Genomic DNA, 72,089 nt, shown 5'->3' on the forward strand with positions numbered 1-72,089 from the left:
GCAGGGGCTCTTACAATTAACTTCGAAATGTAAAAGAATTTAAACAACCAGCAGCTTCATCCAAGAAACTCCATTGATCCCACATCCACAAACTATTTAACGCTTAAACAGAGAGCAGACATGCTTTTACCCATCGAGAAAGTAAATGCTATTTTTTGCATCAATGAATTTGGAATATCATAACCTGGCTCTGATACCAATTGAATGAGCTCTTATACAAGAGTACCTCTGAGCAGAAGCGAGATCATTCCAAACTCGTTGTGATAGAATTAACGCATTTACAATCTAATAGAATAGATATGCAATATTCAACAAATTGCCGGCATGCTTTGGAAACTAAACAACAAGAGAATGAATACATACCAGTTGAAGAACTCTTTTTCACCAAAACCCGTTCTTCTCCAAGGAATGCTCCTCTCGCTCTCGCTGGGAAAGTCCAAGCAAATCGTCCACCAAAACTCGATCTTCTACCCACGAACGGACTCCACACGAACACAACAACGGGGAGGGCACCACCACCTAGAACCCTCGGTATTCTTAGTGTGAGAATCCAGGAGGTGTGGGCTCTATTGGAATTGGCAAAGGGAAGGAGGAAGAGAAGATCGTATACCACGACCAAGCAAGTGGGAGAAGGCTGATGTCTATTGTATACATAATGCTTGATCATTTAGGAAGTGGTACACGATCGTTTAGCATGATCATATAGACGATCGTTTAGTAAACGCTCGGGCGTGCGATCGTTTAGGAAAAAGCTAGACAATCGTTTAACAAATACTGTGCGATCGTTTAGTAAGTTGCGCGCGTGTATACGGTCATATAGAAACATTGAGCTATCGTGTAGGCTCTTAGTTTACTATGTGATAGACAATATACACTTAACGTGAGCAAATGACCGACCTCCTTGTAAAATGAAAACAATTTTCATTTTATTCTTCAGTTACAAAAACTGCATGCAACCTCCCACTATCACACGGTTACGGAGAAAATGCCGGCGCAATTATCCTATAATTGTCCAATTAAAAATTAATAAATATAATTATATTATATTCATTAACCTATGGTTTAATATCACATCATATGCAATACATTAACCATAGTCTTTTTCTCCTCCACTAGACATAAATCATATTTATATCAATTTTCTCCAAATAATGTATCTATATCAATTTTCTCCAAATAATGTATCTCATACATAATGTTAATCATATCATATATAATTAACCAGTTCAATCATATCATATATAATCGAACTCCCTCTTGTCAATTTGAACACTTCAAACTGACCCAAAAACTGATTCTCAACTTGAATCCATTGAGCTACCAAGGGGACCTTATGGACCTATGGCTCGAAGCTCCAACGGTACGTGAATAGCTAACTAAACTCTTTAGCCACGAGATTCACCATCTGTTAACTGCCAGGCATTCCACTAAAGACCGACAGCTACACTCTTCTCACCACAGATATATTTCTGTGTCCATCGGATATAACCAATCAACAATACGATAACCCTTCACAGATGCTCGTAAATACAATTGGGCAGATTTACCGTTTTGCCCCTGTAGTTACATCTAACTCCTTAAATATCACTTATCCCTTTACTGAACAATACAACATAGTCCTACTATGTGAAGACAAAAGTAGAATATTGAATGCATAATTAACGCAAAGTAACGGGTTAGCTGAGATTCATCATGTTGATCAACCCAAACTCTTTTTCTCGTGAATTCCTAACATGATTGCCGCATATTCTGCCTAACAACCTTCATAATTCTAAGTAAAAGGACTAAGATGGCATGCATTTCTGCATGTCATCACACCTTCAAACTTAAAATCATGCTTGTCCTCAAGCATGCGTTATACTCAAGAAATTCTAACTCACCTTCATGCTTTCCTTTGCGATGACTAGCTTCTCAGATTATAATTTACACACACCTTTGACCATCACCACAATGCTCTCCTCCACTTTGGCTACTTCTTAAAAAATATCTTGTCTAAGTTTAGAACCGGCAAGCCTTTGCTCAAAAACTTGTATTCATTCACCGTAATTTTGCGTTTAGCTTTTGAGAATGCGCTCATTCAAAAATACTTCAAAACTTTACGATGACTTATTCAAATGCGGCGTTGAACCTGGTTACACCCTTCGTTTTGGCTTACCCCCACGTTTGTCATGTGGGCATCCAACTTCAGTTGCGTTCCATATTCAACACAACTCTTGCCTCGTTTGTTTTGGCTTGTGCTAGACAGAGGAGTTACGCTTATGTGCTGATCCAGGCGACTTGCCTTCATTTTGACTTGCCCCCACGTGTGTCATTCAGACATTCAACTTCGAGTAAGTGCCTTTCACAGCTTAACTCTTATCAACATGGGTTTCCCCATTGCGTTGACAGTGGAGTTATTATTCTCAAAAGCTCGCTTCACTTTTTTTTTTTCAAATGATCGCAATATAATGTACGCAATTCTCGAATACCGCTGCCACCCCCAATCTTAGAGGTTGACAGCATTCTCACCGCAAAGCTAAAAACAAAATTACAAGAATGCGATAATAAATGTTTAAACAAAGTTTTGCACAAAATAATACTTAAGACTTTCAAAATTTGAAGAAGCTAATGAAAGTAAAGAATGTCTTGCGTTGATTAGTTAGAAAATACGGTGATCTTTATGTACCATCATAGAAACATCGCAAAACAACGCAATCGAGAAAAAGAGAATTTCAAAAGGATAAGGCATACAAGATAACAAGAAAAGACCTTAGGTGGAACAACGCATGCGCTCATGCGTTGGAATCCACGTGATTGAAGCCATGCGTTGAATGGTGAAAGGAATTCTTCCGTTGAACTACGAACCGAGGAGACTTATTATTGCACCTACAAGAGCAAACGTACCACAACCAAGGAAGCAGCCATATATCCAAAATAACAATGAAATAAATAACCTATACTAAGAAAGCAAAGTAAAGATAGAGTGGAAGACGTCCCTGGAAAAATAAGAGTGTTGACACCGCAAGGAGTCTTCCCTACAGGAGATGGTTCTCAACTACTTGGGTCAAGTTGCCCTGACCATTGGAACTTCTGGCAATTGTTGGGTGCATGTTGGCCACCATGAGCTTAGAACTGCCTTCAGCTCTTTTGTGACTGATTGCCCTTCTATCTTGGGGTCAACATTGGCTTTCAGTGCATCGCCTACACCTCAATATTGTTTGCAACCTGGTCGCACAAGCTGCAATACTCCCAAAATAAAAAGTTTGCTCGCAGAGACACAAAACTTAACAAACATTTAGCTGCCAAGTCCCCGGCGACAACGCCAAAAACTTGATGGCGGGAAATTAGAAGTCAATTTTACTTGACAACAAAAATCTCGTGGACACGGTATGCGATGCATGTTACTAAGATATGCATTGATAGTCATGCGTCGATGGTCATGCGTTGGACTGATAATGCGTTAATGAATGTATACGATGACCATGCGTCCTGTCATAAGTTTTCTTACACTAGAACCAAGTATAATTCCAACGCAAGTTTCTCGGGTAATCCGAGGTCGAACACAGGGACTTGTAGTTATATGTTTATGGTGATGTGCATGCAACGGTTTAAATAAAAGAATGGAGGGGATGTTGCTAAGTTAATCCTATTCCTACTCCTATCTAACAGACAATGCAAAGAGAATATGCATGAAAGGTAGAGATGCGAAAAATCTTGACTTCAAATAAATGTATGGGAAAATAGATAAAATGTGGAGATGATTTCATTGCAACCCTTAAGAGTGACTGCAAGGACAACCTTAGTCAATGCAAGCCATGCGATCATGCAACACACATACAATAGTAAACCACCTCTCAATGCGAATGCTACGGCTTCTAATGCTAGAACACATGCAATGTACGTGTAAAGGTGCCTATAGGGCCTACACATAAGTCTCTAATTCTTGTCTATGTAATAATACATAAATAAGGCGACCACATATCATCATACCTATTTCTAGGGTGTATGCGATGCATGTTGACAAACAAAGCTTATCTCTAAGTCCCTATCTCTTGCTTATGCCAAACTAATCTTGCTCTCTCGAGTCTAGATTCTAACCTAGCTCTCTTGAGTCATTAGGTTTTTTCTTTAGACTCTCTCTCGAGTAGCTCTAAAGGGGTGTTGGGCACAACATAAAACAAGAAAAATGCATAAACTTGGTTGACGCAAGATTACTTCTATCTCTAGTGAACAACGCATGCCTTGCTTAATGCGTCCAACCACTTACCCTCCCGGACAGTTGATTGTTACTGACTTTACTCATAGACAAGTAATGCGTTATCCTATAGACAGACATTACAGCAGCTTCACACTAAGCAAATAAGATTATTCACACACTCGCGCAATACACACCTCTCGGTGGGTTGCTACATGCTTTATATCCTAATCCACATGACTAAGTATGCAATACCCAAGCACTCTCACTAAGTGTTGCAATGAAAGTAAAGATGCTAAGCAAAGAGAATGGAGATGGAGTCGAAGGAATAGAGAAATGCATTGAAAATAGATTGTATTAATTCTTTAATTCCAAAATGTCATACAATACAATATGAAAAACGAAAGGGAAAGGAAATGACCGGCTGGAAGCAAAGATTTACTTCCAGCGGATGTGCGTCAAGGCTGTCGATGGTGCCATGGATGGGCGGAGGAGCTGACTCTCTCGAGATCTAGCTCCGGTCGAAGGTATAAAAATGGTTGCATGTGCAGCAGCACCAACTATGAGAAATCCACTTCGATCGTCACTCAGAATGGATGAAGAGGGTGAAGAACTCTCAAGCGTCTTCTGACGCATTTTGTCTGAATCGCGGGGAAAGTCCCTGATTCACAAGGATCCTCCCCAGGATTCTTTGAATTTCAGCTCGTCAGCTTCTATTTATAGAGCTTGGGTCACTGACAGCATTAATTGGACTGCTTTGAGTCTGACGTTCGACGCGTTAGTCCTTTTCTGAACCTCTGCCACTAACGGCATGGTATGTGAAATGTCAGCATCAGCTTTGGATTTTCTCGAGGTAGATGCGTTGATGCGTTCATTCTACCTACCTTGCGTTGATCCCATTAGTTTGCATTGTCGTGCAGCCACAATCATTCAATGAGCACATTCGCTCAATGTTGTAACTCTACATGATGACCGTAATCGCTTGACGAGCGCAACTCCCATGCGATAGACGCATACAGTTAATTATCACAACATCCATGCGTTGATCAATGTGTTTGCCTTTGCGATGGAGTGTTTCTCTGCATGCGTTCATCTATACAGTGGTCCGGTTTTCGCGTTTGCGTTCATATCCTGCATTGGCTACAAAAATAGAATATTGAACGCATAATTAACACAAAGTAACGGGTTAGATGATATTCATCATGCTGATCGACGCAAACTCTTTTTCTCGTGAATTCCTAACATGATTGCCGCATATTCTACCTAACAACCTTCATAATTTTAAGTAAAAGAACTAAGATGACATGCATTTCTGCATGTCATCAGTAAGCTTGGGAGGGGGTGTGACATGTTCACTATTACAGTTTGTACATATTAACTTCACTTCACTGTACCTCAAACACATACTTTCTAACTCCAACATGTTAACGTTAGATTCCATAACCCAATTCAGCGTCCCAAACACTTTACAATGATTAAAATTGTCATTCTAACTTCAATATTTATACTTAATTTCAATTTAGCCTTTATGGTTTTATAAGTTTTAATATATACCCATAGTTTTCTTGCTGACATATTTTCTTTTTGTGTGTATAAGTTTCTTTAAAAATAATTGAAGGAGGAAATTTTGACATTTAAATAAAAAATGTTAGGTAAAAGAGATCATCTAACTAATTATCGATAACTCATCTAATTTGATCAATAGGAGTGTACATGAGTTGGGTTTGATTGTGTTGAGGGTGTTTTTTGGATTCAGGTTGGTTGGTTTAACAACCCAAGGAACCTAATTCAACCCTTAAAATTCGTGTTGGGTTGGGTTGGGTTGTCGGGTTATAACTTATTTTTCCTTTTTAATTAAAAATATGTAAATTTATATATAACATATGATTGATAACTAAAATCTCATAAAATTCAAATGCTAAATACCAAATATCTATGATATTTATTGCAGACTTTAAACTAAGACAAATATAATAACAATTTTAAAAGAAAATTTTTAAAATTTCACGAATTCATCAATACAAGGTAATCATACTTTAAACAAAGAGAAATATATATAAATTCGGATTAGGTTGGGTCAACCTAATTTTTTTTTACCAACTCATGATCCAACCTAGGAACAAAACTAACTCGACCCAACCCTTACATTTTGGGTTGGATAATCCAGGTTGTTTGGGTTCTCAGGTTATTTGAACATCTCTATTGAACAGTACAACTCAATTAAAACTATATGAGATACACCATTGCATAAATACAACATGTTTAAACCTTTTTTGTTTAGTTCAAAACATGGCTACAAGTCTCTAATTTTCAATTAGCTAACAGAGTAACATAGTATCATATATTTTTTGGAAACGAGATTATTATTGGCATAGTTCAGGGTGGTACGTTAACGACTCCATTGTCATACTTTTATCATATTAATTAAGAGCTTTCGTGCTTGTTGAAGGTTGCCCCAGGCAAGGCCCAAGCCTAAAGAAAATAGGGAGGCAAAATGGAAAAACATGTCCCCTAAAAGGGAAAAGTTAGAGTCTCAGGTTCTGGCCGACCAATCAATTCGGTAAAATATATACCAATTGAAAAATAATTGAGTTGTGTTTAGCCTGGCGCCCTGTAGCCTCGAGCGTCATAAACTACCCTGAAATCATCGAGCCGCACATTACCACATGTTAGTGTCAAAGAAATGACATCATAAATAGCCTTATATTGCAACCTCAAAAGGGAAAGGCAAATAATCTCCAACTTAAAGCCTTGACCTTACTTTTATGTGCTTAGCTAAATTATGCACTGTAACACCTGAGCCCTCGCATGATTCCTTTGGTTGAGAAAATAACTCCAATTTGAAGTCTTCAAAAGGAAAAGTTTGGCTAAGTACCTAAACTATGCCTTGGAGGAAGAAAATTTTTCGAGTGTGAAGGCATAGTAGATTGAAGTAAAAAAAAATTGGCTAAGTGTCCAAAAACTATGCTATGAGAATGAGAGTTGGATTCATAGCATAGAAAAGAATAAAGAATCTTGACTAAGTTCAACTCATTGTATAGTTGAGGAAGTAAGTCATAGCATAGTTGATAAAGTTATAGCATAGTAAGTCATAACATAGGATGGTTGGGCACATAATAGGTGCATCCTAAGGGAGGCTTTGGACAATTTTGGATGCATGGGAGATGTTGGAGACTATGCTATGAGAAAGAGCAGACTACGTTGTGAGCATGAGGAGCCATGCTTTAAAATGAGGGACAAAATGAAAGTATAGGGAAGAATTGGTTAAGTGTTGAGTATACCATGTGTTGAGCTACACCACCAATATAGGAAATTAGGGTTGGACGCATAGAGTGAGATTGGTGGGCACATAGGGTATTCAAAGGAAAGAATTTGACTAAGTGTTGGACAACATAGGACACTACAGGTTGAGAAAACCCTAAAGATTGGAGTGTTGGGTGCATAGATGGTGAAGTGGGCGCATAGATGACCGTGTGGGCACATATTTTGAGGTGAAGGGAGGCAAAGAGGACACATGGATATGCCTTGAGCTCAAAGGAGAAAGCTATGCTTTGAAAAGAAGATGAAAACCAAAGGAATAATGAAGTGAGCAAGAGTTGGATGCATAGGTAGACTTTATGGATTCCATTTTGGGTTTATGAAGAGCAAGATGGAAGCATGAGACAACCCCTTAGGAAAGAGTTACACCAAGGAAACCTAATTACCCTAGTTGAATGCATACCTAAGGAGGAAAGCATAAGTTGGATGCATACCCTTGTATGAGCCAAAGAAAAAAGCTATGCTATGAGCGGGAGATAAATTGGTAGCATAGTTAGGGAACCATACGTCCAAACCTAGGGAACCATGCATTGAACACCACGTGGGTGCATAGGAGGTGATGTCGAACGTATACAAGGTTGTTGGAAAGGCAGTCATGTGCCCATCATGAGGTACTATGTGTTGCCTTGAATAACTTAAGGAGCAAGGTCGGATTGATAATAAAGTGGGGTACGTGGCTCAACCAAATGAAGTATTAGTCAAGCCAAGTATGAGGTGGGCGTATGGAAGGACATACAAAAGGTTGGAATGCCACCTCAAGGGTAGCTACGCATTGGCCTATGCATGGTGTGGACATCTGAGCTTTGCATGCAAGTAGAAGGTGTCAAGGGTGTTGCGTTGGGCTTTGCATGATGTTGACACATAGGTTTCCCATGCACACTAGGTGCTAGGTGTCATGCATTGAGGGCATAAGGTGAGTGACGAAGACACTTCTGAAGGCCTATAAATACCCTGGAAAGGTTTCATTGCATCAGAAAACTTAAATTCCCTCGAAAAAGACTTAAAAGGAAAGAGTTTGAGAGAATTAGGGTTTCTCGGAGAGAGGCTATGTGTTGAGGAAAGACCCATGCATTAAACTTGATGTCCATGCACCCAACTTGATGTCTATGCGTTGATAAGAGAAATCTAGGTGTCCTGAAGTGTTGCCATGTGCCCAATTGCCTAAAGAAGCCTACCCTGTGCCCAACAGTTTTTCGGGAGTGTTCAAAGGTATAGTTTCATACCAGTTGGAGTTGGTAAGCTAAGTTTAAGGCCAGAAGGTAGTCTAAGGTTATTGTAGCCCTAAACATAAGAATCTAAGTTGATTATTGGGTTAATATAGGCTTGAGATATAGGGAGAAACCAAAGGAAACTAGGGAACTCGAAGAAGAAGGGAGATCCCTACTAACTAACTGTGAGTGGTATTCTTTAAATGTTTCTTGTGAATTTTATAGTTCTAGCCCTAAACATAAGATTTTAAGCTCATTTATTCTTGACTTAGTTCAATTTAAGTTCATACAGTTTGGTTAAACTTTACAAGTGGTCTCTAAATTATGTTTTACCCGAATAACTCACCTATTTCCTCGTTGATGTTGAGTTTTGGCAGGTCTCTAATGAGACTGAGTTAAGACTAAAGTCTTATAGAAAAGTTTAACATTAATCTAGTATTGTGTTCAACACACCTTATGATATTTAAGTTGGTACTAAATCAAGTTGTGTCAAGTTGAGTAAAAGTAGTATCGTACTCGAAGTATGAAAAAGATTCCACAATTTTGTAGCGACTAAGGAGATTAGAACAACTTTGTCATCCGGTTAGGTGAAGCTTTTATAGTTGACTATGATAAATGGTGTAGGTGACTATATTATGTCACAGAGCGAAGTTGCACATCAAATGGTTTTTGGTTAGCTCCACATCGAGTCAAGCGACATGGTTGAGATGAGACATTGGGCCACAAACCTCGATCTCCACCCTAGTCCACCAAAATTGGTCAACTTATACTTGTTTGTCTAGCTGGTGTAGGATCGGTGTGGCAACCCTAAAGGGAGATGAATATATTGTCTTAAAACTAATCAAAAAAATTTCACTAAGTGGGCCCAATTAAGCAAATTAATAAACTTTTTACTAGAAAATAATTTAAACAATAAATTCAATCCAAAATAATCAATAAATTAAAACTAACACTTTTAAGTACTTTATTTAATTCTAATAATAAGATTGGTAGATACACAAATTAAAGAACTACCAATCAAAGTAAACAAATACGAACAATAAATTTCAAGAACAAATATTGCAATTATTCATGTAATAAACTATAATAACACAATAAATGAAAAATTAAAGTAGTATAGGGATAGAGAAATTAACATCGGAGATTTTTATAGTGGTTTGGTCAAACTCGACCTACATCCACTTTTTCAAGCGCCTCTTGAAATTTTGAATAAGGATCTCACCGACTCTTCCCACGAATTAGAGTTCAACCGTTACACCGCTCTTTTTGCGAGTTCAGGAGCAAACTCAGTCCTTTCCACGGATTAGGATCAAACCGCTACAATCGCTCTTTTTCGGGATCAAGAACAACCCTTACAAAATGTTTGAAAAAAAATTAAGAACACACTTGAGAAACTCTCTAAAAGAGTGAATTTACAAATTAAAGCTCTCAATGAATCAATCCTCACAACACATAAGATATCTCTCTCAATAATTAGATGAAAAGATGAAAATTGATGCTTAGAGAGAGAATATCAATGGTGGATTTGAGTTATAGAGGAAGTGTAAAATTGTTGTTAAAATTGGGAGAAGAGGAAGTGTTTAAAAAGAAAGGGAAGTTGGAGAAAATCATATCCAATTTGGGTCATTGAATGCTAGTAAAAGAAAAATGAATGTTGTCGATTTAAACTCAACTAGTCTTATGCACATAATAGTCAAAAAATAATATAATAATAGATATTTTTTAAATCATTTCTTTTAAAACCCAACAAAAAGCAAATGCCCACTATGTGTCCAAAATTAGTAGCCATACACAAACAAAAAATAATATTAAATTCATTTTCTTTTTAAAACCAATCCAAAAATCAAAAGCCCATCGTGTGTTACTCCTCCATTGTCCAAGTGACATTGCAATTAGTCCCCTTTGATAAGAAAATTTTTGCCACGTCATCAGCTCGGGATTTTTCTATTAAGCTTGTTTCGGTCACATCTTTTTTTTTTTAACTCCGATTTGAGTTATTCAAATTTCGTTGGAATCATTGTTTCAAGTTCTACGCAATAGACACTTCAAAACACTCAAATTGTTAATGAAAAACATATTTGTTATCATCAAAATATTAATTAATTAATTTGAGATTAAGGACCAAAAGACCAACAGCTGGTTGGTCCAACTTCATAAGTTAACACGACATTTTCTTACTCACAACATTCTCGTATTTTATATTTGAATATGTTAAATCAACTTACAAAATTAGCTAAAAAAAACTAATGATCTTCAAATAAGGAAGTGTCAATATAGTAACACCAATATGGATTTTAGAAATTTGATTTAATTATACTAACTAAACTGAAGCTTTTAAAATCTCAAATACCGAATTGAAATAACTAAACTCAAACTCTAGGTAGTAACTAAAGCTTATAAAATTTTAGAGATCAAATTTATAATTTTATAAAATTAAAAAAAAAAAAAAACCATATAAGTAACATGTGACAACATTACAATATATACAGACATGATAGAAAAACTTCATACCCAATCGAGACTTAACTTTTTCACTTTTAACTTCAAAAAGTAACCCTACATATTTTTTAAGTCGAAGCGAGAATTCAAGTCACAAATTAATGTTCGGGTTAAAAACTAAAATTAGTAAGTTTGATTGGGACATAAAGAGAGATGAAAATGGCAAAAAAAAAAAAAAAAAAAAAAAGGTTTGAGATGATGGGATAAAGAGGGTGTGGTTGAGGGAAGCATAAGAAATGTTGAGGCAAAAAGCACACTAAAATATGCCTTGGCTTGGGCTATACTCACTCCCTCACATAGTCAACTTTTGTGACACCGACTTTTGGACCACAACTTCTATATCTAACACATCATTAACAACCATATTCTATCTCTTATTTTTTTTTTTTTTCGGTGTCTTACACTACACACCAAGTCCTTTTTAGAACTATCGAGTAACACATTACTTGCTAAAATATTTATCGATACAGTACTTTTAGAATCATCGATAAGTCTAATGTCGATGTGACATATTTTAATGAGGTGTCATGTATCACGATGTAATGGTTTTAAATGGGTTACAAACAAATGGTGAGATTGTGAAATTAGAGTTGATATTAGTAATAAGACTAGGTGGTCACAAAGACTAGATAAGTTAAAAAGGTTAGTGTCAAAGTTTTAATACATAATCAAAACTTTTTAAAGCCGACTAAATATAATGCTTAAAATCAAAGTCAATTGCCTTGGTATGGCATGCTAAGTCAATTATCCGCCTTTTTTTTTTTTTTTTTCTCATATCCACCATTTTTTGGACGCTTTATTTTTTGTGTCCAAACTATCTTATAGACATACGAGCTTGTTCAATGATGATGGTGATTATTATTATGACAAATATCTATTTATCTCCTAAATTTTGTTTCGAGTTTTCATTTCGTTCCTAGACTTTAAAATATTATATTTTTAGTTCTTGTTTTGAATTTAATTTCAATTTAGTCTTTAAGTTTCAAAATATTTTGAGATTTTTGTTTTAATTTAATCCCTAGGTTTTAAGATTTACACTTTTAATCTTCGGTGTAGATGTCTATTAATTAACTAGAAATAATAATGAAGTGAAAGTTTAAATTTAATTTTAATAGTGATGGAAAATAGTGAAATTGAATTAATTATTGTTCTTTTAAATTAATTAATAGATATTAATATTAAAGACGAAAAATTGATTCTTTAGTGAAAAATAGAAGTTAAAAGTGTAAATCTTAAAACTTAGGGATTAAATTGAAACAAAACTAACTTTTAAGGGTAAAGTTATAACATTTTGAAACCTAGAGACTAAATTGAAAACAAACTTAATATTTAAAAACTAAAAATGTAACCTTTTCGAACCTAAAAACCAAATAAAAATTATGCCCAAAATTTAGAGGCTAAGAAAGTATTTTTTTGTTCCTCATTATTATTATTATTATTATTATTATTATTATTATTATTATTATTTTCAAATTCAAAAGCAAGAAAGTTTCTTGGAATAGATCCCAAAGATGGGTGGGATATTCAAAGTACAAAGAACATGGGTTGGCTTGGGTGAGTGGTAGTCCTCCTTCTCCACTTGTTCAATATATATTTACTTAAAAACCTCAACCTCTCTATATTTGATATTCCCATCAATTGTCTTTTTGAAAAAGACTTTTTTTTTTTTTTTTTTTTGTGATTCCTTACTTTATCCTACTTTTTGAAGTTTAATTACATAGATCAAATTAGAAAATTGTTTACTATGATTCTAAATAGTCATTTTAAGAGTTTTAATATTTGCATTGTATTCTTATATTAGGATATTATCCCATATAAATTACAAAAACTCTTTATAGAATAATATTATTTTAGTGCTACTAGATGCTATCTAACAACAGTGGTCGTCGATCCATAATTTTTATTCATAGATTTAGTTTAAAGCTTTGCAAGAGAGTCAATTACAAATTTAGTTCATTAACTTTCGAGTTTGTATTTTATAGACCATTGAATTTTAAAAATGTTCCTCTATATTTTCACTTTCATATCTAATACGTTTTAAATATCTAATATGTCTCATACATTCAATTTCATATCTAATATGTTCTTGACTTGTATGCTTTTTAAGTTAAGGAATTGCATGCAAAAGGATTTGCAACTTGGACTATTAAGAAAGGTTGAAGCATCCTGCCACTATACCAGATAACCTCTTTGATAACTAAATTGACTTTATTTTATATTAATATAAAAACACATTAAAGTTGAGAGGGAACTCAAGACTTTGGATCCATAGATACACTAAGACAAAAACCACATTACTTGACGCTTAGAACTTTTAAGTACTTGAAGTTTTTATCAAAAAAAAAAGTCAAGTGTCATGTAAATTTGATTTTAAAAAAAAAACCGTCAAGAATAATGAAAACGGAGGTTGATGAAAATTTTCGAATTTTTTTTATCCCACTTTTACTTGATGCTTTATAAACGTCAAGTAATCTGTGGTTTTTTTTTTTAGGGTTTCATATATTAAAGAGATGAAAAATAGGGAGAGGCACCTCCAAACCCCCGAAACCACACCAAATGCACATCCCTCTCCCACCAATCGAAGAATATCGCGCCTCCACTCATTCCAATCGTCGTCATGCCATTGTGCCAAAAGATAAGAAGAAGAAGAAAAAAAAAAAGAAGTAGATGGGATGTTGATTAAGTTGGTGTTGATTTTCTTGGAAGAATATTTAGTAGCAAACTAATCTCAAATGAGTTTTCCCCTTTACATTTCATCTCTTAATTGAAGAAATAAGTATAGTTGGAATGGATATTATTCAAATTCGAAAGAAAACTGAAAGAACAAAGTAGCTACATGAAATGAGTGATATTTACTTCGGCGGGCTAAAGGAAATGAAAAAGTTTGTGAGGAGCTGGAGAATGCTATCCATATAATATGGAATTGCAATCTGCCTTCATCAAGAGTATGTCTATCCTATTTTTTATTGTAGTTTACTCATCTCTCTACTTTTAGCAAATGTCATTATTTTAAACGTACTATTGTTAATTGCAGTGTGTTGTCTTTGATGTCGTTGTTGAACGCAACTTGGTCTCTACTCTTCAAGTGTCTACTTTTTCAGAGATTATCTTCATGAAAGTAGGAAAAATCTTATATCATGAGAAGGGTAAGTGCAAAACGAAGAGAGAACATTGTGAGTTTTTTATTTTTTATTTTTGCTCCAACTTTTGTGAGTTGAGCTCTAAGTCTTGGTTTTGTTCAGGATTTGTAAGTGTAGATGAGTTGTCCAAAATAATGGCATTTTTCTACTATGGAGCAGCTAAGTCACCATGTTTAAATGACATGAGGGATTATCAGGAGACGATCCCATCAGTTTCTGTTGGGGATTATCGGAAGAAGAAGAAAAAAAAGAAGAGGAAGAAGAAGAAGAAGAAGTAGACGGGATGTTGATTAAGGTGGTGTCGATTTTCTTGGAAGAATATTTAGTAGCAAACTAATCTTAGGTGAATTCTCCCTTTTAAATTTCATCTCTTAATTGAATAAATAAATATAGTTGGATTGGGTATGATTCAAATTCAAAAGAAAACTGAAAGAACATAGTAGCTACATGAATTTTCATCTGTTTTATTCATAAAGTTGTTGTCTCTTTTAGTTTGTAGCTTGAATAATCCCACTTTTGGCTTGAAACTCTCAAATTCTAGTATATTCAATGTCGTAGGATAGCTTTAAATTGAATTGAGCTTCAAATTTATGGAAATATGGGTTAGTAAATAGTTAAAATGATTGGAATAAATCAGGTGATTGAAGTGACTTGTCTTGATAAGATCAATTATATCATTTTTTAGTTGGTCTTCCATTGAGACTTTACTTATTGGGAAGGACTTGAACGAGACGGAAACAAGGACTCTTTGTAGAATGGGAATGTTGGCTAAATGATGTTTGAAGATTGGGGGAATGCCTTGGACAATCTCAGAGTAGAACAAGGTAAGGCCAGGGACACGATTGAGAGTTGTGAGAGAAGCAATGTCCTTGAGCAATATCCTTGAAGTTTATTCTTAGGTACGCTGAAAAGATAATGGTTGATGGGACTAATATTTTCTTCCAACTACCTGTTGAGCTCTTTGGTTTTGGCCGAAAGAGTTATGTTCTGCAAGAAGATGTGATCAAATTTTGTAGCACGTAAAAAGTGAAGACTTTATCAATGGTGGCTTATTTCGCGTAAGTAAATATTATTTATTTATGATATATTATCACTTTATTAATTAGTAATAAGTTAATGTGTTCTATTTATTATTGTAGGTACGTACACTCGTTCATTGTTGATTCAAATAAAGGGTTGAAGTACATTTTTTTAGATCCATCTCTTATATCCGCAGGCCAAAATACTCGAGAAGTTAGAGTTTGAAACCTTTATAGTACATTAATGGCTTCTAAACATGATCAATTAGTTATTGCTCCTTATAATCCTGGGTAAGTAGAATTTTACTCAATTGATCAAACTGGAGTTCTCAGAGGCATTCATTGTTCTACCATACTACTTGGGTGACTTGAAAACAAAATCACTTCTTTTTTTTTTTTTTTTTTTGCCCCTGTTTTTTTCCAATGTGGAATTGTGTTGGGATCATTGAACTTGTATACCAAATAATGGAATATAAGAAAATTAGGTAGAAAATTTTGCATGTCTGGTCTATGATGGAGCAAAAAATATTATGTGGTTTTAGCCCAAGAAAATGTTAATGTAATGAGCTATCTTCATGTTCTATACTAATTAGTTGTATATTTTATTTAGTGATCATTGGTCATTAATTATTATTAATGTGTATGATGACGTGGTATACTATCTTGACTCATTGAGAACAAGTTCGTGAGAAGATATCAAATACATAATAAATATGTAAGGTAACTTTGCTTGGATTTTTTTTTTTTTTTTTTAGTGTAAAGTTTATTTCATTTTAAATATTATTCTATACTCTTTGGCAAATGTAGGGCAATGACGATTTTTCAGTCTCAAAAGAATTTACAAAAGACTCGAAAAATCACATTCCGAAAAGCAGTAAAAGCAAGTATAAGAGCATTAGAAAAATTAATAGAATGATGTATATTTAGTGCATCTGTATGATATGTATTAATTATTAGTTTTGTATTGTAGTGTCTTTTACAAGTGGGAACTGACGAATGTGAGAATTATGTTATGAGATATACACGAGAAATCGTGACTAAAGAAAAGAATATGATCACAAATGCAATAAGATTTTAAACTACTTATATATATATTGTAACATTATAAATAATGTAAATAGTGTAAATAATATATATTTGATTTTTTATGTTTTATAGATTGATTATGTTTTATAGATTGACTTTTTATGTTTTATATACATGAGGAGCTCGTACTCACAACTTGAATTAGATGATGTACACGTAGAATGGGCTGAATATTTAGGTCGTTATATTTTATGGACTTTAAATTTTGTGTTTGTGGCTACATGGGAATGCCTAAAACTATTTTTGTAAATATTTTGTTCATAGCCATTATAAGTTATATACTTCAAAGAAATGTGTGGTGGGAGATATAAATTAGTCTTGTAATTTTTGGAATATATAGCACATATGGATTCATCTTGTAATTTTAGAATTATCATATATTGAGGTAGGTTGATAGAGTATATACTATTGTAAATTTTGAAATCGTTCATATACATGAAAGGTAATAGAAGAATGGAATTGTTAAGTTAAGTTGGATATATTGGGCTGATATGTAGACTTGAAATATATGCAACTATTTATTTTAGATGATGAAATTTTCTTATTGGAACAAATGTAATGCAGGAAATGAGAAATGATAATTAAATCCGAAGTTTAATTTGGAAAAAAAAAAAGCATAAATTACATTAAAAATGTGTCAAGAATTAAATAACTTGTCCATTATTTCGTGTCAAGATAAAAATATATTTGATAAATAAAAATGTCAAGAGTAATCACATGTGATATGTAATCACATAGAATAACTTGTCCATTATTTCATGTCAAGATAAAAATATATTTGATAAATAAAAATGTCAAGAGTAATCACATATGATACGTAATAAATGTAAAAAATTAATCAACTTGACATGTCATCAGTGTCAAGTGTATTATTTTTCTAGACACGAAAATTGTATCAAGAAATATTTGTCTTGACGTTTTTTCGGAATCAAGTTATCACATTATACTTGACAATCGAATATTCGACATTTTTATAAACGTTGGATATACCCTTTACTTGACATTGAAAAAACGTCACATAATCTAATTTCTATAGTAGTGATTAATTTTTCTTGGTCTAACCCTATATATATATATATATAAACTCAATTTTTCACTGGAATTAAAATTCAATGACCTATAAAAGAGCTACTTATATCTAAAGGAAATAATAAATAAATAAAAAAAAAACAATAATTAAGAATGATGTGAGACACTCATATGTATTAGGTGAGATATACTTATATGTAATGTTTTATTGTAACTTTCATTATTACTCTATTTAATTTTATATTTTAGGAATTATACCGATTTTACAAAATATATATATTATAGGAAAATTATTTTAATGGGTAAAACTATTGAAAATATTTACAAGATAAAACAAAATTTTAGAACTATCAATGATAGACACTAATGTCTATCATAGATAGACATTGATAGAAGTCTATTAGTGTCTATCCGCGTCTATCATTGATAGTTCTAAAATTTTGCTATATTTTATAAATATTTTGGTTCATTTTTCTATATTTAAAAACACCCTATATTATAACTATTATAATCAGATTTTAAAAAGAAAAATCACGTGTATAACACACATAGAAAATTTAATACAATATAAAATTATGTTATAAAGACATGTCAAATGCTTTAAAATTGAAAATTTTCTCATGATAGAACAACTATAAACACACTAAAGGATGTTTGACTTACCAACATGAGTTGAGTTGGCATAATATACCAATTCATTGTTTGGCCCATCAACTTTAAAAATGTTGGTGGAGTTGAATTAGTATATTTTACCAACTCACCCTCAACTCTCCCTTCTTCCAATGTTTTTAAAGACTCCACCCATCGGCCATTGTCACACTCCAAAAACTAACTCCATGCTCCGATAACCATCTCCGATGAAAACTCCGGCGACCAACTTCGGACTCTAACAACTACCTTCGATGACAATTCTGGCAACGAAATTTGGGCTCCAAAAATCACCTCTGATGACAGCTCTGACGACCAACTCTATGACAACCTTCATGCAACCAACTCCGATAATAAATTTCGGCCTCCGGCAGCCACCTCCGGTAACCCAACTTTGACGACCACCTTCGCGCTACTAGCTCTGACAACAAACTCCGAAAACCACCTTCGTAGGCTCCGAAAACCACTTCCAACTACAAACTCTGATGAAAATCACATTTGATGACTACCTTTGGGCAAGCAACTCCAACGGCCAACTTGGGGCTTCGACAACCACCTCTGATGACAAACTCCGACAACCAACTCTAATACCATCTCCATGCAACTAACTTCGGGCTCCGATAGCCACCTCCAACTACAATCTCCGGCAAAAATAATCTTCAATGATCAACTTCGACAACCACTTTCACTCGACCAACTCCGGGATTCGAAAACCACCTCCAATGACAATTTTCAACAATAAACCCAAATACTACCTTCATGCAACCAAGTTCAGGCTCTGACAACCACCTCCGATTACAAACTGCAGTAAAAATCATCTTCGATAATCAACTTCGACAATCACTTCCGACTACTATAAGACTGTTCTCTTAAAGTATGTTGTAGGGTTGTTGATTATATAAAAAGTATTATTTTGTCTACATTAAGTGCAATATTTATACATAAAAATTTATAAAAAAAAAATTATTTAATTGAATTCACATACCAAATGAGTGTTAAGAATACTTAGACGAAAAGTATATATGTAGTTGAAAAATATGTAACATATAACAAAAAAGAAAACCATAAAATGAAAATTTTAAAATAGAGATTTGTTCTTTGATGATCCTCCAAATTTAGAGAAATTGAAAGTGAAATTGTTGAAGAAATTTGGTGACATTCCATTGGCAGTTAACATGCTGTGGGAGATTTAATTAAAAAAATCATGACATAGTAAAATTAGAGAGCAATAGAAGAAGAAGAAAAAGAAGATGATAATGAAATTCATGGAGAAAAATTAGTTAAAATCAAAAGTTTTTATTTCTCTTTGGTTTCTTATTTTATTAACCATATTTCTACAAGAAATGTAATGGGTTAATTGTTGTTTATTGGCCAAAAAAGAAAGAAAGAAAGAAAGAAAATTTTTAAAAATTAAAAGGAAAAAATTGCAATCCACATTTTATTCAAACAAAGATAAATAGAATTATTGAAAAAAAAATTCCACAACAAAAATAATAATCATAAAAGCATATTATTTAGAGTTCAAAAAACTACATCAGATATCCAGACATGTGAATTCAACTTTGCATCCCAAACACAAACATATGAACTCAGACCAAATAACTCTGCACCACAAACACAGACATATGAACTCTACACATATATGAACTCCACAGACATATGAACTTCAGACATCCTATTTGAACTCAGCACCCTAAACAGCCGCTAAGGCAATAGTCATAGATGATGAAAATGATTTTGAACCAATGTGTAGAGCATGTAAAGATATACAACTAAGACGAGCTAAGAATAATTCAATATGATACTCATCCTTTTTCGTTGCCATTTTTTTTCAGTCAAACAAGGTGAAAGATCAAACAATTAACTTTGAGATTATAATTTGTTTTATTCACTTAATTATGTTGTGATGGATTATACATCATTATCTTTATTCTTTACTACTTAAATTTGGGACTTTTTCAAAAAATTATTAATACTTAACAATTCATCCACTCTTGATAAAATGTTATGAGAACTAAAAAAAGAAAATGAAGACCCTTTTTAAGAATTTTGGTCTAAGAGGTTCGTGGTTACGTTACTAAAAAAAATCAATTTTATATCTTATCAATTTCTACGTCGTAGATTTCGAAAGTTTACAATTCCGTAAACTTTAATTCTTTACCCTTCATTATTTCACTCTTTATCTCAAACACCCTCTTTTCCTAACGGAATTGAGAACACATAAATTATATTGATAAGTAGAAAGTTTAAAGAGGTAGATTGGAGACAATTTTTCTTCTAATTATAACTTGCGTGTAATGTGGAAAAGTCAATAATCACACTCGATCTTTCTTCTTTTTCCACACAAATTAATTGCTCTCCCTTTCAAATAGTCCAAGCCCTAAGTCGTATTCGTAGTCAACTTTATAAACTTCAAGACCTTCTTGTTAAATAATGTACACATTCATAAGAAAAATCATTACAGGACCAAAAAGAAAGAAAAAAAAGAAGAAGAAGAAGAATTGTACCCGGTTCGTAGTTAATTAAAACTCTAACTTAATAATCGTATTAATTTAAATCTTAAATTTTTAAAAATGTATCATCAATTTATACCTTCCATCAAATATTGCTCATATAATCTCTAATTATTATATAATTTTTTTTAATATAATAAAAAATAAGAAAATTCGAATCCCATAGACTTATTAGTCATTAACACAGGTCGGCTAATACATAACTAGCTTTTCATCTAATGAATTGAGTTAACAAATATAAACCTACGTATATGTAAATTTATAACAAATCATATATATATATATATATATTTTTGAGAGAATAACAAAGGCATATACTTATTACGCATCGGTCCATAAAATATTTATTTAATTTCTAACTACCCTTAATTTATAGATTATAAACTTATAATAAAACAATGGTTGAAATGCCATTTTGGCACTTTGAAGTTTGCTCAATTTTAAGCTATGTACGCAATTTTAATTGTTATACTTTTAATAAATCTTGAATTTAGTCTATATAATATGTTTATTGTTGATTTTCCTTTTAAAAAGAATGGTTATCTATTAGCATTTTCACTATAATTGTTTTTTAACTTAACATTTATTTTTCACTATAGATTTTGAAAACATATTCATATGTTGTACTTTCTTGCATGAAAGTTGTTATTTGACTAATGTTTTTATAAAAATTAACTTTTGAAAGACTAGATTTATTGAAAGTGAAGAAATGTTTGGAATTGATCATATATATATAAACTTCAAAATATAGGAACCAATATGGTTTTTTAACCTAAAACAATCTTGTCCACACATCAATCAATATGATAGATACCTCGTTCACCGAGTGAAGACAAATATATAGGAAATAATTTGTATGGATGACCTAAAATCTGGGCCCAAAATGGCAAATGATCAGTTGCTTGAAAAAATGTCAAATGACCTTCTATTGACGTCACATTCGAGTAAAATTACCCAAAATAAACTCACGTATGCGAAAAAACCCATCTTGCTCTTGCTCTTTCTTCCTTCTTCTTCACTCACAAATCACTATCCTCTCTCTCACTCTTCTTTTTCTCATTCACATATCACTCTCCTTTCTCACAGTTAGAGTTGGTGCATAGTTTTTCGTCGAAGTTGGTCGCGTCAACGAAGGAGAGAAAAAAATAGTTTTGCCAAAGTTGGTTTGTGCCGGAAGAAAAAGAAAAAAAATGTTTTCGCCGAAGTTGGTCCACTAGAAAAGAAGAAGAAAAGTAAGAAAGAGAAAAAAAAAGTTTCGCTAAGTTGGTCTGCCGAAGAAGTTGTGATCACATAAAGAAGAAGGAAAGAGGAAGAAAGAAATTAAAGGCAAATTTGTAACTTCACTCAACCATGACATCAACAAAAGGTTATTTGACAATTTTTTCAAAAAACAGGTCATTTACATTTTGAGTCTCTAAAAATAGGTCAACTGTACAATTGTTATATGTATATATATATAAGTTGATTTTTTAAGGAAAATTAAATATTGTGTGGGAGTATCTAATTTTATATTCTATTGGAGGGAGAAATATATATAAGTAAAGCACAGAAAGGGAATCAGGGCAAAGGAGGAAGAGAGAGAGAGATCAGAAAGAAGAAACCATGACACAAACAACAATTTCTTCTGCTACTTTTCTTCTTCCATTTCTTCTCCTCTCTTCTTCACTGCTCACTCCCACGTCCGCCATTAAAAGGGTTAGTTCATCATTTATTTAATTTTCCCCCTCATTTTCTTAGCTCCCAAACACCATTTGTTTTCCTCTCACATCTTTTTCACCTCCCATTTTACAGTCCTATGTTGTCTACATGGGAGCTCATTCCCACAGCGGTCGAAAGCCCGCCGATGTCGTCGCCAATTCTCACCACAAATTCCTCCGTCCATTTCTCAAAAGGTACGTTTCAAAACTTAGAACTAGAAAGTTTGACTCTATCATTCTACTATAACCCATCATCTTAAATTATACTTTTAGATTCAGTTATAGTTTTTTATTTTTTTAATACAATCAAAATTTGAACCACAGAACTCGTAGTTATTTAGCTATAGTTTAACACGATACAAAAATGAGAGTAATGAATATCTTATGTTCGATAGGTTTAATTTCACGGTTGATTGATTATTTTTTCTTATTTAAGTAGGAGACGAGTTTGCTGTAATGTATCAACTTAAGTTGTATGTTAATTAGATCTCGTAATAGTGTAAATATGATACAAAGATGAGAGTGGTACGTTTTACGTTCAAATTTAACGGTTTTGTGATTGATTATTTTCTGTTTAATAGAGACGAGTTTACAGAAGATGTCATCTTTTACTCGTATACAAGACACATCAATGGCTTTGCCGCAATGTTGGAAGATGAAGTTGCTGCTCAATTAGCTAGTAAATTTTCTCTCTTTTTTTCTCCTTTTTGTGTATTTATAAATCTCCTTTCTTTTTTAAAGCTTTATGAAGAGACAAAAATTTATTATATAATATCTTAATCTTTTTAGATTTAGTACAACACATGTGAAAAATAATTAATAATTTAAGTCTCGTATGATAATCATTTTAATTTATTTTGTTTTCGAAATTAAGATCCTTTCTTTCTAATTTTTTACTATGATTTTGAAAAACTAGTTTCTTTTTCTTCCTTTTTTTTTTTTCTAAGTTTTCAAATTTTGACTTATTTTTTAAAATACTGGTAAAAATTATAAACAAAGCAAGAAATTTAGAGGTGGAAAATAAACTAAGACAAATAAACCAAAAACTAAGACCTTATTTGGTGACTATATTGTTTTTTGTTTTTGGTTTTTGAAAACCAAGTATATTTCCTTTACGTTTTTTATAATGATTTGTATCTTTATTAAGTAAATGGTTGAATTCTTAGTCAAATTAAAAACAAAAATAAATCTTTAAAACCTATCATTTTGTTTTTTGATTTTGTTTTGGAAGATTAAGTTTATGGACACTACTTCTACTCCCAAATTTGTTCCTTAGTTATCTATTTTTCACCAATGGTTTAAAAAACCAAGCCAAATTTTGAGAACTAAAAAAAGTTGTTTTTGTTTTTTGAATTTGGTTAAGAATTCAACCATTGTACTTAAAAGATGTAAATCATGGTAAGAAATGTGGATGATATAGACTTAATTTTCAAAAAAAAAACTAAAAACTAAATGATTACTAAACGTGACCTATTTTTTTTTTCAAAATTTGGCTTGGTTTATTATACTTAGTAAAGGTAAGATAACAAATGAAGAAATTTGGAGGTGAGAGTCGTATCTATGGACTTAATTTTCAAGAATCAAATAATTACTAAATAAGGCCTAAATGATTATTAAACAAGGACTTAGTTTTCAAAATTTGACTTGGATTTTGGAAAACATTAACCAAAAAAATGATAAAATATTAAAAAATTGAAATAGATAAAATATTAAAATTTATATGTATAAATTGTATTTTTATAAGTTTAATCTTCAAAAACAAAATATTAGCAAATGGGGTAAATTTTCTTAATATAAGATAAAAAGAGCATTGCTCTTACTTTTAGATTTACTTATGATATAACATTATAACCGAAAGTTCTGCATTTCAATCGACTTTTCTCTCATTAATCGATCATTTTTTAAGTTTAAAAATTAACTTTTGAGTTGAACGATGATTTAACGTTCTACGACTCAAAAAAATCAGAACATCCAAAAGTGGTGTCGATTTTTTTTAACAAAGGAAGAAAATTACACACAACAAGATCATGGGAGTTCATGGGGATGGAGAACAATGGAGTTATCACTTCAGAATCAATATGGAAGAAGGCAAGATTTGGAGAAGACACCATTATTGGAAACCTTGATACTGGTCAGTTTTCAATTGATTTTTTTAATTATTTTTACTATTATTATTATTGCTTAGTTTTATATTTTTAGAGCCATTTGAAAAATAGTTTTTTTTTTCTTTTTTTATTTATCAAGAGGCCTTGACTTTTTCTATGAATACAAACAAGATCTGGTGAAGGAGGGTTTTAGACCAATCAAAATGACAGAAGGTTTTTATTAGTTTAATGATTTTTTTTTCTTTTTTGAAGAACTAAAAATATATTTTAATAGACCTGTGTTCAGTCTGGTTTGACTCTTATCAGCAACCCCAATGGCTGATTTTTTTATAATTTTTTTAATTAATTGATAAATAAACAAATAGGATAAGATTTGAATGTTCTCTCCTCTCTCTCCCTATCATTAATTCATAATATGTAGGCTGAAGTGACACTTTTGTTTTTCTTTAAAAAAAAAAAACACTTTTGATTCTAAAAATAACAATTTAGTCCATAAAATTTGGACAGTAATGATTTAGTCCATTTACTTTCAAATTTAGTCGTTAAACTTTAGTAATAACGATTTAATTTTTGTACTTTTAATTTGTAACAATTTAGTTTCTAAGTAAAAAATATATCAAAATTAGATGTCAATTTTATCATTTTATGATGTGGACTTTAAATTTGATAAAAATACTAAGTCTCTTATTAGTTTATCGGTTTATTTATGCAATAAATTTTATTAAATCTTAACACTAGTTTCCACAATATGGACTAGATTGTTATAAATTTTAAAGTACAATGACTAAATTGTTACATAATAATATCCAGAGACTAGATTGTTACAAAATTGAAAAGTTCAAGGACTAAATCGTTACAAACCAAAGTTCATGGGTTGAATTGTTACTTCTACGAAAGTTTAGGGACTAAAAGTGATTTTTAACATATATGAGGGGGAAGAATAGAACTTTTAACTTCAAGAGGTTAATAGTATAAATACTATGTTAGTTAAGTTATATTCATTTTGGTAAAGTGATATATTTTGGGAGTATATATATATATATATACATTCCATATTGTTGTTGGTTAAAATACTATTTTAGTTCATATACTTTAAATTTCATTTCATTTTAGTGTTCATATTTTCAATTGTCAAATTTTAATTATTGTAAATTTAGTCCCTATACATTCAACAAATCTTTTAATTAGTAATACTATAAGAATAATATATTCTCACCATTTATAAGAAGAATGCTGATAAAGACTATGTTTTATGAAAAAATCAATTATAAATTAAACTAATTTTAAATTTTATTTAAATTATGATGATTAAAATTGGATATATAATTTTGAGATAAAAATAGAATAAAATTCAAAATATATGAATTAAAATGATTTATTTTTTAAAAATAATAATATATAAATGAAGGTAGGGAGATTCAAGAACAATACTTCTTAATTTCAGCGCTATTTATTCTTTTTTGAAAGCAAAAACATTTTTTCTTTCTAACAATATTCATTAAAAGGAAAATTCAGATGGTCAAGGGAAAAATTATTAAATAGCTAAAGATAATTTGGAAAGTCACCGGATGATTTTTTTTTTTTTTTTAGAAATTCTCGTAAATAGAAAATTCCTAAAAATATTTATATTTTATAACAAAAAGTTACTATTTTTGTAACCTTTTGCTATAAAGTATAAATATTTTAAATATTTTTTTATATTTAAAATGGTCTTTTTTTTTTTTTAACTATATATTGTTCAACTTAACCCTAGGGTTTTAAAAAGATAATACTATTTTCATCATTTCGCTTTATAGTTCTCTGAATTTTCAAATGTGTTTGAAGTTAATTTATATGACATTCAATAAAATAATATATATTAATTAGCGGTTTTCATTTGAAATGTTTCCAAAAAGTACAGATTATAGACTTATTTTTTAATGAAATATTAAGTAGAGACTAATTTTTAAGATCCACTGATGTATTGGTATTGAATTTAAATTTTTGAATGTATAATGACTAAAATAAAACAAATTTTAAACTATATGGACTAAAATAGTCTTTTCAAAATTCAACCTTTTAAAAGCTATATCTTATTTGGATTTAGAACACTAGTAATAAAATTTTATATGTTAAAATAATATTTTGGTCCATGTATTTTGAAATCTATTAAATTTTAGTTCATGAACTTTCAAGAGAAATTGTTTCAATGTTGAAAATATTTTCAACTATAATAAAATGTCACAGTCTATCAGTCATCAATCACATTTTGCTATATTTGTAAATATTTTAGTTTATTTTTCTATATTCGAAAATAACCCTACTTTCGATGTCTAATTTTAGTTCTTTGATTTCGATAAATCATAAATATACTCCATTATGTTAGTTTATTCTAAGTTTTTTAGAAAAAAAATGTTATCTATTAGTATTTTCCCAGTAAAATGTGAACCATATTCACATGATATCCTTGCATCAAAATTATTTAGCCAATTTTGATTTAAAATGTAACTTTGAGGGACTAAAATAAATTTATTAAATATTTAGAGCTTAAAATTAAACATTTAAATGTAGATAAACTAAATTTGAAGATATTAGAGGGTGTTTGAGGCGTTGAGTTGAGTTATGTGAAATATGAAATTTGTATGTTGAAGTTAGAAAGTCAATTTTTGGAGTCTAGAATTATAAGATGAAGTTCCTTGATAAATGTGCAAAACAGAGAAAGACGAAAAGACGAAACTCAACAACAAATGTTCAAATTTCAATAGTATAATAAAAACTAAGTTGTTTAGATTAACCAACTTTATTAAAAAAATTTCATTGAAATTGAGTTGTTAACATCAAGATCAAGCCTTCTATAAATTAAGTATAAAGATCAAAATAATATTTTAATCGATTTTATTTTAAGCAAATTGACATATTGGACTAAGGGGCATTTTGGTTTGGGAACTCACATAGGGGTGTGGCCAGAATCAAAGAGCTTTAGTGATGATGATTTGGGACCAATTCCTCTTAGGTGGAGAGGAATCTGCCAAAACCAAAATGATCCCTCTTTCCATTGCAATAGGTACCTCACTTTTCCTCTCCACTTACATTTTCTCATTTCAACTCTGTTTGAATAGCAAAGTGGAGATTCAAACCAATGACCAATAAAAAATGGTTAATATATATTAATATTTTAATCTAATATTTTTACTTCAATACTTTTATTAGATTTTTGTAGGTGTTATAACATATCCTTTAGCTTTTGTATTTTTCTAATTAATTAGGGTTCAAGGCCAAACATGGGCTCTTTAGAAGGAATTTTCAATTATCATTCTTTGTCTTATTATATAATTTAAAAAATCAAGGCATAGAATCAAATTATAAAATCAATCAAATAATAAAGACCTGAAATTTCTCAAGGCATGACATAACAACATGCTAACATGACGTAACTTAACCATCGAGACATCCACTCATTTTCTTGAAGACAATACATATAAAAATTGAGGGTAATAAAAGTTAGGAATATTCAAATGAAGTTGAAAAGATATAGCCAAATATAGGTATAGATAGAGGAAATGGGATCCACAACTTTTTTTTTTCCCCATTTGGATCTTGTTCTTAATGCTTATATGAACAATTTTTTTTGTTTTTCCTTCCCCAATGTTCTTTGCAAAGTACAGCAATTGATTCCTTCTATCCCTTTTCACTTTTTATCCATAAAAAGATACTAGGTTAAGTACATTGTTCATGTTCATGTGTGTGTATATATATACATTACCCTTTTTTGTGTCAATTTTAAATATTTAGTTACATATAAATGGAATAGTCCACCATGCTTAGAATTTATATATATTTGTTTAAATCTTACTTTGGTCCCTAAACTTTCAAAAATGATGTTTTAGTCTCCGAGTTTTTAAAAAATGTTTATTTTGGTCCTTGTTGTCAAGATTTTATTAACTCTATAAGGACGAAATCTGTTTAGGATGAAATTGCATCTAGCATGAGTTGAGTAAGGTGAATGTGAAGTAAAATGTCAATAGTTAACACACCAAAATAGTGAATGATCAAAATCTTTAACACAAAATGACTTTTGAGACTTCTTATGGAAAATTGTTTTACCACCTAATTCAAAATTGAAACCCTATATGGAAAATCGTTTTACCACCTAATTCAAAATTGAAACTCTATATTTTTTTAGTGTGACTAATTTATTTGGTAACCCAGTTATCCAAAAAATACAAGTTATCTCACTAGTCAGCTTAGTAATGAATAAAATATCAATAGCAAAAATTAACGTAAGCACTTTTTAAAAATTCAGAGACTAGAATAAACATTTTTAAAGTTTAGGAACTAGAATAAAATAAAATTCATGATTCATGAGCTAAAATAGGATTTAAACCTTTATTTTTAAAAATAAACTTTATAATATTTCATTTTCACCTCTCATTTTTCAAACAACAATTATTTTTAGTCATCGTTTTACTTTTTGAATCAATTATTTATTTGATATGTCATATATCTATTTATTTAAAGTATGTTCTAAACAATTATTTAGAGTCATTTTTTGAACTACACTATATAGTAATGTTTCTTTTATAAAAATTTTTTGGACAAAATGAAAATAAGTACAAATTTCACAACCAAAAATGTAATTTATGACATTTTTTAAGACAGATATAGCTTGCGGTATTTAAGAAAGGATGAACTCAAGTTACATGGGTGACCTAAAGAGATTTTTCTTTCATTGAGAGGGTTTTAGTCGAATAAATGTTTGTTCATTTATTTTTTTTAGTTTAACTTTTGGTGAAGGATTCAAATCTTAGACATTTTAGTCGTTTATACATATTTTGTACTATCTAAGTTATGCTTACTCTAGAGTTGAATGATATTTCAAATGAACAAAATTGAATTAATACAGTTCATAAATTTGAAGTAAAATACATGAAATGATAAAAATGTATTTAACTCCCTACAATAAAGTGAACACACACATATATTTAGTTATTTTTTCTATAATTCATAACCTTTACTTTTTTAAATAGTATCTTGAATCAGCTAAAGAAATAATTACTTTAATAATGCTAAATTAACTTTCTCTACCCAAGAAAAAAAAAACTAAATTATAAAAAATATTCATGAACATGGTATAAAAAATAGCACTGAACTTTTAAAAGTTTCAAAATATCGGTAAATTTTCAAAAAGAGTTCACAAATATTATATCGTTCATTTTAGATGAAAACCGTTATAGTTCTATTTAAAAAATACCCTTGAACTTTCGACTGTTTCAAAAATAACCTTAGAAAGTTAAAAAATAACTTTTCTAATAATATGAATAGTTGTAACGAATATTAATAATTTGTATTCAGATACTGACAGTACATGTATTTTCCAAGCTTAAGAGTATTTTTTAAACTTTTGAAAATTTAGTAGTATTTTTTACACAAAATACTAATGATTTTTATCTAAAATAATGGTAAGAGTTAGGGGTGTTCGTGGGTAGGATTGGGTTAGGTTGGGTTGAAGGACTTTTTGAACCCAGCCCAATTGTTCGGGTTGTTAATTTCTTCAACCTAAATAACCCTTCTTAAAAGATGAATCCAACCCAACCCAACCCAACCATTAAACATTTGGGTTGGGTTGGTTCGAGTTGATCGGGTTATTTTTGTTCCAAAAGAAAATAAATTGTTAATATGTAAAAAATTGATTTAATTATTTTCATATATTGAATTAAGATTAACAACTCAATTTCAATTTATATTATGAATATTTTCTTTCCAAAGTGCTAAAAAACTGTTTTTAGAAGTTGTTGGAGAATAAATTATCCAAAAAAATAATAAAACTTAAATAAATATATGTATATATGATTGTATCATAAGTAAAAAAATATACATTATAAAGTTAATAATAAAGATCGGGTTGGTTTGGGTCATTTTAGGTGATATCATGAACCAACCCAATCTACAAAAATTTTATTTATTTGAACCCAACCCAAAACCGTATGGGTTGGGTTGGGTTGATCAGTATTTTTAGGTCATCGGGTTTTTTGAACACCTCTAGTAAAAGTATGTTTAATTTTTTTTAAAATTTAAGGATATTTTTGAAACTTTTGAAAATTTAGAATATTTTTTTTATAAAGGTAGCAAATTTAGGAGTATTTTTGTATAATTTATAAAGAAAAAGAATGGGATTTTCCCAAAAAAAAAAAAAAAAAAAAAAAAAACTTTGCTCTTTGGAATTCCTCGGAGGTGCGATAGTCGGATCAGTCCATGAAATTTCCGTAATGTTTTTTTTATTGGTAATTCAATCTGAAGGAAACTAATCGGAGCAAGATACTTCAACAAAGGCTATGAATCTGTGGTCGGCCCTCTTAATTCTTCGTTCAATTCGCCGAGGGACAAAGAAGGGCATGGTTCTCATACCTTGTCCACGGCTGGCGGTAACTTCGTCGCCGGAGCTAGCGTTTTCGGCTTGGGAAATGGCACCGCCAAGGGCGGATCACCGAGGGCTCGGGTGGCCGCTTACAAGGTCTGCTGGCCTCCAGCGGCCGGAAATGAGTGCTTCGATGCCGATATATTGGCGGCGTTTGATTCGGCGATCCACGACGGCGTCGACGTGTTGTCGGTATCGCTTGGAGGAGATCCGAATCCGTTGTTTAACGATAGTGTAGCCATTGGCTCATTCCACGCCGTGAAGCATGGGATTGTGGTGATTTGCTCTGCCGGAAATTCGGGACCTGCAGCCGGTACGGTGACCAATATTGCTCCCTGGCAGATCACCGTCGGAGCCAGTACCATGGACAGGAAGTTCCCTAGTCTTGTCGTTCTTGGGAACAAGAAGCAGATTGAGGTTAGGGCAACTTATTCTTGAGTAAGAAGCACTATGTTATAGTTATACTGTCCATCATATGATTGCTTTATTTCCTTGAATTTGACACAAAATATAAGTGAAAGTGAAGTTAAGAGTTTCAAGGGAGAAACTTGTAGTCTTGAATAAAATAGTTTAACCTAACCCCATATCGGTATTATTTGAAAGTTATTAGCTATGACATTAAGTTTAAGTTAAATTATAAGTTTGGTCCCTAGATGTTGGTTTCAAATTTTCAATTTCGTGTTTAATAAGTTTCTAAACTTTAAAAATGTCAATAGACCCCTATACTTTTAAGTTTGTATCTAATAGATATCTAGCATATTGTTAAGATACCACCTAATAAGAAAACTTAGAGAAACACAAAGAATACTGAGATAGTAATATATTGCAATATCAAGAGAAGTTACACAATAGCCTTTTAAGAGGTTTTTCTCTCTTCCAAAGTCCCACGATGGAAACTCTCCCTAAAATGATCCTCGCCCTTCTAAGGTTGCTAACACCCTCAATCTTTAACCAAGATACCCATAACTAATTACTATTATGCCCTTGCTAATATTATACCAATATTACCCATATACACCTAACTGGTACTCTCATACATATTTAGTGTTTTGAAAAAAAGAATAATAATAACCTATCAAACATGAAATTGAATTTTGTGTTTGATAGATCATTTAACTTTTGATATTGCGTCTAATAAATTTGTGAATTTTAGTTATGATTGAACAGGCCAATGTAGGGATTTATAAGACACACAATTGAGAGTTTAAGGACCTATTTGAAACTTTTTAAAATCTAGGAACTCATTTAACACAAACTTGGAAGTTTACGGACTAAACTTGCAGTTTAACCTTGCATGTATTTTCCATTGATGGTGCTACTCACACTGTTCAAGCAAGACTCTTGAAGCAATTCATATAAAATAGCAGGAACTCAATATATATTAGATTGGGGGTTTTGTAGAGAATATAGATGATGTATTTGCCTAACAAAGAGTATGATCCTTTATAGGGTGAAAGCCTGTCCCAAAATGCTCTGCCAAGCAGGAAGTTCTATCCACTCGTGAGTGCTGCAGATGTTAGATTAGCCAATGCATCAGCTCATGAAGCGTAAGGAAACAATAGTTTTCTGCTCTGTGTTAATTTCCTTCTTGATTACTCTGCGTGTTATTAGAACTATCAATTAAGGCCCTTAATTGACTGACTTCTTGGACCCCATTCAGTCAATTGTGTAAAGCTGGTACACTTGATCCTATGAAGGCAAAGGGAAAGATCCTTGTCTGCCTTCGAGGCGATAATGCAAGAGTCGACAAGGGCGAGCAAGCACTGTTGGCTGGTGCTGTGGGCATGATTCTCGCCAATAATGAGCCTAGTGGGAATGAAATCCTTGCTGACCCACATGTCCTTCCAGCCTCGCACATAAACTTCACTGATGGCACTGCGGTTTTAACATACATCAATTCAACCAAGTAAGTTGGTTCTATAACAATATCGAGTTAGAGGGCTTGTTTGGATTGACTTTCTGAGAGCTCAAGTGTTTTTAACACTTAGAAAGTCAATCCAAGCGTGCCCTAAGTTAATATAACGGTAAATAATATTTGGTTATTTGGGACATATGGCTTCCCTCATATCTTCTATATACAACACCATGCAATTATTGAAACCTTCAAATTGTGAATAGGTTCCCCAAGGCTTACATCACACGAGCTACAACTCAATTAGGTATAAGGCCAGCTCCATTTATGGCAGCATTTTCATCAGTGGGACCAAACACTATTATTCCAGAGATCCTAAAGGTTGTCTTCTAGGCCTCATTTGATAATTATTTCATTTTTTGCTTTTGAAAATTGTGTTTGCTTTCTGATAATTCCTTACAATAGTTTTCATCGTTCTTAAAATAACATTTGATTCATTGTTAAATTCCCATTTTTGAAAATTGTGTATACTTTTTGACAATTCCTTACAATGGTTTTCATCATTCTTAAAACAACATTTGAATTCATAGCCAAATTCCAAAAACAAAAACAAGTTTTTTAAATCTACTGGCTTAGATTTTGAAAACACTCACAAAAACTAGTGTTTATAAACTTCATTTTTCAAAATAAAAAACTAAAAATTAAATGGTTATCAAATGGGGTGTGGGATACTTCTATTAGTTTGGCAGTTTGTTTGGATCTGAATTGATTGTTGGGTAAATTTTGTGTCTGCAGCCTGATGTTACAGCTCCTGGGCTGAGTGTTATAGCTGCTTATACTGAAGCAGAAGGACCTACAAATCAAGAATATGATAATCGTCGGCTTCCTTTTAACTCAGTATCAGGAACTTCCATGTCATGCCCACATGTTTCTGGTATTGCTGGTCTTCTCAGGACTCTTTACCCTCATTGGAGTCCTGCAGCTATAAAATCTGCCATCATGACCACGGGTAAAAGTTCGACGTCCTCGGTATTTTGTTTGGCACGAAACGTTTTCAAAAATAAAAGAAAGAGAAAATATCTTTTTAGTCTAGAGTATAGTCTCTATTTGATTCTTAAGTTTTGAAGCCTTGTATTTTCATCCTTGAGTTTTGAGTTTAGTTTCCATTTGGTCCCTAGATTTTTAGATTTTACACTTTTACTCTAGAGTTTTTATCGATGCTTTTCGTTAATTAATAAATCAGTATGAATAGAAATGAGCATTTTTAAAATTTCATGGGTAAAAAGTGGAAGATCTCGAAATCTAAAGATCATGTAGCTTCCCCCGTCACAAAATAAGTGGATTCTGGTTTGGTTGTGCAAGAAATCCCATTTTAGTCTTATTTTCTTCTATTTTTCACAGCAAACACTTTGGACAACAACTTCGAGCCGCTCCTCAATGCATCCTACTCTGTGGCCACACCATTGAACTATGGAGCAGGACATGTTCATCCAAATGGTGCTACTGATCCTGGCTTGATCTATGACATAGAGGTTAATGAATATCTGTTATTTCTATGTGCATTAGGATATAACCAAGCTCAAATATCACAATTCTCCAGTGGTCCCTTCAATTGTTCAGAGCCTATTAATCTTACAAATCTCAACTACCCTTCAATTACTGTCCCTGAGCTCTCTAGATCAATCACAATTACTCGAAGATTAAAGAACGTCGGTTCTCCTGGAACGTACAAAGCTCAGATAAGAAAACCGGCTGGGATATCGGTTTGGGTTAAGCCAAAGAAGTTGAACTTCACAAGATTAGGTGAAGAGCAGAGCTTCAAAGTTCTTGTGAAAGTTAAGGAACAGAATGCAGCAAAGAAGAACTATGTATATGGTGATTTGATATGGTCAGATGGTAAGCACCATGTAAGAAGCCCTATTGTGGTGAAGGTAGTTTAGTAGAAAGTTAAAAAGAACTCGTTTGGATTGACCTTTTAAAGTGTTTTTAAGCACTTAAAAAGTCAAATTGAAGAGACTCGAAATTTGATTTGGTTGGTTGATCTAGTTTCTACATATTAGTTTGATGCCTTGATTTGTAGACGAGGATGACTCTAGTTTGAGTCCTCGTTGTGCTCCTTACGGTTGTTTGGCTCACTCTCAACCTAAGACTTTTGGAATAATTGATAAAGTGAGGGAAAACAATAGCTGACAATTGGTGATGGTTTCACTGGTATTCTTCGTGCTTCTAATCCTTTTGGAAATTTAGATCCAAAAATTTATATTTTTCGTCTTTATAACGTATTAGTTATAAAGAAGTTTCAAGTCATGTCGAACTCATAGTCCGATACGACATGTTGTCATCTGAGATGTGTATGGCATGTATGCTTATATGTACAGATTCTCCTCCTCTCTTGAGATGTCCAGAAAAGTAGGAAGGAGATGAGTTATCAGATAATTTTTCATCGAAGAGTAGTTTTCCAATAGTACACATCATCATTTTGTTAACATATTTTAATGTGGGTGTGATAAGTGTTAAAATCACGTTAAAAAATGGTAAACCTAAATAATAAATAGATTTTTGAATGATTAAGGATATATTTGGAAATGATGTCAACCCTTTGAAAATCACTCTTAAATATGTTATAAATAGTTTGAATGTTGCTTATTCAATCCATGTGACAATTTATTAGATAAAAATTGAATCAAGGTGGCAATTTTTTTTTATTTAATATGAGTTGAATTATTTCCACTTTAACTGATAAGATTTGACAACCAAAATGATTTACACATGGGTAATTTGGGATGTATTAAAGATATGTTTGGAAATGATGTCAACCCTTTGAAAATCACTCTTAAATATGTTCTAAATAGTTTGAATGTTGCTTCGTGACAATTTATTAGATAAAATTTGAACCAAGGTGGCAATTTTTTTTTTTTAATGTGAGTTGAATTATTTCCACTTTACGGATAAGATTTGGCAACCAAAATGATTTACACATGGGTAATTTGGGATGTATTCATCTTTATGCATCCCACTTTATTGTCCGCACCCAAAAAAAAGAATTAAAATAATTCAAAAAATCAAAAAAGAAAGAAGAATAATTTTTCACACAACAAATTATGATTGGACAATCTGATGGGATGCAAACAGATGAGTGTTGCCTGAGATGCACTTAAGTTTTTTTCTTTATACATTGAGTGGGCGATAATTTGGGTTAGAAAGGTTTAATTGGCCATGTATTTAGAGGTGTTCGTTTCCACAGGACTTGCCCGTAACAAGACAAGGAATTCCTGATTAGGCGAGAATGAAGGAGAGAGTGGGGAAAATTTTCTTCCTATTGGTTAAAGGAGGATGAGGACAAGGATTGAGTTCCTTGTCCCGCTCCGATCACGAATATAATGTGTGTGTATGACCGCTCTGGTCATGAATATAGTATGTATGCGTGCGTGTGAGCATGTGTATGTGTGTGCATGTGCCTGTGCATGTGCGTGTGTGTGAGATATTTTACAACAAAAAAACATAATTTTAACAATCAACTATTTTCTAATTTTCATCTCAATTTTTTCATACTTAATACATTTTTAAGATATGGATGTGTTAATAATTCTTATTTTTAAGACCATAAAAGTTGTAATATTTAAGTTGAATACTATACTATGATATTGTAATATTTAACTTTTCAAAACTATACGATTAAATATTTTAATTATATCTTGTATTATTTTTTTATTAAGAAATTTTATATTGTTTTGTTTTTTTTTTTAAAAAAAATGTATTGGAAATGACTAATTTAATATAGAAAATTTATTTTGGTTGAAAATAAATCTAAAAATTGTTAAAAGATGAATATTTTGTTTATCGGCACCACATATTGAAAATAAAGATTCTACCCGATGAAAAATACGTAATTATTTAAATAGTTTGGTCTTAATTCTCAAGTAGTCGATGTGGTTATAGAAGTTTTTTTTTCTTTTAATATAAACCTCACCGACTGTCTCCAAATCATTTTTTACCCACACATTTTTTTACATTTTACCTTATTCCTAAATTTTAACATAGTTAAAATTACAAAAGTAACCGAATTAAAAAAAAAAAAAAAAATCTCTATCACATAAATTGAGATATGTGACCAAACTATGTACAGTTAATTTCAACCTAACTTAATGATAAAGAAATTAGTCACCATTTCAAAAAATTGATAATCCGATCTTCTACTTGTGATCACTAGAAAAACTATATCAATTGAATTATGTTCATTTTGATAAATAATTAAAATTTTTAGGATAAATATCAATTTATAATACTTAAATTTGGAGGTGTATTAATTTAAACCATAAATTAATAATTGTATCAATTTGGACTCTGAACTTTTAAAAGTATATCAATTTACACCTTCTTTTAGATGTAATTTGAAATATCATGCAAAATATTTAATTTTTTTCAATTAAACTTTTAAATCATTATAAGTGAATCGATTTAAAATTTTTGTTGGGATTACATATCAAAGTCGTCAATGCATAGTAAACTTCTACAAATGTCAATTTATAATTTGAATAGAAAAATTTCAAAGAAATGTTGATTAAGAGCCTAAATTGATCAACTCAAGTAAGTCTAGAGAATTAATTAATAAAATTAAAATTCCACATAATGTTCATCCAAATAAAATATAGTAAAGGGTTTAAGTTGATACATACTCATGAAAGCTCAGGATGAATTTAAATTGATATAATTCTCAATTAAAGATTTAAATTGATACAATTTTGAGAATATAAATTTATATTTGCTCGAAGTTTTAAAACTATATAAATCAAATAGAAATCCTAATTTAATTTTTAAGTTTTAATTAATTAAGAAATCAAAATGGAATGCGTACACTCGAGTTTTTGGAAGCATGTTAAAATAAGTTTCCTCGAAGATGGTAAAGGAAACAAACCAAATATTTGGAGGGTAGTGGAGAAAATATTCAGGTGTGGGCCAGTGTACCGAAACCTCATGGTCATCACTCAAGTTCAACGGCCCTCCTGATTCTTGGGCCCACAAAACTTGAATACCTGATCTATGTTTCATCCCTTCATGTCCGTACTTTTTTTTATTCCCCTTATTTATTATCTAAAAGGAAAAGAAAATTAAACAATAAATATATTAAAATAATAAATAGAAACAAAAGGATATGGACAGTGCTAATTTAACCCATATTTTAATATAAAGTTTTATTATTCATTTTGTGTTATAACCAAAAAGAAAAAAAAGTTTTAATTCATTTTGTGAGGTGCATTGTACCTTAAGAATGTATTTGGAATAATTTATTGTGGTTGAATTTTCAACTTAAAATGTGTTTTGGAAATAATTTATTATGCTTCCATTTTAAACTTTCTTTTCTTATTCTAAACAGTGAATTTTCATTTTATGAACAATAATATGTCTCTCAATTATTTATTGAATTGATGATACTTTCATTGAAATTTAATTTTGAATTTGTGGTAAAATTTATTATCCATATTTCTATTATGTAACTATTTTATAGATAAATTGTAAATTTTAGTTCTCATAAATTTATAACTTAGAAAGTTAGAATTTAGTCCTTACAATTTATAACTAGAATTTAGCCAGTAATTTGATAGAATCCTCATAAACATTCTTATAATAAAGATTATTTTTGAAAAGTTTTATCAAATTATAAGGACTAAATTCTGGTTTTTAAAATCATAAAGTGAACTCTGGCTTTTTACAAATTATATGGACTAAGTTTATAATTTAAATCTATTTTGTTTTAAGGTTTTAGTGTTTTATAAAAGTTGGGTAATGTTACTCTTTTAAGTTTATTGCGTCCAATATTCAATTTTGGCTAGGTTTGGACATTTTGGTGTTAGATTAAATATATATTTGGTCTAGTTTATTTTGTTTTGCTATAAAGGATCATTTTTGTAATTGCGTTGGGATATCTCCTAAAAAAAGTGTCATTACTATTTAGGGTAAAATATTATTTCCAATTTTGAATTTTGTTCATAAATTTACTTTTAATTATCTAATTTTAGTCAATATACTTTAAATTTAATGTTCATATATATATTTGTTAATTTAACAATATGTGAGGTTGAGGATTCGAATATAAACTCTGTTCGAATTTGAGTTTATCATAATTTGTATGTTAAAATTTTAACAATTTGTAATATTTGGTGAAACCAATTATAATATAATTTATAGCAAGATACTTTTTCAATTACTTAGAGTAATTTTTGAGATCCACTACGTAAAAAATTTCATATCTCTATTCACTAACCATTAAAAAATTTATTTTATCCTTATTCTATAGTATTTTTTTATGTTAAAATCTGAAATTTACCAAACACTTGTTTATTTCATTTTATAACTTTTTTTAATCGCATTTACTATAATTATACCAAACAAGGGGAGATAATTAATTCCACCAACTCTCCTCCTTAGTCCAAACATATCATAAAGTTATTTTTAAAAATAAATGGTAAAGTTCAAGTGTAGCTCAACTACATGCAATAAAAGATACCTGCGGTTCGAATCTCTCATCCCTATTGTATTTTAGTTCAACTATATGTGGAGAGAAAATTACGAGAATTGCCCGCACCGTCTCTATTTATTACTTGCCATGATACATCATTTAAAAATATTCCGATAATATTAGAAATTTTTGGGAATTTGAATATGATCTCCCAATCCATGATGTATGTACAAAGACATTAAGATATGCTAAAGATGACACGTGGATTATTAATTTTTAAAATAATACAAAATCATTGAATTAAACCGTTCCCAAAAAATCTAAAAAGGAAGAGTCCATGTGACCCATGGATAGATCGGTGAATCCACGTCCACTCAATCTCACAAAATTAGAAATTTATTAATTTCATTTAATTTTATTGGGGAACCGCTACAAATTTCTTTTTCCCCATATTACTCCTAAAATACAACCTTTCGAAGCACGAAACTTGAGGGCAAACGACGTAATAAAGTCGAAATTCCAAGGGTAAAATCGACACCGAAACCACATCAAATATCAGTGGCGAAGCATCTCTTTTTATGCCGTAGAGCTGCGGAGCTGATCTCTGCTTTTCATTTATTTTTCCGGCGACTTGCTGATCGGAGAAGACACCGGAGATCGCTTTTGTGGATTTGAATTGATCGTCTAATGGCGTCTTCTATGGCTGCGGTTGGAGTTCTCAGACTTCCGACGACGTCGGCGTCGTCGTCTTCGTCGTCGAACCGTGTTTCTAACCGTGCAAGGAGAAACAGCCTTCGAAGCCTCTCATTCGGTGCGTCTCACATTTCTGGTGATAAGATTGACTTTATAGCTTCTGTTTTGGGATCAAGACGTGTTTCCGGTGGTAACGCGGCCCCCTCGATCGTTTCTCCAAAAGCGGTTTCTGATTCCAAGAACTCTCAGACTTGCCTCGATCCTGATGCTAGCCGGGTCGGTATTCTTGTTTTTTCGTGCTATCATTTGAATGCGTTTAATTGATTGGAATTTGGATAGTTTTGTTGTTTGCTGTACTTGATGGGTTCGTGGAATTTATTTTATGTGATTTTCTGTTTTGAGCTGCCGTGAATTGTTTATGGAATGGATGGTGGTTGAATAGTATTATCTGTTTTGTTGTGTTTAGAGTGTGCTTGGGATTATTCTAGGAGGTGGTGCCGGAACTCGGCTCTATCCGCTCACTAAGAAGCGGGCGAAGCCTGCTGTTCCTCTTGGAGCGAACTATAGGTTGATTGATATTCCTGTTAGCAACTGTCTCAACAGCAACATTTCCAAGATTTATGTTCTCACGCAATTCAATTCTGCTTCTCTTAATCGTCACCTTTCCCGAGCTTATGCGAGTAACATGGGTGGTTACAAGAATGAAGGATTTGTTGAGGTTCTGGCCGCTCAGCAGAGTCCGGAGAATCCAAATTGGTTCCAGGTGATGGAATCAAGCTCAGATTTATTCTTTCATGATTAATTCGTAATTATAAGTGAACTGAAACCTATCATTTTGTTCAGAATATTGTTTCTGTGAACGATGGCATTAACACTTTCGATTTCGGAATGCATTTTCTTTAAGTTCGTCGAGAAAATGAAGTCTTATCTCATAGAAGTTTGGCATCGTAACTTGCAGGGCACAGCTGATGCAGTTAGACAGTACTTGTGGTTATTTGAAGAGCAGAATGTGTTGGAGTATCTAGTTCTTGCTGGTGATCATTTGTACCGAATGGATTACGAGAGATTTATTCAAGCACACAGGGAGACTGATGCAGATATCACTGTAGCTGCTCTACCAATGGATGAAAAGCGTGCAACTGCATTTGGTTTGATGAAGATTGATGAAGAGGGACGCATAATTGAGTTTGCAGAGAAACCAAAAGGAGAGCAATTGAAAACGATGAAGGTGAATCCAAACTTAAATACTTTTTTATCTTAATAAACTATTCTCTCATTTCTTGATTCATAAACTGTTCCATCATTGTATTTGAGGTCAAACATCAATTTATACCCCTAAAGTTTGGGGATGTATCAACTTTCGTAGATGTATTAATTTACACCCTCTTTCAAATTTGTTAGACCAATTTTCATAAACCTATCAATTTAGAACTTTCATTACGATTACCTTCGAAAATCATCCATCATTCATTCTCAAATGTGTGTAGACTTCTTAAAATGTATGTTTAACGATTCTCAATGTAAATTTTGACTAAAAGTCTAAACTAATTCATTTATGAAAGTTTAGGGGTTTAACTGATACAATTATAAAATTTCATACGAGGTTTTTCCAAACGGAACATAATGGAGGTTGTAGATAAAAAAGTTCAGAGTTTAATTGATATAATTATTAGTTCAAGGTTTAAATTGATATTTAAGGGTATAAATTGATATTTTTCCGATATTTTTTTAGGCTGGTTATTTTAAAGCTTAACAATCCTCTTTTATATCTTACAGGTTGATACTACTATTTTGGGTCTTGATGATGAGAGAGCGAAAGAGATGCCTTTCATAGCTAGCATGGGTATTTACGTTATCAGCAAGGATGTGATGCTGAATCTTCTTAGAGATAAATTTCCCGGAGCAAATGATTTCGGGAGTGAAGTTATTCCTGGTGCAACTTCCATTGGAATGAGGGTAAGTACCAAATAATGGTGGCCTTGTTGACCATCTAGTTGTCTGATGTAATTCCTAACCATTACATGTATGATGTAGCTTTATACCAAGATTCAAAAATAAAAAGTAAATAAAAGAAAAAAGGAAAAGTGCTAGATGAATGAGTGTGCTGATCTTGAACTCGTGTCACTTATTCTTGGTTTGATGGAGAAAGATGACTTCAGAGCTTTTATTTGAGCTGCGATCTCTACAATAAAGATGCTGCTTTAACTTTTTAGGTGCAAGCTTACTTGTATGATGGATACTGGGAAGATATTGGTACCATTGAAGCTTTTTACAATGCAAATCTGGGGATCACGAAGAAGCCAATACCAGATTTTAGGTAATTTTGTCAAGTTTGATTTGGTTTCCTCATTCTTTACTTATAAATTGTCCAGTTATTATTTGTTTATTTGATACATGAAACACCCAATTGCAGCTTCTATGATCGTTCGTCTCCAATCTACACCCAACCTCGGTATTTGCCGCCCTCGAAAATGCTTGATGCTGATATCACAGACAGTGTTATTGGCGAGGGCTGTGTCATAAAGGTAACTTCTTTACTAGCAAAGTAGATCTTTGCTTTGCTAAGATGGTATTATACTATTGTTACATTGTCTCCATTGTATTATTCCTTCCCCTTTCCTTCAGTTTGGAATAACCCCTTTTTTATTCTCTCCTCAGAACTGCAAGATTCATCATTCTGTCGTTGGCATTCGAACTTGCATATCAGAAGGTGCAATCATAGAAGACACTTTATTGATGGGTGCAGATTATTATGAGGTATGTGGCTTGATAATAACCTTCTGTATCATGAGTTTGAGATAGCTTTGAGCTTTTTGAGCTTTCTTTGAAGTATTTTTAGATTCTCAAAATTGTTTGGCTATATAGTTCAACCACATGAAAATGTCCGAAAACCACTTTTTAGTTTTCATCGGTAATGTTACTCTTCAACACTCACCTAAAGCTGAAAAATACTTAGGTGTATTCTAGATTGCACTTATCTTTGTGTGCCCAATCAAATTGTCCAATCATAATCTGCTTCTTGGCAAATTCACTTTCCTACTTTTTTGCAATATTTGATTTTTTTTTTTGTTTTTTGTTTTTTGTGTGATGAGATTGAGATGCATAAAAATGGGTGCATCTAACCTGATTTGTTTTCTCATGGTGTTCCTCAGACGGATGCTGACCGTAGATTATTGGCGGCAAAAGGTAGTGTACCAATTGGAATTGGTAGAAACTCTCACATCAAGAGAGCTATCGTCGACAAAAATGCTCGCATCGGGGAAAATGTCAAGGTTTGTCTTTGTCAACTTATGCTTGCTTTTATTTCATTTTTAACATTTACTTTATAATGCTTACTTCACGTCCTTATTATATCTTATCATGCATTTTCGGGGTGGGGTCTCATCTGGGTGTTGATTTCCATTATCTGTTTGACTCAATAAAATCCACTGCTTCCATTGGGAAAGAACAAAGACAAGTAGATGAGAACTGAGTTCATTAGAGCTTCCTTTTTCTCTTTCAAGTAATTTTGACGGTGGGAATAAATCTGTTTCAAATCAGCTTCACATGGCCGCCTACTTGTTTTCTGTCATCATTTCTTATTTCGATTTTTGGGAGTATTAGATTAAAGTGTCAATTTTTAATAGTGTTTAATAAGTTCAGTACTTGCTACTTATATATTTACCATAGCCACACGAGTGTTGAATAGATCTAAAGACGATAACATATTAAGCACAGCAAAAAAAATTAATTACAAGGATTATATAATGTTTAGAAAGTAAGTAATAGCCTCTATTGCCACATGAGCATATCTCATTTGATTTATTAGGCCCCATAGGTCCCATTTAGTAACTATTTGAGGTTGGATTTTTAGTTTTTGAAATTCATTTCACCTCTAATTTCTTGTTTTAAAAGTTCAAATAGTGTCTATTGAAAACTTTTTAAAAGAAGTAATTTTGAAATAGTTAAAAAAAATAGAAAAATTATTTCAAATGGTAAAACTATTAAAAATATTTACAAGATATAACAAAATTTTATAACTATCAATGATAGACCTTGATTAATTATCAATGATAGACTTTGATAGACTTTAATCCGTGTCTATCAATGTTACTGATATCAGCGTCTATCATTGATAGTTATAAAATTTTGCTATATTTTATAAATATTTTGGTTCATTTTTTTATATTTGATAACAACCCAAAAAAATAACTTTTTTCATATTTAAAATCACTAAAATACATCTTTATTCACTAATATCAGTTAAGTATTTGATCTTATACTTTTACCTGCGCATTTCATACAATCAAATTTGATTTTGAATTATTAAAATTATATTTCGAAATAATTTTTTAACGTAATAAAAATAATTTTAACCTTTTTAAAATCTGTTCTAAACATATCCATGTCTTTTAAGTAGTAAACTAAATCGACACAAAATGCTGTAATCATATGAATATTGTTGTTGGGTTTGATAATTTTCTGACTCGCCGCTTGATAATATTAATCTCAGATCGTGAATGGAGACAATGTGCAAGAAGCAGCAAGAGAGACAGATGGGTACTTCATAAAGAGTGGAATCGTGACAGTAATCAAGGATGCTTTAATTCCCAGTGGCACTGTCATCTAAACCACACCACAACAAAACACAACACAACCGACACGTTTTTCACTCAACTGGTGCCACTCTCCCTCTCTCTCTATCTTCCTCAATTTTGTTTCTGCCCTGCCCACATATTATGTCTACATACATTTCTTTTGGTAGTAAATGAAAAGCTTAGGAAGAGAATCCCTCACTCCACAGTCCACTAGGCACTATTACTTTTTTAACTTATTTGTAGTCTGTAAATGTCCCTTTTCTGCACTGAATAATTTCATTTCTTCTTGTTCTTTTTGTTTACCCATGACTAGTACTTCCAAAATAATCTTTAAGGAACGTTTAGGATGCTGAGGTGGTTATTATAGTCAATGGATTAAAATAATTTGTGTTTAAGTGTAAACTATTTTTGTTTGAGTAGAAAATAGTTAACATGGTAGCAAAGAAGAAAAGAGAGGATAAATGAAAAATAGTAAATATCATAGTAAAAGGGGTTTCGAAATAGTATTTATTATACTCTAAATAGTTGTACACACCTTTATTATAGTTGCTGCCACAATCATGGAGTGAGCTAAAACGACCCTAAATGAATTCATAGGGAAAATGGCGTTATTATCAAGAATAAGAGCTTGATTTTCCATTTGCTATTTTGAAGATTGATTTTTAAATGAAGATATTGAGACTGTCATAAAGGTCCAAAGATGAGGAATCTTTAAGGAGGGGAATTGTACAACAAAATTTGTATATGTCACTTAAGTCTAAAGTGTCATGTTGTTATTTAACAACTAAATAGATTTTTTTTTAAAAAATAGTATAATTCAACTAATATCAAGTACACACTATTGATTTTGGGATTAATTTTGGGATTAGAGGTTTGATTTTCGTCTTACCGATATTGAAATCGCAATTTTAATTTACAAATATATCGATAAAATATTGATATCGGTAGATGTCTCTCTAATTCATGATATTTATAAAATTTATTTAGATTAATAATTAAATTGTTATTACTTTCCAACTAAATTATAAATATTATTATTCTTATTATTATTCATATTAGACTAAATAAATGATATATTTTTTTTAATGTTTTACTCACATCCTATAAGCATAAAAAATAATTAAAATTTAAAAAGTCAACAAGATGGGAAGTAGCGGTACGAGCTCACTGCGTTTTTTTCTTTTAAAACAAGCTCACTGTATATTATTTTACATTATTATTCTTCTAAATTTAATTAAAAGTTGAAAATTGTTTTTAAGTGTACAGATTTAAATAAAATAAATGAATTTGTTTATTTTAATCAATAATAATCAATAAAGTTGATGTCTGAAGTAATTAATAATAGAATTGAAGTATTTCCCAATATTTGGAGAAAAATAAAAGAAGATTTAATGACAAATTTGGTTTTTATGATTTAGAGAGAGTTGGAATTTAATTCTGGTTCAATAAAATTTAGTTATGGTTCAATAAATCAACATAAATAATCCATAAAACTCTTGAAAATAGCCTCTATATATAATTCTAACCATCATATCAAATTTGCAATTTAATCGAAAGAAAATCTCCTAAACACACAAAATATTACTACATTGTTTCATGACTTCCAAGTTCTAATTTTACTGGGAAAAAGAATAATTCCATACTTTACAATGTAGCACAATTGAATCAATATCAGTTCCACCGATTGCTTGAACAATTTCAAGACGACATGAACAAATAAATTTACATTTACACAACATAATTTGTTACAACATAACTACAAGCCAACGTTGAAACCGAAACTTTTGTACTTTTTCTTCTCCATGAGAGAGTCAGCATCAATGGCTCTGCATACTCGAATAAAACCAAGCCAAGAGACCATAATGGTAGAATCTCATAGAAAAAAACTTAAAAAAAAAAAGGATTTAAATGGAACATAGAGAAAAATTTGGGAATCATAATGTTCTTCCCCAATGGGCCAACATAAAGAGCTGTACAGCCTTCATCAACCTTATCTCTAGATAGCTCCTATAGCTTCCTTTTTTCCCCCTTTTCCTCTCTCTATTTTAGCATGTAGGTCTCTTCAACATCCAAATTGAAAGGTTCCTACAACATAACAGTATGGCTCCGCGTCAAGAACATCCCTGCAAAAAATGTGGTGCTAAGAGTTTCTCAAGATTTGAGAACTTATTTGAAATGAATTTCCAAATATATGTTTTTTTAAATATGTTTGGGTGCAAGAAAAAAAAAATACTTTTAAGCACTTTATAAGAAATTTCAAATAGACTCTAGGGATCTAGGGATCTATTTGAGAGGTTGGAATGTAATGAGTTGTAATTCCAAACTCACGTTTGGATTGAGGGCTTTGGGCCTAGTTCGTAATACCCTTACTACATTCCCTACCCTCCGTTTTCAACCCAATCCTCTTTCCCACCGTTTTCATGCTTAATATCTCATTCCAACACCGATTTTAACATTTCATCATAATTCTAATAACATTCCAGCCTTTAGAGTCATACTCTTATTCTAGTCCTACTTTCTAAACATCTAATCTTGATTTTGTACTTTAAAGTTTTGTTTAATTTAAGTCTCCATAATTTTGAAACATTTAATGATCCCTATACTTTTTTATGGGACATGGATACAACTACTGATCTCTATATTTTTTCAAAAAATGATTGTTTTGGTCCAGTTGTTTACTCGTCTCATTTTTTCCATCACAAATTCAACACAACACTACCCTACAAAAAGTCTTTAAGATATTGTCAAATTTTATTGTATTATGTACATAGAATTTTTGTTTAAATTTTACAAACAAGGACCAAAGTGATCACTTCAAAATATGTGTATATATGCATGCATGTATATATATATATAGAGGATAGATGTTTTCTAAGTGCATGGACCAAATTAACAAAAACAGATACTACATGGACCAAAATAAGTACTTTGAAAGTATGATAACCAAATTAAACCTATTCATTTGCTTAAGGGCAGGGGTGGATCATTGGATCGTGCAAATGCAAAACATCCGAGTTACATGTTCATACTTAACTTCGAGCACATTTAAGGATAGTTAGCAAGATAGACTATTTGGCTACAACGTTAATCCATTTATCTATCGGAGTAAGAGTGTCATCAAATATATGTGCCAATTGAACTCCAAAATTTTCATAAACTTGTTATTAAGGTTTAGGAGTTACCAAAAACTTGCTAGTGACACTATTGAAGTTACCTTTTTGCAATCTTCCGGACTCGTTATCCATTAAGCAGACTATTTGGCTTGGAGGTTTCTCCATTTATCTTTCAGGTCAACCGGAGTACGCGTGCTATCAAATATGTGAAGACCGAATTCCAAAATTTTCCTCCAAGGAAGATTTTTATTTGCTGTAGAAGAGAATTTCTGAACTCCTTCCTGAAAAAGTAATTTCAGTTAGCACATGGAGAAGCAAATAATGATTTTGTATGAAAATGACAAAAGTGATTTTAACTAGAAAAGCAAATAATGATTAAGAAAAAAATGTAGCATTTATTTCTTCTCCATTAAAGAAGACATGCGGGACGCACAACATATATTTTATTTTTGAGATGAGAAACAATTTCGTTGATGAATGAAATGAAGGGAGCTGATAGACTCCCAGACACCACCAAAGGTGAATTACAATGGAAGATCTCAATTGTTACAAGGGGAAAAAGGGGGCAAAGAGTGATGCAACGGAATAGGTATTAAACATTAGGTCAAATCCATGGCCAAGAGAAGTCCATCCCTTAGAGTTGAGAGAGTACTCTCCGAAGAACACAATATTTTATATTAAAATGAATATTAAAAAACTTTCTATTACAACTCTAAATTAATCATTTATAGCCTTACAAGAAAATAACATAATTAATTTAATTCTAATTAAACATTAATTAATCTAAATTACACAACTAAACTGAATATTAATTAAAATAAACTAATTATCTCCTAATTCTCCACATTAAAAAGGACAACCGACTGTATCTTCAAAAGAGTTCACAGATATCAGTAAATGACACAAGTGAATTTTGAGTGCCAACTAAAAATGAAGCAGCATGAACTTGACAATCCTTTTGAGTACTATATGCAACACTACCTGGATTTTTCAGTTTAAAAGAAATCATACGAAAACGTTTGTACATAGTAGATCATGTCAACCATCTTTGCTAACACTCAGATGAAAACGTAATTTTCCATCCTAAGAATAATGCCAGGTGCTTTCAAATATAAGCATATCCTCCATAGGGGTGTGATTTTTCTCCCCCTTTTGTAATATTTCATACTATCACTGCAAGAATGGTATGTTTTATTATGATTTCAATATTAAGCAAATGGTGGTAGTTACAAAAGAGTGTTGTGCTTATTCCACAATTTCATTCTATAATCTTTTTCTTCCCTTCTCAGCATGATTTGATTATTTTGCGACCAAGATTTGAAGGAAAAGATAAACCAACAACTGGAAAAATTAAAGATGCCAAGCCCAAAACATCTTAATTCAACTAATCAACTAGGTACCTTCAACATTTCCTCCTCTTCAACAGACCAAAGCATTCTCTTACGCTTCCCACCATGAAAATCCAAGTTTTTGCTGCAAATTGGGAAATGACAGTTAGTTGTCATTACTTTTGATGATCAAAAACTGCTGAAAGACGCCCGCCAATGTACGTAATATAGAAATTGAATGATAGCCTAGAAAGAACTTACAATTGATTTTGAGATGCTGGTTGTGGCTTTAAACTCCTGCATACAGGAACTTTCTCAGTTTTTGTTGCATGATCTATCTGAGGTCTTGGAGTTTGTATACGAGGTGACATTTTCCTAGGTTCTGGAGTTTGTATATGAGGTGACTTTTTGCCAGGATCTGGAGTTTGTAAATGAGGTGACTTCATGCCATCTGGAGTTTGTAGACGCAATGACTTTCTAGGATAATTGACATTCTGTTGGTCTTTTCTCCTATTAGCTTTAGTTTTAAAGCGCCTTTTCTTCACAATTGTTTCACTCTTCAAATCATTATTTCCAGATGCAAGAACGATATCTTCAAGCATCCTTTCATTGTCGGGTTGGGTTTGTTCTCCACCATCATCTTTGTCTTGAGGTTCTCGAGCAGTCTCTTCCTCATCATGATGTGCACTTGGAGTCTCCAGTTGCCCTTGATCTTTCGCAATCCCGTCATCCTGGATGTCATCTGTAGACCTTAAGTTCTCTTTGTCCATCGTTTCCCCATCTTCTTTATCTTCTAAACTCTCAACCTGATGTGTTCCTGATGTGTCAACCTCATGAGTTTCTTCATTCATAGAATCCTCACATGGCTGAAGTACAGGAGTTGAATGACTGCTGCTGCTAACATTGAACACAATAGGACCATCATGATTTTCGCTGTTAACCCCCACCATTGATGTTGGTTGAATATCTCCCTCTGTTCTCGCATGGTCCTCCCCTTCATTACCCTGATTTTGCTCGACCTGCAAATCCTGATCTCGGGAACTTTCATTGCCTAAATGACTCCCATGATTAGGCAGCTCCACATCCACTCCACAAGTTGAGACATCATTTGCTTTCTTCTTACCTGTCTCTTCTATTTGCGGCGACTTGCCACCACCAACCATCCTGGTATCAATGAAATCAGATAACGCTCTCTTTGCCACCATAGTCTTTCTCCTCAACTCATTCACACGAACCAAAGCTCTTTTATATGAACAATAAGGACAATAGAAACGTCCATCTTCATCGAATGAAGGCTCGCAGGACATACATATCTTATGAAGGGCAATTGGGCACCCAATTTCAGTACAAACCAATAAGTCCCCACTCTGGTCGCATCTAGTACAAGTATCTTTCTGAAAGCAATCTATCTTATCCAACACATCGTTAGTTTCCTTACTTGATGCCTCGTGCACAGTATTGTCTTCTGCGTTTGGTACATCCTGACCAGTTACAAACCCATCAATTTTACAGCAAAGAAACTTTCAACAAACATTCTCTCCCCCTTCTTCGAATTTGTAAAGAAAAAATTCTAGTTGAGACTAAAAATTAATCCAAGAAAGTAACAAATGGTGTCATCGAGGATCACAGTTTCAGTCATAAAAAGCAATAGCACAATGAAACAACTTAGTTTTGCGAGAAGATGAAGAAAATGGCTCCATTTCTGTAAGGAAAGAGAAGTGAATACAAACCTGGTCGGGGAGGGGGGGAGACGCCATAGGCGACGGAGTAGAAGCAGCGGAACGCCGGGAAGCCTTGGACCTTCCGCCGCGGCGATTCTTGATCTTCATCTTCCTCCGGGGCAAGTACGAACCCTAAATTTCAGAATCTTCAGTGCTCAATCAACACAAAATTTGAGAACGACCCAACTTGTTTCTCCATTCTGAGATGAAGAACAATTCTGTTTTGTGTTTTCCCTCGAAAATTTGTTCTCTAAATATAAAAATAAGTGATAATCTGGATTCAAGAAAACAATTTTAATTTTGATGTTCATTTTTTTTTAAGAATAAAAAACCATTTTGTTTATTTTTAAAAAATGGTAAAAATACCATTTTAGCCCTAATAAGATTTGGAAAAGAATAGTGTCATCCATTAGATCGATGGTTTAGATGAGTAATGAAAAGAGTTTTAAATTTTTATTCAAAGCCGATCTTGGCCAATGAAGACCGAGAAAAACTATTATAATGAATTGTCAATATGGGCGCTAATTATAAAAATGAAAACTTTTTAAGATTATATCTGATAATTTTTTAAGTATGTTGTGTAATCTAAAATGAACATAGTGCATGGACTTATATTATCAAATTTAAAGTATGAGATTTGATCTAATCCCACTTTTCATAGTTTATAAAAGAAAAAAACTAACCCACTATTTAAAAATTTTTTTGTTAAATTAAACCACCATTTAAATTAGAAGATGAAAGTTTATAGAATGATATGAAAATGAAATTTGAAATACTAAACGCTGATTTTTATTTATTTATAGTTTAGAATGAGAAAAAAAAATGAAATGAATTGAGCATAAACATGATAAGTTGAGATAAGTGAATAAATTTTGAAAAAATTTCGCATATTAAAAATGTCAAATTATTTATAGAAATAACAAAAAATTATAGATAAATACTAATAGACTTTTACAAACATCGATCCATGATAGATTTTCATCCGTTTCTATCACTAATAGACTAATAGACTTTGATCAACCTTTATTAAATAAGACTAAAATTTTACTAACTTGTGTAAATAGTTTCTCTTATTTTTCTATTTTTTAAAATCCTCATAAATAATATTTAAAAAATAAATTGGAATAAGCAGGTTAGTTGGAGAAAAAATAGGAAATTCACATAGTTTTTTTGCTATTTGTTATTTATTTTTATTTTGCTAAACGAGCCAGGTTTTCATTGGGAAAATTGGAGGAATATTGTAACTTTTAAAAATAATTAGTGAAATATAGTAGCTTTGAAAATAATTAGAGAAGGATGGTAGTTTGGAGATTTGACTTGCACGGAATTTATTTTAATTGTTGTATGTTAAATGTTCAAAACTTGACGAATTGAACATCGTTTTTTTTACTTTGTCGAGTGTTTAATACTTGACCAACACATGGTCGAGGTGTTGGTCGAGTATTGAACACTCTACCCCATTTTTTTTTTCAATATTATTCCTTTACCTTCCCTAGACAAGGTACTCTATGCAAATTTACCATTCTACTTCTTAATAATAAGAAAATTTTACCCATGTATTTCTTAATAATAAGTAATTTACATCCTTAATTGTTAACTCTAAGAGATATCCTTGAAAAGAATAAATTCTCAATCTTTTTTCTTCCATATTACCACTATTGTTCATAATTGAAAAATAATAAAATATAAATTAAAATGTTCATATCAATATAACAATTCAGTGTTTTTCATTCATTTAAAAATAATAATAATAATAATAATCAATGTGTCCCACAAGGCAGACGTTGTCAATTCCGAGTTGGTTATTGTCATCAACTTTGAACTCTTGGTTGCTCTGGTCCCTTTTGATGTTACTCTGGTAGTTTTGGTACCTCTACATACGCTTCATAGTATAAATATTTGTTACGCTCTCCACGGTCGTGCCCATGTCCATGCATGTATGAAGATGATGGACCCGCCTCTGAATCATAATATCCTAAACCAAATGTTGGCATCATCATCAGACTAGCATAACCAGTCTGGCTCGACGTCTACGTCATAGGAGGCAATTCTTTCACATTGTAGTCGACCTCATCAAACTATCTTCTTCTACTCGAGCACATCCCTTACATCTAGAAACTAGTGGGGGAGCAATAGGTATATCGTACATATAATGTATCTCCTCCATATAGCTCTCATTATTACTGCATATTGTAATGACCTGGTTTAGATCATTTGTAACATCACGAAGGCTAATGTTGTTCGATCTCTGTGAATCATAAAAAAATTAGACAATATTTAAAATAGATTTAAATTAAAAATAATTAGACAATATTTAATTATGTACCAGATGACCCACATTTACTCCGGATGAGTAACGTAGCGTCTTGTAATATTATTGTACCAATTAATGTAATTTCAAGTTGCATCCCTATCAAATTGCCCAATTGGAACTCTCATTGCAATAAACCTTGCACGATAGTGCCATCGTACTACCAAATATATAACTTTTTCAGCTCCAGTTCTTAGGTCGATATCATGCAATAGGGGTTTGGTATTACATTCTAATGGGACATCCTGTTGGAAAGCGTTTGATTACCCTATTAGAAAAATGTCACTCCCAATGTGAAAACATATGAGAAAACTTATCGTCTGCCATATGTCTCGACCATTTGTATACAAATTGGGCAAAGTATCCATGACAGCTTTGTAAGACTCCCAAATAATCTGAAACATAAAATATTAAAGACAAGTACATTAAAAATATGTACAAATGATATAATTGGGTTCAGTATTCATGTACTTGATCAAGTTGAAGCATATCAAACATGTATCTATACTGACTAACTATATGTGTAGCTGACCTAGTTACACAAAATTTGTCTTTCCACCTATATTATTAAATTAATATTTTAGATTTTAAATTAACTATATCAGTCATATAAAAGTATTTATTAAATTAAATTAAATTAAAATAACATACCAAGAATCGTAGGTTCGTCAAGCTAATTGATCATCATCGACATGTCGAAGCAGTAAAGTCATTATTGGAAATCGTTCCCAAGCCCATAATTACAAAAGTATCAGAAGTCCAACGATTTCACGAATGTCAAGTTTTGTTGCTTTTCATAGCTGTCTATACAACCATGTCAAACATGCTCCACCCCAAGAATATCGTCCCGCTTCATAAAGGTTGGCTAATAATAGCAGGAACATCAAGTAAACATATTGACTTGATTTTTCATAAAACAGACTTCCACCCATAATTTGTAGTATGTATGCTTGCGTATATCTTATGACAGCTTTCTCGTCTGCATCACCAGCAAACTTACGAAATTGTGACCTTAATCATGTTAAACTTAGCCTCGATTCTTTAATTTTATCAACAGATGGGGTCACATCGAGTAACATTTGACAAATATTCAGTCAATCATGATGCATTACTCTACTAATAGCTTGCCATCAATAGGTAACCCAAACAAGACTTTTATGTCCTGTAAGGTGATAGTGTACTCTCTAGTAGGCACATGAAACGTATGAGTCTCAGGCTTCCATCTCTCAATCGATACAGTGATGAGATGTCAATCTAACTCAATAAATCCCTATCTGCTCGCTCCATAAAATCTGGATGTACAAAGTAAATGTAGTATTATAGGATCGAGTGGGATAGTGCGATGTGAAGGAACTATTTTCAAGAGTACCTACGAGCGAAAATGGATCTTTCTAATTCATTGTGACAGAATTTTCACATATACATTCAAACATACTAAAATGCATTCATAATGCTAAAATATTGACATGCTCAAAAGAACAGTAAATAAGAGATTGAGAGATCATACCAATTGAACACTTCTTCTTCACAGAAATCTCGCTTTTGCTGAGACGGTAAGCTATTGCTTAGCAAAACCCAATCATCTACCTCGAATAGTCTCCACACGTACAGAAGGAAACGAAGATGACACCACCACTTAGAGCCCTCAATATTCTTGGAGTGAGAATCCAAAGGGTGGACTTTGTTCGGATTTGGTAGAGGGAAGAAGGAAGAGAGATCATATACAATGATCAAGTAAGTGGGAGATAGGTTCTTCTATCGTATAGAAAAATGCTTGATCATTTAAGTGAAGTATATGATCGTGTAGGAAAAAGGTAAGCGATCGTCTAAATGACCGTGTAGAAAAATTAAGTGATCGTCTATACGATCGTTTAGTAAATATTGGGTGCTAAACGATCACTTAGGAAAAGGTAAATGATCATTTAGTAAATAGCATGCGCAGGTGTAATCGTTAAGCGATCGCCTAGTACTATCATATAGGTAAGCGATCGTTCAGGCACTATCGTATAGGCACAGATTTTCTAAGCGATGACACAATTCAACACAATATCCGTGCATACCATACTTAACACACCGTGAGTATTTATGCGTCTCAAAGTGATCTTTCTGTAGGATTATATCAACAGCAGCGGAAGCACAAGGATCATCTAAGCACTCAAATTCACTATTTTGGCAAAATATAAAGCATGATTTTGGAGAAAAAGTAAGTTTCAAGACATACCTCTTGTAGAAATTCTTCAAAGCTCCTTCACCAGCTGCTATCTTCTCCAAATCTTGTTATAGACCACCTCAAGATCTTCCCTACTATTCTCTTGGTGCTCTAGATTGAGTTCTGGAACTCAAAACAAGCTTGAATCAAGGGTAGAAGGAGAAATGCTCACTGCAGAAAATCAGCTGAAGAACACTTTCTTCAAACCAAATTTTCTCTCAAAATCTCTATGGATTGCATGCCCGATTTTCACTCAAATCTCTTCATTATATTGCAGATCAACATGCAAAGAGAAGAGTTGCATGAGTTGCAGCTTATGCTTGGAGAAGACAAGGCAAATATATTTCCATTTGAGTGAGCTACTTGGTGATGGATAATGGAAAAACCTCTTTTTCCATTTAAGTATTTTGTTTTCTTTTTCTTTTTCAATTTTATCTCAAAAAATCAAAATTTGATTTTATTAAATCTATTTTGATTTTAAAATGAAAATTTTAATTAATTCATAAATTAATTATTAAATAAAACTTAATTAATTTAATATCAAATATTAAATTAATTTTAACACATATCCATATTTATGTATTTAAATCATATTTAAATATAAAAATTCTCCTATTCCGTTTAATTCTAAAATTAAACATATAATTATATCTCATATAATTACTAATTTCCTTAATTCTAATTTGAACGTTTCAAATTAACTTATCACTCTATTCTAGAGCTAGTCCGTTACGAGCTAGTAGGGGGACCTCGCGGACCTACAGATCATGGGCTCCAACAATCTGAGATTAATTGGCTAAACTCATTAGACCAAATTAATTCTCATTCGTTAACTAATGGGTCACTCCACTAAAGCCTATAGTTGCACTCCCTGAAGATATATTATGTCCACATGATTTAACCATAATCAGCAAGTCGACTCTTTACAGGTTGTTCGTAATAACAGTTGTGTCAAATATCTATTTTACCCCTGAGATTACATCTTATTTATCAAGTCCTTACTGATCCTCTAATGAATAACTGGTTTGTGATCCAATCACTAAACCAAACTCTCTCAGACTAGTGAGAAGGTGGGGTCCCTTGTTCAAGACCTGGACTCAGTACTTGAGAGAACAACCTTTCTCCTATCCCTAAATCGGGTAGGTGTGAACTTCGTCTTGCACCCTATGTCCCCAACTATCTATCCGGTCTTACCTCTGAAATGGGAGTCTTATTGAGTTGGCGTTGTTGAGCCAACTCTCAACTATGCAAATCTAAGGGCAATCCCGAATAAACAGGAGTCCATAGTTAGCTCAGGATTAAGATCGAGTTACCTAGGTTATCTAAGTGAAATAGTCAGTCTTAAACAGTAAACAACATTATAAAGTAAGAATGACTTATTTCTTGGTCCTGATCTTATGCAAATTCATTGCATAGGACGCCCCCACTCCTCATATCATAACATGTACGAATTAGGATCACATCGTATGTAGCACTTTACAACTCTTTGTAACAACTACAGAGTAGGCCACATCCAATGGTGTTACCAGAATAAGGTACCCAACCTCATTCATGTACCATAGATCATTTTGACTATTTACTCGAACCTGATCTATTCTTATGTCTCCACATAAAGTTCAAGTACCCATACTATAGTCATGGGTCTTAGTTTATTGGATTTAGACTTTCATACAATTTATGAGACCAATAACAAGTATATTGATTATAGAAAATATTTACCATTTTACAAACTGCAAGTTTTTAGGACATAAAACCCAACACTTTCAACTTACTCATCCGTTATTAAAACAGAAGAGATGTCATCTCATTACCCTTTTAACCGTCCAATTAATAAACAATGAATATGATCACATCATATTAATAACTTATGAATTAATATCACATATTAATCATAGTACTTTTCCTCCACTAGATATAAATCATATTTATATCCAATTTCCTCCAAATTAATGTATTTCATACATAAAGTTAATTATATCATATATAATTAACTAGTTTAATTATATCATATACAATCGAACTCCCTATTGTCAATTTGAACATTTCAAACTTACCCAAAAACTAACTCTCAACTTGTATCCAAGCTACCAAGGGGACCTTATGGACCTATGGCCCGAAGCTCCAACGGTACGTGAATAGCTGACTAAACTCTTTAGTCACGATATCCACCATCCGTTAACTGCCAGACATTCCACTAAAGACCGACAGTTGAACTCTTCTTGCCATATATATATTTCTATATCTATTAGATATAACCAATCATCAGTACAATGACCCTTCATAGATGCTCGTAATTATAGCAGACCAATTTACCATTTTGTCCTTGTATTTACATCTTACTCTTTAAGTACCACTGATCCCTCTAATGAACAATATAACATAATCCTACTAAGTGTGAACACCTCTCGGGCCATGAGAAGATGTATGGCGCCACATTATTCAAGCCTCGAGATCAGCCCTTAAGAGAGCAATCTATCTACTTACTCCTGCTTCGGGGAAGGAGTGAGTTTCATCTTGTGAAGCTGAGTTCCCAACTCCCAAATCAGAGAATCCCCAAAGTGGTAGGTTTGAGTCGGCGCTCTGGCCACTCACACCCATGTAAATCAAAGGACCGCCCTTAATGGCAGGAGTTCCCAACTCACTCAGGATTGAGGTCATGTTACCTATGGTCATCCTAGTGAAGTGAAATCTCAGTTATGAACGAAGTTATATGACGAGACGTTAACACTTTGTGGTCAGGTCTTATACAAACTCTTTGTATAGGACGCCCCCCGCTCACATGTCCGCTACACGAATGATCAGGATCAGATCATCTGTGACAAGTCACAACACTTGTAATAATTCCACAAAGCGGGTCGCGTCGTAGTGTTACCAGGATAAGGTTTTCCTCCTATATCCATATACTACAGACTATTTTGGTTGTCACTTAAGACATGTCCACTTGTATGTCATTACATACATGCTTAAGTTACATAAAGACAACCAGGGATATTAAGTTTATTGGTTTGTGGTAAAATAAAAACATTTAAATGAGCAAAGTCAAGAAGTGAAGTAAATATCATATATATTATACATCACAAGCATTCTTACAAAGTTGTTTACAAACTACAAGACACGAAACTTTAGGGCACAAACCCCAACACGATGAACATCTGCCTCTCGACATCTACAATATATCCTCGCCTATGGTACGATCTTCCCATACAACTGACGATTGATGAATAGATTGATTGTATAAAATATCAGGATCAATCGGTCTTGGGTTTAAAGTCGTAGTCTAAAAGAAAAAATTATTTATTTATTGAGTAAAACATAAAAATAATGTTAAAAAGCTTATAAATTATAATTAAAAAATTAATTATACAATTAAAATATTATTTACACAATAAAAAATATTAATTACAAGATAAAAATATTAACAATAAAAATTTCTAACTGTCTGGAACATTTTCTTTGTAACGAAGAACACTTCCTTCGATTATGACTTAATTGGTTATAAAATCCACACTATACTTGAGCACTTGGTTATGTCCAATCCATCTCATTATGGTATTGTGAACTCTTTGATCTACTAGGTTTCTTTAACAACGATGGGTTAGCATGTAAGATAGGCATATTAGGATGTGTGATAAAGTAATCTTCATGCGGCACAGGTTAAATTTGAGGAGAGGAGCATGCAACGTAAGTTGGTAGTTTATACTAGTGCTCAATGAAACCTTCGTAGTTCATGTTAAATCGTGAGCAAACCGCCATAAAATGTGAGCATGAAATGTCAAACGCTTGCCACTTGTTACATGAAAAATCCGCTCAAACCCATTTAGCCTCAATATTTGAACATTCCCTCCTTTAACAATGAGGCTGTGACGTCCGGTTTTTTCACATGAAACACACCTTCATATCGATCGTATAATTTTACTTCATGTTTACTAGATTTTGTAGCCAATTTCAAAAAAAAAAAAAAAATCGTGTGCATACCTGAATATTTACTCACTTAGTAATACAAATATATTCAAAACGAATTGTTGATTACTAAAAAAAATATTATCGGATATATTTATCTTGACGCTCTAAAGAAACTCTTATTTCTTCTTTTCTTTTTTCAAAATAGTTTACGCATTTGAAAAATGTTCTTTAAGCAAGAGCATTTATCGACAAAATTCAAGCTCTTTTGAAGACTCCATCGATGTAGATTTATCGTCATCCACTCGTACCTGAACCCTCCATCGTGTGCTTGAGTCAATTGCTTAATATCAATGTTCTAAAAAAAACTCATACAACTCCGATTTATTCATTTGATGTCCTCAATAGCTTTATTAAACTTCTGAATTTGGAATTGATATCCAACACGATAAATATAATTAGGTAATATATTAAATTTGTATTTTTTGTTGAAGTTGCTAACAATATTGTTGGCTTTTTTGAACCTTAATCTCAAACTAATTAATTAATTAATATTTTGATGATAACAAACCTATTTTTATTTATTAATACTTTGAGTGTTTTGAAGTGTCCATTATGTAGAGCTTGGAATATCGGTTCCAATGCAATTTGAATCACTTAAATCGGACATCAAACAAAGAAAATATGACCGAGACAAGCTTAACGAAAAAATCCCGAGTTGACGACATGACACCAATTTTCTCATCAAAGTAGACCAATAGAAATGGGCCACTTGGACCAATGGAGAAGTAACACATGACGGGTTTTGGATTTTTGGATTGATTTTTAAAAAAAGCAAATGAAAAAATGAAAAAAAATTAATATTATTTTATGTTTTGTGTCTAACTTAGCTTTGGATACATGATGGACATTTGGTTTATGTTGAGTTTTAAAAGAAATGATTTTAAAAGATATATATTATTATATTATTTTTTGTTTGTGTCTTACAACTAGTTGAGTTTAAATCTCCACCATTCAATTACTTTTACCAACATCCAATTACCCAAATTAAATTTGGATTTCACCATCCTCCTTTATTTAAACACAGCTTCTTCTCCAAATTAATACAAAAATTTTATATTATTTTTCAATCCTCCATAACTCAAAGTCACCATTGTTATTCTCTCTCTAAGTTTCAATTTTCTTCTTTTCATCTAATTCTTGAGAGATATATTATGTATTGTGAGGATTGATTTGTTGTGAGCAAAAGTTTGTAAATCAACTCTTGGAGAGAGTTTTTCTCATATTGTTATTTATTTCCAAATTTATTGTAAGGGTTGTTTTTGATCCCTAAAAAGAGTGGTTGTAACGGTTTGATCCTCAATCATGGAAAGGATCGGGTTCGTTCTTGCTCCCGAAAAAAAGAACATTGTACCAGTTCGACTCTAAACCATAGAAAGAGTCAAGTTCGTAGTGACATACCCAAGAGGAGCTTGGGAAGTGGATGTAGAGTGGTTGTGCCGAACCACTATAAAATTATCGGTGTCAATTTCTCTATCCCTTAAGTATTTTATTTTGCAATTAATTTGTTCTTAAATTTTATTGCTAGAAATTATTTGCAATTTTTATTCTTAAATTTAATTGCTCATATATGTTTATTTTGATGGGTAGTTCTTAAATTTATATATCCTTTACTAATCCTTTTATTAGATTTAAAAAGTGTGATGATTAATTTCTTGTTTAATTCAAAGTGAAATTATTTATATAAATTTATTGTTTGAATTACTTGTTTGCAAAAAGTTTGCTAATTTGTTTAATTGGGTTCATATTAGTAAAAAGTTTTAATTAGTTTGATTAAACCCTATTCACCCTCCCTTTAGGGTTGTCATACCAATCCTACAATTGGTATCAGACAAAGGTCACTCTTGTTTTTAATCAAAATTCTTATTAAGAGCTATTTCATTTGACATCTATTGTTGAGTTATTTATTTTAACAAATATATCGTAAGGAAAATCGATGGTGACATTTTGGTCTCGTCCAACCATTTTCTGGATTGTTCACTACTGAGATAATGCCAACATGTCGATCTGAAATTAAACACACCTCTTCATGTGTAACAATTTATCTCAAATATTTCAAAAACCATCCCCATAAGTCCGCAAACTCCTCATTTACAACGACAAATACAAGAGAAAGAAGATACCTATTTGAATCAACTGATGTAGCAATCAATAACTTTCCTCGATATTTGTCATACAAGTAGGTACCGTCTATTTGAATAATCGACCGGCATCTATTAAGAACTTCTATATAATGACCAAATGCCCAAAATACAAAAGTAAGGATTACATGTCCTTCAGTTGACGTTTACTTTACTCTCCATTCCACACGTGTTCCGGGATTGGTCTGCTTAACCATATACATCCACCTAGGCAACAATTTGTATGACTCATCCCAATCACCGAACACTTTAGCCAACACCTTTCTTTTGTCCTCCCACACCCTATGATAAGGAACATGATATCCAAATTTTATGTCGAACTGTAGTCGTGTCACGTCGATGGATGGTTTTTCTCTTACGGTATCACAAAACTCTAGTGAAATCATCGAAAAATCTAACTGAACATGACTTTGATTAAGTTCTGAGTAAAAACATATATGTTGCTCAATATACTTAGTGATCTCAAATAAGCCATGCGATTTTTTCTTTGTTGCACAAAGTCTCCATTTGCAACTTTCTTCCCACTTCTTACACCAAATTGTCCAAATCGTCGGTGTCGATTCTATGACCTCATGTGGTGTATGACACTTAATAGCAAAACATCTGATGTATGTTGTAGCATTTCTTTGTCTTTACAAATCCCCCGTTATACAATTAGGTATTGTCAACATCCATAGAGGCTACAATTGGGTATCAACATCCATAGGGGCTACAATTAGGTTGTGTTCTCGAATGCTATCTATTACATTCATATCCAAATCATTGAATATATCTGAAGGTAACTCGTGTTCACAACCATCAAAATCCATCTCCTAAAATTCATCGTATGTTTCTGTTCTAAAATCTCTGTATTAATTGTTAGCCACCATATTTTCATAATCATAGACTGATGCAACTGATTCAGGAGCAGGGTCAATATATCGAGTCAGATCTTCAAACTAACTAAAAAGTTGTGCATTTAAGTTTATATTCAACCCAACCATACTCACGGTAACATGTAAATGCACTATGGGAGTGACATTACGACTGAAAACATCAGGTTCATTGCTTGTTCATTAGGAATAGGGAATGACATAAACCTTACTGATCCTTATAGTGTTAGATTAAGATGTCTATATACTATGTCTAACTTGTTTGATCATATCCACACCAAGTGACATCCCTATCATTTCAATAAATTATTAAAAACAAGTCCACTGTTCACATTTATGCTAAAACTCCTACATTGTGGTTGGTTATAATCAACTCCATCAACACCATCAATCACATTACGTTATGATTTGTAAACAATATAAATCTCAAACATTTGTCCGTCATTTTCTAAAAAAAAAATACAAACAATACATTACTAATTATTTTACTAAATATCAAACTTAAAACTAACAAAAACTAACAAAAACTAACAAAAAAATATAAAAATATATATATAAAAAATTCACTTAGTTTGAACATCAAACTTATTAAAAAAAACAAATACTAAAAGAATAAAATATTATTAAAAAAAAACAAACAAACAAGAATTCAAAACTTTTTGTATTAAAAAACTCATTCAATTAGGAATTTTTATTAAAAACAAACAAAAATACTTAACTTTTCAACTAAAAACAATACAAAAAAAAAAAATAGTATGTTATATATATAAAAGAACATGAATACTTCTTTTTTATTAAAAAACAATAAATAAAAGATATAGAGAAAACTAAAATTAAAAAAAAAATTATCGTAGTAACAAAATCTAATGCCTAAAATTCTAATACTAAATTTTCTTCAAAAGAACACTAACAAAATAACTAATACTCAAGTAATTAATATTCTACTAAAAAAATAACACTAATACTAACCTTTTTTTTTTCTTAAGAAAAGTCAAACGTTAAAAATTCTAATATCAACAAAATCTAATATTATTTAAAATACAAAAGAAAATGTTAACATGGTAGATCTAGCATAATATAAAATAAGAATATTAAACTATAGAGAAAAAACTACTAACATCAATATATAAATATTCTTGAATTCAACAATTATTAAAAAAATTAACATGGATGATCTACTAATATTAATATATAACTAATATTAAAAAAAAAAACTACCAACATTAATATATAAGGAATCAAAATGGTATATCTAGTATTATGTAAATATAAAAAAATATTAAAAACAAAAAACTAGTAATAAATAAAAAGTAAACTCATAAATTCAATAGCGATACTACTCTTTTTTCCTCAAAGTGACAACGGACCTTTTTTTTTTTTTTGGTTATTTGTTATCTCGCATAAAAAACTACTAATAATATAATATGGATCTATAACTTATTTGTTTAATTAAAGAAATAAGAATTTAGTTGAGTCATCTTTTTAGTTCTTTGTTTTCCAAACAACAATAAAAACAAAAAATATATATATAATAGTACGAGAATAGGAACAAAATTTATAATTATTTTTTTTTAAAAAAAATAGAAATTTAGTAGAGTGAATGTACAAACCTCACAATTATTTGATGGATGAATATGGGAAATAAGAGGATTTAGAAATAATTTTGGGAAGAAGAAGAGGCAAAAACGTGTGAGGAGAGAATAATCCATGATTTTGTGAGAAGTAAAAAATGAAAGAAAAAAAGAGAGTAATCACACAAAAGATAGTAAGAGGAAGAAAGTAATCTGTGATATCTGTGATCTAAGAAGTTGGAGGACCCACTGATTAAAAGTGGATGTGGTAAGGCACGACACAACAAGTGAGCGGCAGGTGGCAAAGGTTATGGTAAAAGACTATAGGTTAAGATGGGCATGCAATTCCAAACAGTAGCAGCTACGATTGGTCACCTCAGGATGTCAAGGGTTGAACATTAGACCTACATAGGTCGAGTTTTCAACCCTCGGCTTAGTATTTAATTTCTTTTACCATCGAACTTCTAAAAAACAAATAGAAATTAAACCCAAAATTTAGAGATCAAAAATATATTTTTTCCATAAAAAATAATCTTGGGTAAACTCAATAGTCAATACTACCAAAAAAAAAAAGTTTAAAAGAAAAAATAGGTAAAAAAATTGTCAAAGATAATTAACAATAGAAGAAACTTTAGGGAAAAAAAAAATAAAAATATATTATTTATCTCACTTATTTTGATAAGTTGTGTCGATTTTAATTTTGACTCTCAATTTCACAAATTTACGTGTTAAACTTGTTAGTGTACTTTTTTTTTTTTTTGTCAAACCATAATTTTTAACTTCTTCATATTTAAATTTCAAACTTGTTGTATAAATTTAAATACTAAACTTTCAATTTAATTAATTAAATTTTTAATTTTAAACAAGTGTGTCAACCTACACCGAACATTAAGAAAGGTTTTTTTTTTGTTGAGTTTTATGGCCTAAAACTCATAATTTGTAAACCCGGGCGTCCCGTGCAAGTGAGTTTTGTAGATCGGACCACGAAACCAGACACCCTTACTTTATAAGGCTGTTTACTATTTGTTCGGTCTAATGAGTTTAACTATTAATTAATTCGTAGCACGTTTAACTTTGGAGTTTTTATGATTGAACCACCGAAAAGGAAGGTACACCTTGTTGGTATAGGTAGTAACTTTTCAATTCTTTTAAGCCTTTCTTAACCATACTTTCATGTCCTCAGGATCCCTCTCATTCAGATGTGATATTGGTTCATTCATGTACCCCTCTTAAACTCGGGTCGTTACAATACTTAACCTTGATCCTCTTTTATGTCTCTACATAAAGTTTAAGTATTCATGTTATAGCCACGAGTTCATTAGTTTATTGGATTTAGGAATCTATAAATGCAATTTATACGTTCAACAACTTTATTTAAATAATCTCAGTAACATCTTTATTGTAAATAGAAATATGTTTAAAATTTACAAACTGCGAGTTTTAGAATATATAACCGACACTTTCTTATCTCTGGAGTGTGCAAGACATCCTTCAAGGTGAGAGTCTTCCGTATGTAAACTTTAGCTCCACCTCGCCGGTTCTAACAACTTTCATTGAATGGTGATCCCCCAATAGAATGTTCTTATTTTTAGTTTCAGTATAAGTTTTAAATAGAATAAGGTCGTGACAGACATGATGCATAACGCCAGTGTTTATCTACCACCCATCAGAACCACCAATCACATTTACTTCTGTGATCATGGAAACTAACGGTTCTTCAGTCAGGTTCGCCTAACCAACAGGACGACAACTGTATTGGGATTGATGTCCTAAATCTAGTGTATCTCGTGGTTTGAAGTTTTGTTAACACAAATTATTTAACTAATAAAACAAGAGGTATTTATTTGACATTTAGACTACATTAATTTAATTCAATAAACTAAGATCCAAGGTTATTTTATGAAACTTAAACATGTATATGGAGACATACAAGTGGATCATGTTTAAGTAATAACCTAAATGGTCTGTAGTAGATGGATAAGACTAGGTACCTTATTTTGGTGAAACTTCGAATACAGTTCGCTTTGTAGATGTTGCAATTATTGTAAAGTGCTACAGATGATCTGGTCCTGATCATTCATATAGAGACATACGAGCGAGGTATTATATACAAATAGTTTGTATAAGATAGGACCACGAAATGAATAGACTTTATATAACACTGTTACTAGAAGAGACTTACATTTCACTAAGATGACCACTTGACACTTGACCTTAATCCTGAGTGAGTTGTGAACTTCTGTTTATGACGGCAATCCTTTGATTTGTATGGGCGAGAGTGACCATGATAGCCGACTCAATAAGCCTACCATTTTAGGAATTTGTCTGATTAGAGAGTTGGGAATACAGGTACACAAGACGGAAATCACTTCTTCCCATTCCTTGAGAAAGTAGATAAATTGCTCCCTTAATAGCTGGTTTCTGGTCTTGAACAATGAGGCCTCAACCTATCATTGTCTCGAGAGGTGTTAGTTTATAGTTGGACTATAAACTGTTTGTTCATTAGAAGAATCAGTGGTACCTAAGGAGTTAGATGTAACTACAGGGGTAAAATGACTTTTTAACCTAGCTGTAGCTATGAGCATTTGTGAAGGGTCATCGCTTTGTTGATTGGTTATACCCGTGGACACATAAATAAATCTATAGTGTGAAGAGTGCAACTATTGGTCTTTAGTGGAGTGTCCGGTAGTTAATGAATATTGATTAATTGGATTAAAAAAATTTAATCAATAATCTCATATCATTGGAGTTTCTAATCTGTAGGTTCATATAGGGCCCCCTCGATAGCTCACTAAAGGAAATACAAGAGAAATGATTTGAATTGTTCATATCAATTGATGGAATAGCATATTAATGGGATTAATATGATATGGTTAATTATAGATTTGATCTATAATTAAGAGAGAAATATTTGAATAGGATTCAAATAATGAATTTTTATGAATCAGATTCATAAAAAAAATAGCTAATTTTGAGAGGTGGAGGAAAATAAACATATGATGTTTATTTTAATTAATTAGCTATATACATTAAATTAGATTCAATATGTTTTTTTTTATTAAGTTTGCTAATTAATCAAATAAATTTTATTTGATCAATTGGGCCCTAAGGGAAAATATGGAAATACTTGGAGAATGGGTATAAATTGTTTCTTTTGCCCAAATTAAAAAAAAAAAAAAAAAAAAATCATTTGGTGAAAACCTAGCCTCAAAATTCTCCCAAAATTCTCCCAACACTTTCTCCTCTCCACCATTCCTCCTCCAAGGATTAAAGACCACTCTTCTATCCTTAGACCAAGAGAATATTGAGGTCTCTCTTATAGTGGTGTTCATTGCTCGTTGGAGATACGTTGTGGAAAAAAAGCTTGGGATTTTCGTGAAAACAAAGGGATCTACAAAGGTAAGAAAATGTTCTTTCTCCGTTTTCTTCTTATTAAAAGGTATGCTGAATGTATAAACACGATTTATCCTCTGTTTTGGTTCTATTTTGTTTCATATAAATCGAAAAATCGAAATGCAAGGCGTTCACATGCTTCCACTCGAGATTCGATCCCTTTAACCTATTCCTACAGTTTCTAGCCATGTGTCCAGGTTTATTACAGTTAAAACAAAGAAATTGTACCATTTCTCCCGATGGGGGGTTTCTACTTCTTCTGATTGTTCTAGTTGCTGGAACCACGGTTTTGACCTTTCCTTTTGGTTCCTTTGGACTTTTGGTCAGGCTTTATCATGGCAGAGGCGGATTTCCCAAGAACAATGTTCACCTCCCTCCTCTGGTCCTGCTTCCGAGCTTCTTCCTCAATCCTCAGCCGGGTGATCATACTCTCTAAGGAAAACTCATTGGTCTTATGCCTCAAGGTGTTCTTGAAATCCTTCCACAAAGAAGGCAACTTATCAATAATAACGACAACTTGGAATTGCTCGTTTACAGGCATATCTTCACTTATTATTTCATGGGCTATTTTCTACAGTTCATGGGACTGAGCCTCCACAGATTTGTCATCCATCATCTGGAACTTAAGGTAACAGCTGACGACATACTTTTTTGATCTGGCCTCTTCGGTATCATACTTCTTCTGCAGAGCATCACAAACTTCCTTTGTTGTCTTCATTATGCTGTAGTAATCATACAAATCATCAGTCAAACCATTTAATATAAAATTTTTACACAAAAATATTTTTCTTCCCAATCAGTAGCTTCTTTTATTTGTTGTTCAATCAAATCTTCTTCCAGGATAGTTGGCTTCTCCGTAGTACAGATGTTGGCAACCTTCTTGAGTTTAAGAAAAAATAGCATCTTCTGGTTTCACCGTTTGAAATTCGTTCATTCGAACTAGAATGGATGGTTGAGGTCGAATGTCATAATGTCGTTCTGATTTGTAAAGGTTATCGCAGTAGTGGCAGATGAAACACGTCTTAAAATTGTTGAAACCGCTACCCTCCGATGGACAGAAAATGACAGGAACGAACGATCATGAACAACAGTAGTTAGAAAAATGGAACCTGGAAAATAAAAACTTGTTACAGGCTAAGTCGCGAATCTCACTCATTTTAAGACGTTTCACGACTCTGTCCAAGTGTGCAAGCAGTTCTATGGAATTGTCACGTCGTCCTTAGGATAAAACAATCCAGAATATATATAAAATTGTCTCAATCGGAGCTGCACTATACCCGATCGAAAAACTAACACCCTTCAGGACTGAGATGCTCGAAAAACAAAAACAAAAAGTGAAGAAATCAGAAGGAATCAAGAGAGGGTGTGATAGTTGAGTTGTGAAGATTGATGAAAGACTCACACCTTTTATAGGCCTCGAAGGCCGGCTGCGACGCGAAACTGCCAGGGAGATAAGCGTGTCCAATCATAGAATGTGTGGAATGTCCTTATTATTTTAATAAAATAATAATTATTTTTAATAAAAATAATCACACACTAACCCAATCGAATGGCGACACGCATGTGGGATGTCCACTATACCCACGTTTGCCTATCTCCTCACTCCCTCTAAAATATGGGTCTCCTATTGAATTTTTCTCTTTGTTAAAAATTATCCCTATACTTTTAAAAGTTGCAATGTTACCCCTCAGTTTTTACAAATATTTTAAAATTAGCTTTTGAATATAAATTCTTTAGAATTTCGAATAAAAGTTAGGATTTAGAATTATGTGACGATGACCTAAAACGATGCCGTGTTTCATTTTTTTTTTCTATGTCACTTACTACACCATTTCACATCTCAAATTCTGTCCAAATTCTAAAGAATTTATACTCCAAATGTATTTTTGAAATGGTTATGAAAGTATAAGGGAAATATTCTAATTTTTGAAAGTATAAAGATATTTTTGAAACAAATGATAAAGTTCGGGATATTTTTTATATTTAATTCAAGTAATACGCCAATAAAATGATGTGATATTGAACGATACAAGAATATATGCGAAAGTGAGTATAGCTCGATTTTAATTGACATTTCGAGAATAAAGGTTTAAATTCTCAGATTTTATATGTCAATTAAAAGTTATATTCTATTAAAAACAGAAACATCTTTAGAGTAAATATTTTTTAAATAAAATATTCAACCCACTGAGAAGTCGAATGTTATATATAAATATGAAAACAAACCTTTTTCAGTTTTTTTTTTTTTATTTCTTAATTTTTGTTTGCACTTGGGAGAACTATCTGAATGAGTTGACTTAAGAGCTCTTACTTTATGAGAACTCTTAGCATACAAACACTATAACCACGGTCAATTTGTCGTGTAAAAAGAAAAACCACTAGCGAATATGAATCAATTCGAAGGAAAGATTAGAATGAGATTACTGTTAGGATGTTTTTTTTTTTAAAAAAAATATTTTAGTTAAAGGTTTCGTGTCGCAACACTCACAAGTTCAACAACACATAAAATCTCGACCAATTCTACGAATATTACGAAGGGAATAATCATAGTAAACCTACAACAAAAGTTTGGATGATCACATTTATGGCATGTAATGAAAGAAACCTACAAGCTACGAAGCACAGGTACAGATACGACTATACGATACAGATACGATTGGATACGGTGATTTGTCAATTTCTAAAAAACTAAGATACGGATACGTCTAAGGATGCTTCAGTTTTTTTTAATATTTTTTAATATATATATATTTCTAAAAAACGAGGATACTGATACGTTGAACATACAATTTTTTTTTTTAAAAAAAAAGTTCTAGGATATAGATAACTTTAGCATACAAATTAATAATAGCACAAGTGACTCATGTTGCAAAGAAGAAGAAGAAGATTAGAGGGAGAAGTAGGAAGATAAACGAAGAACTTCTTTATTGAATTATTGAAGATATCCAAATGGTTTATATTTTGGTGGACTTGGGACTCAAATGTGAAGATGGAGATTAGATGATTCTAGTCTAGGGTTTGGTCCGTTATTTATTATTATTTTTTTCTTTTAGTTTTGGACTCAAGTAGTAAGCTTTGTAAATAGGTTGTCTAGTTTTAGATTAGGAAAGATTAGATGAGTTGCTTGTCTTTTTTCTTTAAAAAAAAAAACACGCGTAGAAATAAATACATCAAATTGCGTGTCAGATACCTCTAGAAAATATATAGAAGTATCGGTATCCGATATGTATCTGATACGAATTCTTTGTCTACTTTATAACCTAGAAGAGATTGACAGAAAAAAACTTATCAGAACTCTCCAAATTTGTAGGGATGAATGGGATGTGCCGCTCAACTTAAGGGTGCCGTTTAACTTCTTTGTCATAATAAAATGATATATTAAAATGTATGTATTTTACACATTAGAATCTCATTCAAATCTTTCACATTTTCGATACTTTCGATGTAGCTAATGTACACTAATTATATCATTTTTTTAATATATCAAATACAATAAAATATACTTTCTTTTTTAGTATTCAATATTAATTTGAACCTTTAAAATATTAATTTAATTTTCTTCTTTGCATTTAATGTATTAAATATTGATTCGATGGTTTCAATTTTTCTGTTGCTAAATTAATAAGTCACTACAAAATTAATTAAGTAAACCTTTAATTAATTAATTAATTTTCATTCTTATCTTTAATTAATTAATTTTCATTCTTTAACTCTAGTCTCTCCATTGTAGACTGCTCACACTTATGCACAACAAGAAAAGTTGTGTTCATGGTTTAACAACATGCAAGTGAATCAATCACGAGTTGTTCATAATTACTATTTCTCAAAAATCTATGTTGCCTCTGTGATTATTTCTTACACTTTAAGTACCACTAATCATCTAATGAATAATTAGTCTATGATCCAATCATACGAAATTCCTCTCGATTTGGTGAGAGAGGTGAAGCCTCAACTACTTATCTATTTTCCTGACATGGAAGAAATGAATTCTATATATCTTATGAAAGTTATGTTCCAACTCTCTATTTGGTCAATTCTCCAAAATGTAGACTTATTGAATCAACTATGAGGTTCATTCTCACCTATACGAATAAAAGGACAAAATTTTACCGACAAGAGTTTATAACTCACCTAGGATTAAGATGAAGTCGCATAATATCATTGTGTGAAATATTACTATTCTCAATCAATAAATCTATGAAGAGAGATTAAATATTTCATGGTTCAATCTTATACAAAACTCATTGTAATTGATAACCTTTCATCAATGATCTGCACATTACGTTTTGGATCTAGTTAGTTGTAACAATTACAAATTGAGTCAAATATCATGAGTTATGTATACGATACCCCCTCATCCATCTCTACGTCCAACGTTATCTATATAGTATGAACCTTTTAGGTCAGTTATCGAATGAGATACTCACATATGTCATCTACATATTATTGTTAAATATCACACTAATAATCTTGGATTATATCATGAATTATGTATATCTCGCTATTAAATAATAAAATTGTAATAATGAGACTTTAGTGCATAAATTACAACTATGCAAACCCAAAATGAGTACATCATAAAAGTTCAAACTTAAGCATAGCTCGTTAAAGTGAATTATTTAGACCTCATTTGGTAAATAATTCATTTGTTTATGAAAATTAAGTCTCCTCTAATTTTCATACAACAATTTGCATCTTTCTTAAGTTGATTTTTTAGCAAAATTTCAAAAAACAACAAAAGTTTTTAAGAGTTACTTTTTTTAGTTTTCAAAATTTGACTTGATTTTGGAAAATATTGATAAAAGAAAGATAATAAAGCAAGAAATTTAGAAGTAGAAATGGTGTTTATAGGCTTAATTTTCAAAAACAAAAAATAAAAAAACTTAGGCTTCGTTTGGTAATCATTTGATTTTTAGTTTTTGGTTATTCAAAATTAAGTCTATAGACATCAATTCCATTATTAGTGGTTTCTATGGTTTTTTTGTCAAAACCAAAGCCAAAGTTTGAAATGGAAAATTTCACGAAATGACCCGAAACTCAAAAACTTTTATACCATTGACC

The 72,089-nt window shown here is 31.8% G+C and overlaps 3 protein-coding genes across 4 annotated transcripts; 2 read left to right on the forward strand and 1 right to left on the reverse strand.

The window, feature by feature from the left end:
* Positions 1–21,630: 21,630 nt before the first annotated feature.
* Positions 21,631–34,896, forward strand: AIR3 (Subtilisin-like serine endopeptidase family protein). The gene is made up of 11 exons (XM_039033037.2): positions 21,631–22,329; positions 22,426–22,526; positions 22,913–23,010; positions 24,298–24,462; positions 27,371–27,479; positions 30,713–31,247; positions 32,280–32,377; positions 32,491–32,736; positions 32,949–33,063; positions 33,478–33,691; positions 34,084–34,896. The coding sequence occupies exons 1-11, from the start codon at positions 22,237–22,239 to the stop codon at positions 34,620–34,622; spliced, it is 2,313 nt and encodes a 770-aa protein (XP_038888965.2). The 5' UTR covers positions 21,631–22,236; the 3' UTR covers positions 34,623–34,896.
* Positions 34,897–39,298: 4,402 nt separating this feature from the next.
* On the forward strand, positions 39,299–44,711 carry ADG1 (ADP glucose pyrophosphorylase 1). The gene is made up of 9 exons (XM_039032294.2): positions 39,299–40,108; positions 40,299–40,595; positions 40,791–41,060; positions 41,609–41,788; positions 42,046–42,149; positions 42,246–42,357; positions 42,491–42,589; positions 42,985–43,104; positions 44,325–44,711. The coding sequence occupies exons 1-9, from the start codon at positions 39,827–39,829 to the stop codon at positions 44,439–44,441; spliced, it is 1,581 nt and encodes a 526-aa protein (XP_038888222.2). The 5' UTR covers positions 39,299–39,826; the 3' UTR covers positions 44,442–44,711.
* Positions 44,712–46,006: 1,295 nt separating this feature from the next.
* On the reverse strand, positions 46,007–50,969 carry LOC120078293 (uncharacterized). Of its 2 annotated transcripts, none has more exons than XM_039032526.2 (5): positions 50,581–50,969; positions 49,112–50,331; positions 48,923–48,995; positions 47,624–47,803; positions 46,007–46,532 (listed from the first exon to the last, which is right to left on the reverse strand). In XM_039032526.2, the coding sequence occupies exons 1-4, from the start codon at positions 50,677–50,679 to the stop codon at positions 47,663–47,665; spliced, it is 1,533 nt and encodes a 510-aa protein (XP_038888454.2). In that variant the 5' UTR covers positions 50,680–50,969; the 3' UTR covers positions 46,007–46,532; positions 47,624–47,662. The 2 variants fall into 2 exon arrangements, with proteins under 2 accessions (XP_038888454.2, XP_038888455.2); XM_039032527.2 differs by having other exon boundaries at positions 46,007–46,494; positions 50,581–50,880.
* Positions 50,970–72,089: the final 21,120 nt, after the last annotated feature.

The sequence above is a fragment of the Benincasa hispida genome, chromosome 5 (assembly GCF_027475165.1).
Source record: "Benincasa hispida cultivar pf3 chromosome 5, pf3_genome.v1.1, whole genome shotgun sequence".
Lineage (NCBI taxonomy): Eukaryota > Viridiplantae > Streptophyta > Magnoliopsida > Cucurbitales > Cucurbitaceae > Benincasa > Benincasa hispida.

Bases quoted from the DNA above. Each gene is read 5' to 3' on its own strand.
- AIR3 (XM_039033037.2), top strand. From the start codon at position 22,237: ATGACACAAACAACAATTTCTTCTGCTACTTTTCTTCTTCCATTTCTT. The intron at 27,480-30,712 runs GTACCTCACTTT...TTCAATCTGAAG, and splicing joins CCCTCTTTCCATTGCAATAG to GAAACTAATCGGAGCAAGAT. The intron at 32,737-32,948 runs GTAAGTTGGTTC...AATTGTGAATAG, and splicing joins ACATACATCAATTCAACCAA to GTTCCCCAAGGCTTACATCA.
- ADG1 (XM_039032294.2), top strand. From the start codon at position 39,827: ATGGCGTCTTCTATGGCTGCGGTTGGAGTTCTCAGACTTCCGACGACG. The intron at 40,109-40,298 runs GTCGGTATTCTT...TGTTGTGTTTAG, and splicing joins TCGATCCTGATGCTAGCCGG to AGTGTGCTTGGGATTATTCT. The intron at 42,358-42,490 runs GTAACTTCTTTA...TTCTCTCCTCAG, and splicing joins GCGAGGGCTGTGTCATAAAG to AACTGCAAGATTCATCATTC.
- LOC120078293 (XM_039032526.2), bottom strand. From the start codon at position 50,679: ATGAAGATCAAGAATCGCCGCGGCGGAAGGTCCAAGGCTTCCCGGCGT. The intron at 50,332-50,580 runs GTTTGTATTCAC...GTAACTGGTCAG, and splicing joins CTCCCCCCCTCCCCGACCAG to GATGTACCAAACGCAGAAGA. The intron at 47,804-48,922 runs GTACCTAGTTGA...TTACTTTTTCAG, and splicing joins AAGAGGAGGAAATGTTGAAG to GAAGGAGTTCAGAAATTCTC.